Source organism: Papaver somniferum, chromosome 6, assembly GCF_003573695.1.
Source record: "Papaver somniferum cultivar HN1 chromosome 6, ASM357369v1, whole genome shotgun sequence".
Lineage (NCBI taxonomy): Eukaryota > Viridiplantae > Streptophyta > Magnoliopsida > Ranunculales > Papaveraceae > Papaver > Papaver somniferum.
This window is the reverse complement of record NC_039363.1, coordinates 133920312-133982514: the sequence shown is the minus strand read 5'-3', so window position 1 is coordinate 133982514 and position 62203 is coordinate 133920312. Positions and strand designations below refer to the sequence as shown.

The window sequence follows — 62203 nt, the reverse complement described above, 5'->3', positions numbered from 1 at the left end:
ATGGCTGATGGTTGGGGGTTTTAGTTTATGTTGAATCCAAGAGGCCACATCTCATGACTCATGTTGCCGTTGTGTGATTTTTTTAAGAAGGGTAGACAATCATTAATGACATAATAAACTCTGTGAACATATGCTCACACAAAAGGGTTGACTTGAATAGGCGGGTCAAAAATTCAAAATTCAAACTGCAACGGCTAAGATTTGATTTTTTTTTGGAAGTTTGTAAGCGTTTTGTAGGGCCACCGTTTCATAAACACATAAGAAGTTTTCGCCATTAAAAAGTAGTAAAGAAGAAGTATTCGGGGCCAAAGCAAAGTCTAAAAAATAAATAGAATAAAGGATCAAAATTTTGTGGGCACTCCGTTATGCTAACCAACGGGTCATATGCTAAGAGTGTGTGATGTGGTCGCCAACTCAAAATCTTCAATCAGAGTGAAGGATATTCCAAAAAAAAAAAAAATGCAACCTAAAGAACCTGGCGTTTTTAGGGGCCATCCCAAAGGATTTAGGGGCCATCAATTTATACCCAGTCAAAGACTCTAGTTAAGGGGTACCCTATATGATATTGAAGTTACATAAATGCCCTTCTGGTAAAACTGTATAAAAACCAAATCAAAAACAATTCTACTCATTTCAACTCTTCTTCTTCCAGTTTCATATTATCTTCCGATTGTGGAAGAAAAAAAAAATTCCTCGTTCAACCGAAACATCGCCGCGAATCGTAAAATCAAAACATCGTCGATTCGATTATAAAACAATGGATAAGAGAAATGAAACCCACAGACCTAGAACCAAAAATGTTGCTCGGGGTATCGATCCAAACATTGGAATTTTAGCAAGAAATAAAGAAATTCTTGCTGCAAATGAAGAAGAACGCGAAGAACGCGAAGAACAAGTACCCGGCAATGTAGTCGGTGGTGGCGATTCCGAGACTCAAACACTTCGTCAACTTCAAATGGCCCCAATTAGGTAAGAATCTATCATTTTTGGGGTTTATTTCGCTTTAATTCGTCGAATCGAGAAAAAAATTTCTAGGGTTTTCGGTTATTTATCCAGATTCGGACGATATGCATGCTCATTTACTTCCGAATGTAGTCGTGTTCTTCATTTTTCAAGAACATCGACAGTATTCGGGAGAAAGATTTGATGATTATCTGCCGAATATTGGTGGCCATATCTTCCTGGATACAAACTGCTAATAATCGGTAGTTTAATGAATTTTTTGGCTACCGAATATATTTAAGTAGACACAAAGTATTCGGAAGAACACTCACTACCGAATGTATATATTGAAAAAATCTCAAAATTTATGATATAGGAAAAATCCCATTTTGGGACCAGTATTTATTCGGAAGACAATATAATGTTTTATACCTCCGATTGTGTAGGATAAAATTTTAAAGTTTCTGAACTCCAGTTGATGAATATTCGGTTGTAAACGTGTTTAGTTATATTCCGATTGTTTTTCATTCGAAAAAAATATGTGTCTTCTTACTTCCGAATTTGTACATTCGGGTTATAGAGGTGCACTTTTTCTTCCGATTGTGTAGGATGAAAAATTTACAGCTTCTGAACTCCAATTGATGTATATTCGGTTGCAAATATGTTTAGTTAGCTTCCGATTGTTTTGTATTCGGGAACAATATGTGTCTTCTTACGTCCGAATGTGTACATTCGGGTTATATTTCCATACTTTGTCTTCCGATTGTACAGTTTGTAAATATTGTTCCTTCTTTGTTGTTTAGACAAAGTCGAGAATGGAGGAAGAAAGTGACAGCTAGTGCTAGGAGGGAAAGGAGTGCCAAAGATAATTCAGGTGCTCAACAAAGCGAACAAGAACAAAGCAGTCAACAAGGAGTGCAACCAACTGTTGAACAACAAGGCAGTGAACAAGGGGTGCGACCAAGTGTTGAACAAGCCGCTCAACAAAGTGCAGGACCAAGTGTTGAACCAGTTGATCCAGTGGTAAGAGTAGAAGAAGAAGGACAACCAAGTGGTACCCAAAAAGCCAAAAAAAGAAAAGATGTTGTAAGGAAGGATATTGCTAAGAAAGCATCACATCTTGTCCCTCAGCACTTGAAGAAGAAGGGTATTCCAGCAGGCACAATCCTTGGACTACCAGCGGATGAAGGAAAATTGCTATTTGGATACAAAGACTCATGGGCCAGAGAAATATATGAAACCGAGGTAATAAAATTACTATTTTTTATTAATGTATTGTCTATGTGTTATATCGTAATACTTGTATTAAGGATTTTTTTTATGTACTTTAATAGGATCATCAAGATGCGGTCCGTCTACTCAAACCTACCGCCGCACCAACAAAAATGCTTGCGTGGCCTTTATCCGGTGAATGTGAAAGGTTCAAGACAATTGTTGCCAACTCGGGGTTAGCTAATGCCGCCGAGAATTCATTGTTGGAACATGATCGTGTGGCCATGTCGGCGTTCGTGGAGAGAATGTATCCTGAGACCGATACTTTCCATATGCCGTTTGGGGAGATGACGATCACCCCGGATGATGTTGTGTAGATTCTTAACCTTCCCGACCAAGGCACAGCTGTGAAGTTTAACTACACAAAGCAGTTAAGTTGGGCACAACTTTATTCTCTAACTAACAAGTGCTTAGGTTGGGATGAAGAGACAACAACAACAGAGTTTAGGAGGCATGCAAGTTACAGAACAAGACAGATCAACATTACAGCTTTGATGAATATGTTTCGAGGCACCTTGGAGAAGGAAAAGAATGGAACGTTAACTGATGAGCAAGTGAACCACGCTGCCACCGCATATCTCCTTTGTGTATTGGGATGTGTCATATTCCCCAATACTTCTGGCAACCGGATCGACGCCAACCTTATACAACTTTTGGATCCTCTCCATGAAGTCGGTGACTATTCTTGGGGCACGGCATGCCTAGAATTCTTGATGGAAGAGTTGAGAAAGGCTTCGAGGCTAGGAACCTGCCAAGTTGCCGGGAATGTGGCTCTATTGCAGGTTTTTTCTTTAACTCTATAACTCACTCTATAGTTATTCAGTAGACAATACATATGATGCATATCCATAACTCCAAATGACGCATATTCGGTAGGAAATTATCCATCTCTTTTCCCGAATGTTGGTTATTCGGTGGTTAAGTACTTACTTTGTTTTCCGATTATATACAATCGGAAATATTCTTTTGATATTAGAACCGAATATACAGGCCAGAAAAGCTATAGGTTACTGAACTCCAAATGACGCATATTCGGTAGGAATTGATCCATCTTATTTTCCGAATGTTGGTTATTCGGTGGCTAGGTACTTAACTGTTTTCCCGATTATATACAATCGGAAATATTCTTTTGATATTAGAACCGAATATACAGGCCATAAAAGCTATAGGTTACTGAACTCCAAATGACGCATATTCGGTAGGAAATGATCCATATATATTTTCGAATGTTGTGTATTCGGTGGATAGCTACTCAGTTTTGTTTCCGATTATATATAATCGGAAATTATGTTTGGAAATTACTACCGAATATACACAATCTATTTACTAAAACTTGGTTTCTTATGTATATAGGCATGGATCTATGACCACTTCCCTATCCTGAAGTTGGCCGGAGAGAACCCGGGGTGGTGCAAAGGTACTCCTAGAGGAACAAAGTATATATTTGAAGACAATCGTTCTAGGACAAAGGAGCAGCAGTTGATTCGTATGAGGGAGATTTTGGACCAATTGAAGGCCTCAGACGTATGCTTTGATCCATACAAGGAAGATCGAGTCAGTGGGCATATAAATGTTCGGTCGGACTTGTCCCTTTATTTTGGACCATTGTAGCACCCCACAGGATATGTGATGTATAACCCCTCTAGGGTGATACGACAACACGGGTATATACAACATCAACCTCTGGAGAAAATGGGGGATTACTACAAATTGGAGTTGGAGTTGTGTTCTTCTAGTGGTGACAATCTCACGATTGTTCACACAGGCCCACCTACTGTTCTTGATAACTGGGATAAGAGGAATGACTTCATTATCGACACTGGTAGACGAACCATCAGAGGTGATGAAAATTCTCCAGACTATATGAGTTGGTATAACAAGGTATCACATCCTTTGGTTATCCGTGAAATCAAATCCAACACTACTGCGGCGGGTTCAAGTTATAATTGTATCATCAAAGACAAACCACCTGGTTATGATAGACTGGTGCGTGTTCTTATATTTTTGTTCATTTTATATTATTCCTATAAATCTTAGGTAATTACCGTTTGATGTTATGTCATTACGTATAAAAAACAGGTGAATAGGTTCAAGCGTGTTTCCAAAATGTTAACTGCATGCTTGAAGAGCGGAGATCCCATGCCAGCTGAGAAGATCAAAGAGGCTAGAGATCTAGTTGATAATATGGATAACGAAGATTATGCTGCCCAGTTTGGGGAGAAAGTCACGAAGAGGCATCAGCCCAAGGTGGCAGTATCAAAGACGGGTAAAAGAACTCGAGCTTCATCGAGCGCTGAAGCTGCTCCAACTGAAGCTGCTCAAACTGAAGGTGCTCAAACCCGTGGTCGTGCAGGACTGGGAGGTAGTCACGGTCGTAAAGTAAAGAAGAGCAGATAAATGATCCGACGATTTTTGTTGTACATTCGGAAATTTGTTTGGGTAACTAAGTTAGACAAGTTCAAATGACAATGATTTGTGTGGTATATTCGGAAGTTTTGGTAACTAATTTAACTTCCGATTATTTCAAAGACAAAATTTGAAAAGTATAAGTTTTTCCAAATCCTGATTTTTGGGCCATCGTACATTCGGAACTTTATAAAAAACCTATCCTCCGAATATCACAAGTTCAAAACAAACCACGCCATGGCTCCAGGTGGTTCCAAGGGCCCATATTGAAGGTTAGACAGCCCAAATTCGGAAGTTTTGGTAACTAATTTAACTTCCGATTATTTCAAAGACAAAATTTAAAAGTATAAGTTTTTCCAAATTCTGATTTTTGGGCCATCGTACATTCGGAACTTTATAAAAAACCTATCCTCCGAATATCACAAGTTCAAAACAAACCACGCCATGGCTCCAGGTGGTTCCAAGGGCCAATATTGAAGGTTAGACATCCCATATTCGGAAGTTTTGGTAACTAATTTAACGTCCGATTATTTCAAAGACAAAATTTGAAAAGTATAAGTTTTTCCAAATTCTGATTTTTGGGCCATCGTACATTCGGAACTTTATAAAAAACCTATCCTCCGAATATCACAAGTTCAAAACAAACCACGCCATGGCTCCAGGTGGTTCCAAGGGCCAATATTGAAGGTTAGACATCCAATATTCGGAAGATTTGGTAACTAATTTAACGTCCGATTATTTCAAAGACAAAATTTGAAAAGTATAAGTTTTTCCAAATTCTGATTTTTGGGCCATCGTACATTCGGAACTTTATAAAAAACCTATCCTCCGAATATCACAAGTTCAAAACAAACCACGCCATGGCTCCAGGTGGTTCCAAGGGCCAATATTGAAGGTTAGACATCCCATATTCGGAAGTTTTGGTAACTAATTTAACATCCGATTATTTCAAAGACGAAATTTGAAAAGTATAAGTTTTTCCAAATTCTGATTTTTGGGCCATCGTACATTCAGAACTTTATAAAAAACCTATCCTACGAATATCACAAGTTCAAAACAAACCACGCCATGGCTCCAGGTGGTTCCAAGGGCCAATATTGAAGGTTAGACATCCCATATTCGGAAGTTTTGGTAACTAATTTAACGTCCGATTATTTCAAAGACAAATAAGTTTTTCCAAATTCTGATTTTTGGGCCATCGTACATTCGGAACTTTATAAAAAACCTATCCTCCGAATATCACAAGTTCAAAACAAACCACGCCATGGATCCAGGTGGTTCCAAGGGCCAATATTGAAGGTTAGACATCCCATATTCGGAAGTTTTGGTAACTAATTTAACGTCCGATTATTTCAAAGACAAAATTTGAAAAGTATAAGTTTTTCCAAATTCTGATTTTTGGGACATCGTACATTCGGAACTTTATAAAAAGAACCTATCCTCCGAATATCACAAGTTCAAAACAAACCACGCCATGGCTCCAGGTGGTTCCAAGGGCCCATATTGAAGGTTAGACATCCCATATTCGGAAGTTTTGGTAACTAATTTAACGTCCGATTATTTCAAAGACAAAATTTGAAAAGTATAAGTTTTTCCAAATTCTGATTTTTGGGCCATCGTACATTCGGAACTTTATAAAAAACCTATCCTCCGAATATCACAAGTTCAAAACAAACCACGTCATGGCTCCAGGTGGTTCCAAGGGCCCATATTGAAGGTTAGACATCCCATATTCAGAAGTTTTGGTAACTAATTTAACGTCCGATTATTTCAAAGACAAAATTTGAAAAGTATAAGTTTTTCCAAATTCTGATTTTTGGGCCATCGTACATTCAGAACTTTACAAAAACATTATCCTCCGAATATTACAAGTTCAAAAAAAACTGTTTCCTGGAACCAAACAACACCATAATCGGAAAGAAAGTTGACTCATAAAATAACCGAATATTACAATCGGTAGTTTGTTTAACAAAATAATCTACCGATTTCGTATAATCGGCTAGTTTTTATATTAATAATACTCCGATTACATCCATTACATAAAGTTCAAACGGCCTTAACCTTACAATTTCGTCAAAAGCACCTAAATCCATACTCCTAATTGACCATAAAAGTATTAAAACAGATCATAACTTCCAGTGACCATAGAAATTGTCCCTCTTGATTTTGTAGCATCCTTCATGTTCAAATCGTTTCCCGTAGAGGTCCACATACCGGCGATCCGCAAGATTTCTCTGAAATTACGAATGAGTAACAAGTTAGTACTAACTTTTGTTAATGTGAATTGGAGTTACAGAGATACTTACTCGTTTTTCATACGTCCACCAAGGAAAAGCGTTCCTAACAAACCGTTCATCATCTTCAAGTTTGTCAATCTCCTTATCTAGCGCATTCTTTCTCATCTTAATGTCATTGGATGATCTTCGAATTCGATTACCATCTAAGGCCTCAAATACCATTAAGATACGGTTCCATATCTGCGGATTCCGATTTGTGGAGCTTGTGAACACGATCATGAGTAGTTACCACAACCCACGCTCTATAAATAACACAATCTTCTTCTTCGGCAAAAGCAATATCCATGTTTTTTGTTATGAAAATTAAAACTGAAGAGAGGAAAGAGTTTGGTGCAATTGGGGTGATAGATATGAGTTTCTTTATATAGGTTTAGGGTCCAACGGCTCTTTTTGTTTTTCCCAAAAACTCCAACGGCTAATTTGACGAAAGTTGAATGTGGAGAAACCAATAATCGGTAGGTATTGGATTTAGCATATCTACCGATTATGGTAGCTTTCAAAATTTGAATTTGCGGCAACTTATAATCGGTAGGTTTTGTAATATATTTAACTCCCGATTAACGCTGAATCCAAAACACGAACCAAGAAATACTGCACCTCGTATAATCGGACGTCTGGCAAATATTTTGGCCCCCGATTGCATTCGGAGGGTAACAATGTTATCATATCCTCCGAATATATAAGGGTAATTTCGCCATTACGAATTACGCGAGATAAGGGCTGGCTACATTTTCCCTTTGGGTGACCTTTTTGTTTTATTGTTGGCCCCTAAATCCTTTTGAGTGGCCCCTAAAAACGCCAGGCTAAAGAAAGCTAAAAATCATAAAACTGGACTACGGGTAAACTGGACAAGGGCAGAACTGCAGAACCAACAACAACCATAATGGTTTTGATACACTCAGCTAGTTCAGTTTTTACTTGGTAATGTTTATTCAGAGCTTAGACCTAAGGCCAAATCTGCTTCAAAGTTCACAATAGAGTACTGTATGGTACTAACAGACTAGCTTAAATCAAAACAATCTTTCAACAAGTTTGTCCAGGGTTCTCTGCGTCTCTCGCAAGTTGAGGGTCATGAACAACATAAGATCGATAGGTCTTACTTCCTGTTTCTGCGGGTAAATTGCAAATCACCTGAAACAACTGAATGTGTACATGAGTAGACGAAATCAACAACACATGTAAAGTTTAGTTTGCCACGCTAAGGCCACCATGATATGAGATATGACCAAATATAATATCATTTCAATCTCATAATCACCAATCATTGTTGTTTTACGTTAGCAGAATATCACGTTCATGGCTATACTGTAAACCAGTATACTGTAATATTGGGAAGACCCGCAGGAATCATATATCGATGTATTTTAAATCCACAAGCAAAAAAAAAAACATCATTTAGATTTGCTCGTGCTAGATGAACCCGAAGTCTGGGAAAATTTTGTCAGGCCCTCTCTGAAGGCTCCAAGGGTAACCCCATTACCCACCAAAATGCTTGTCACTCCCATTTTTGAGACCTGCAAATATCATTATTACACTCCAGTTAGGCCCAAACTACTGAATGAGATACGAAAATTATATCCATGGCACATAGATTCTTCTTAAGCAGACAACAAAAAGAAGAAAGGAGTTGAATGACTTGAATCAAATTGATCATCTACCGTGTCAATATTCCTATCTTCGTCATCAAAGAAAAGCATTGAGTTGAAGGGCACCCCAGTTCGTCTATGGATTCTCTGGAAATGCTCAGTCTTATGAGTCCAACTGGAGAAAATCTCCTGCATCATTATCAATAGGATTCAAAGGAAGCACCAAATAGAACAACAAAAGGATACAAGGAAATTAGAAAGGCAAGTACATAATCTCCAAGTTTCGGGTGAAGCACCAGCACAATATCGAGTCTTGCAAACAAACATCAAATTGCTTGTCGTTTACCTATCCAAGACAACAAAATGACACCTACTTCCTACTGGAAAGGTTGGATCTCAAATGTATTAGAATTGTTGCCTCACACTTCCCAGGAATCTTTAAGATTCTTATGTTGGAATTTTCAGAGATATACGAGCAATTTCCAACATCTTAACCCTTCGATGGAGGTAGATGTCATATACACCTTGACAACATAAACACATATCGATCTCGAAGCAGCGAGGGAGTGTTGTATGCTACTTCCTTTTGTTTCTCTCTTCTTAATCTAGTTTGGCTTTACCCTCTCGTAAATCCTTGAGTTATGTTGATCAATAGAATTTAATGAGTAAACAAAAAAGAAAGGAAGAAGGGTTATTCTCACATGGGCAACAAACATGGACTGAATCTCTAATTTGCCAAGAAAAGTCTTTGCAATATCGGCCGTCGGTGATCTAGAAGCAATGGCCATATCAATTCCCTTATCCTTCAGCGCAGATATTATGCCATTTACATGTGGATAAAGCTTCGGCATCTCGCGCTTGGACCGACATTCACTGAAAGATGAACAAGCATGCGATCAGTATAGAAACAACCTCTATCAAAACCATTATGCCTTACACCTACAACAAACCCATTTAATTGCTTAGCAAACAGAAGAAAAGTCTCAATTGACAAACCCAATTTAACATATTTCAATCTAAGCATCTCGTAGGATATTGATTTGGCTAATTCAACCTAAAATTACCAACCTCAACTAAGAAACCTTAAGTACTCAAGTTCTACTGGTACCATAATTTGATCCAAATTTGATATAGAGGAATGGAATAAAATATCATTCTTAATGGGTACGTGATTATTGAAATCAAATCATCATCTTCGTAGAAAAGTAAATTTGAAGTATAGGGTGGATTAATCTCAATCACAAGATAGGGATATGGATAAACAAACCCGAAACAAGTAAAACTAACATAACTGATGGAGGAAGGGAGAGTGCTTACCAGTAGAATGGCCAGATAGTGTAATCGAGATCAAATACAACCAAACGAGGTAAAGTTTCGAAGAGACCTAATATCTGCAAGGCTTCATCTTCCACCTTATTCTCCTCTCCCATCTCTCTATTTTTCTCCCGTCGTTTCTTCCTCTTCTGTGGGAATAGTTCTTGTCAACTACCCCGACTTAACGTGGACGAATAAGGTTTTGTACATCTCGGTCTATTTTCTAGAGGCCGCCCGATGTTTTTTCTCCTCTGGAGACTGAAATCAACTCATCCGACTTAAATCGTCCGTATTTCAATCCGATTTTTATCTCATTCTCAATTTCCGTCTCTGGGGGTGTATTATTTTATTTTTTTGGGCACTAAAAAACCAAAAACAAAGAAAGACCAAGCAACCCAAAAAAAAAAAGTCTTCAAGGCCTATTCCTATGAACAAGATTAAAGTAACCCGATTGACATACCAGCAGCCATGGCAAATGAGTTACACCATCATGGAAAAACCATTAAGTGATAGAATTTTTAGCGAACAAAATAGGTAATATAACCAGCGATAAAATCTCCATCGCCAGCACTACCATGAATATTACTCAATATAAAGGCTAGTGCCAACGGTCGACTTTGTAACGACTTATAAATACTGCACCGTTTCTTATTCCCCTTCACACCTTCCCTTCCCTTTTCATTTGTTCTAGTTTGTTCTCTTTTCTTCTGTTCTGTTCTCTTCTCTTCTCTTTATTAGTTAAAAAATTCTCTTTAGTTTTACTTTCTAAGTCATATGAGTGAGAAGAGAAATATGAGTGAGAAAAGAAAAAGAAACATAAGACTCAAAGGATCTACTAGTACCCCAGTCAGTGGATTAAGTTATGTTGTGGATAAAGAATATGCGTTTCAAAATGTTAGACAACTAGCCGGTGATGGTGCTCTCCCTATGCACATATCTGGCCATCCGAAGCGAGTTAATTCAGTATTTCTAAGAGGTGGATGGTCTGAGTTCCGTACGGTATTTGGGTTACTTCCCCCTGCTGTTCAAGAGAGGGCCCAAATATATCCTTGGCGACATTTATATCATATGAAAAATACGGGGGTACCAAAATACACCACCAAATTTTCCTTAGGAAACCTCTATGGACTAAACTCAAATAAAATACCGAGAGTTAAAACTTAATGAATCTCAATCAGCAATTATGAAGAGCTTATATCTCTTTCTCTCACAGTCAGTATGTAAACAAAGACAAGTCCATGAACTTGATTATTCCGCGAGAGTACTTGGACGATTCCAAAGATCAACATCCAAGATCAATCAAGTCGTATCCAACAATTACGATGTACTTATCTACTTGTATTGATTTACGTACAACCTGTGATATTTCACTTATAAAGATAAATAATATAATGCGGAAAAAGAAATGACACAGATACCGAAAATTTTGTTAACGGGGAAATCACAAATGCAGAAGAACTCCGGGACCTAGTCCAGATTTAAACATCCGACTGTATTAAGCCACTACAAACACTAGCTTACTATCAAAACTTCGAACTAGAATGTAGTTGAGACCGAATCTATCGTCACAGCGATTCAGTTACAGTCGCGCTCCTTACACCTATTGAATCTCAAAAGACTCCATGCAATTTATTCCTTAGCTGACGTCCTTTACAGCCTAAGAGTTACTTCAACTCAATTGAAGACTTTAAACCAATCTTCCTCCCACAGAAAAGCCTATATGTGATTTCCGTTTTGATCAAAGATCAAGGTGAGATAGAAAATCGATTACAATAGACAAAGTTTAGCAATCCTCAAAATTCGGTACTTGCGACTCCCTAAGAGCAGCCTCGATTATTATTCACCTCACAAGTAGATACTTGTGGAATAACAAAGTCTGGGACGAATAAACTTTATGATTTGTCTTGCATGTTGGAGCTAAAGGCTCAACAGTCAAAGAAAGATCAGGATACACGAACTTTCAAGATAAAAATAGTTGGACCTGGCTTCACGAATCCCTAGGTAAAGTCTTTTTAGTCTCTAAACCTAAAAAGGTTTAAAGGAGGGGACGACTCTAGTTTATAACTAGGACACACAAGAATAGAGTCAGAGATTCAAAGATGTCAGTTGTTTGATGTTCTCCTTATATAGACTTTTAACATCAAGTTTGTTTTAGATTTAAGCTAAGGTAGCTTTGGAATCAAGAAATCAATAATCGTAGTTAGATGAAAACTTGACTTGAGATTAACATAATAGAATATACACTCTGGTTAGGATGAACCACAACCGAACAATGTACAATGACTTGTTCATGAAAGCTTAGCCGAAACTAACCAGACGAAGGATAAGCTTAACCATTTTCATATAACACTTTAAGACTTGAATCTTGCATCATAAATGTGATCAAACATGTGTAGATAGTGTTTTTAGAGACTTGTTCAAATATCGATTATCTCATGAAATAATTCTTATGCATCTGAAATATTCAACAAGGTAAGTATGTGTATTGTATTCATGTTCGTGAGTATTTTTGTCATGGTACGTGGACCAGGTTTGTGCACCCTTAAGACAAAAATGGGTTCAGGCGTCAACAGATATTTTTCGGTTTGCATGCTGGGTATGCATACCATCCTGGTTCAAGAGTCACAAATACTTTTCGGTTTGCATACTAGGTATGCGTACCATCCTGGTTCACGAGTCAACAAACTTTTTAAGATGTGCATACTGGGTATACGTACCAAAAGTCGTTGTCGAACTATAGTTACGCCGGTACGTGTACTAGGAACATGTAATGCGGCTCCGGACTTATAACAGTTGTCCCGGTATGTTAACCTACAGGGTTTTGGAAAAAACCTAAGGTTAAAGGAGAATCGACTCTAGTCGCAACTAGTATCACACATGAGGTGTGGGGATTAGGTTTCCCAGTTGCTAGAGTTCTTCCTTATATAGTCTTCAAATCAGGGTTTGCAATCAATGTTACTGTTCGTACCCAGTAATATTTCCAGACACTAAACACGATGATTTGATGACGATGATCGGAACTAGGGTTATACACAAAACAAGTTTAAAGAAGATAGACACGGGTTTAACGTGGTTCGGCTTGGTTTTCCTACATCCACGGACGAATCCCCGTAGGGAGAAATATTTTATTGATATATGAGTTACAATCATTTCTAATCCCCTTTAGGGTTTATCTCTTTTTTTTTCGCTATCTCTCCCCACTTGTAAGGGTTATAATTCCCCTTATTTATACAATTGCGAATTCGGATCATCCCCTAATTGCGAGCTAGGCATAAATTGTATTAAGTTTCTATGCATGCCTCCTGGCCATAAACTGTATTGAGTTTCCTTGCATGCCTCCTGGCCATAAATTGTATTAAGTTTCCCTGCATGCCTCATGGCCATAAACTGTATTAAGTTTTCCTGCATGCCTCCTGGTCATAAACTGTATTAATTTGCCCTGCATGCCTCCTGGAATATTCTAAAAATATTCCCTATAGGAATTGGTTATCAAACCTTCCAGAATCTTGTTCGAGGGTCCTTGAACCATACCGACGGAAACGGGCTTAATTGACATGGGCAGACTGCCCTGAATGGAGACTGGATGAAAGCTGGCAGGCACCACAACTGACAGTATGGATAGAGGTTAGCTGGCAGTGCGGCAGAGTACTTAGCTGTAAATTGGTTGGCATCACCGCTGGCAACATGACTGGAAATTAGCTAGAGTCGAGACTTGCAGCTTGACTTCGACAGTTGACCGACGGCTGACTTTGACCACTGACCAAAGGTTGACTTTGACCATCGACCGTGCGTTGACTTCATGGATCACTGGATTGGCTGGTAGCTACTTCAATCGGTAGGCTGGTAGCAGGCTTGGATGAGGGCCAAAAGGTGATTCAAGTAGCAATTTGGCCCATTATGTGGCATTTTTACTCATGGTACAAACATCGCCCCCTCTTAACCTCCAACTTGTTGAGGGGTTAAGAAGGTTTGTTACTCTTGGTCAATGATAGAATTTTCCCCCAAGTGTGGATATTGTTGTTGAAGTGAATGGAAACCTTCCCTTGCTGTTTGTGGAAACCATAATCAAGACGCCCCCATGAGTGAACTGTTATTGTTGATGCGTAATGCAATTTGCCTCAGTTGATAGTAGAAATCATAATCAAGACGCCCCCAAGTGAAGTTATTGTGATTGTGATGAGTGCCAAATATTGTATATATTTGCACCTTTTTATTATCATTTAACTCATCATTTGTGCACTAACGCTCCATTTTATCCCATATTCTGTGTTTTCGTTGTTTTCAAGAATAAATATTTTTCTCAATTAATTTTGCATTTTTAGGTACTAAATAAAGCCTGGTTAACTCACGAGCGAAAAGAGCAAAGACACGGAAAAAGGCCGAAGGAAACTCTAGCGGAAAAGAAGTGAAGAATGCGGTATGGAAGACTCAACAATGAAAATGGGCTTAACAAGGAAGAAATTGTTCTTAAAGAAGAAGTGGGCTCAAGATTACCTAATCCCAAATCCATTTCCTAAACCCAAACCCATATCCTAAACCCAAAATCCAAACCCAAACCCGCTTCTCTCCTTAGCCGTCAGATTGGATCCATTCCATCATCTAACGGTCCCTTCATCAGAGTACATCGAGCTTTGATGTTCCTATCTAACACTATAGCACCTAACTCCATCTTGGACCGTCAGTTTTGATGTATTCCATATCCAACGGTCGCTCCACATCCACTTCCATCGCGTCGTTGGATCATTCTCTCATCTTTTCATCCAACATCTTCCCTTCGCTGACATCAAAATTTGATGAGCCCGCTCAACACCATAACCTAGAATACCTATACCCCAAAACAAACATCCCCTAACCCATTCTTCTCTCGAGATCTTGTTCCCATTCTTCCCAAAAATTGCATAGCCTGCAAATCCCTCTCCCCTACACCACCAGCGTCTGCTCCACCATCTCCCATCCCTCGAGTTCCACCACCACAACCACTCGACAAAAACCCATCTCCCTAGTTTCCCTCTCTCTCATTCCTAGCATCATTCCTGGATGCTATGAATTAGGCAGTGAGAAGCTAGGGTTAACTAGGAGCGCAGAGAAGACCAAGAAGGCATGGGTTCGTAGCAGAAGAGGAAAGGAAGGACGAGCAAGAGAGCAGAGGAGACAAATTCAGAGAATCAGTGAGTGAATTCTCGATTTTCAAATTTTAGGTTTTCAAAAATTAGGGTTTAGAAATTTGGGGATTCTGCACTATAAATAGAACATGGTGTTTGTAATGTTAGGGGTATGCCCGGGCTAGCTGGAGCACCAAGCTCTTAGTGTTCTGTAATTTTACTATTTCATCTGTTTCATCCAGTAGTATAATTTGATCATTTTTTAGTTCACTAAGCTAAGGTTGAGATGAAACCATAGCTTTGTAATATGTTATTTATGCTGTTTGTGTGATTCTTGAATGCTTAAAATGTTGTATGATAGATTTAATCTCAGTGCATCAATACTCTGCTCTCATAATGTATGTCAAGCATCCATTTTAGTTAGGATAACATTGTGTTGATTGAACTGCAACTCATGTTTGATAGATTATTGTTAATCCTTTGACTAGTTGTGCTTGATTAGACAATTAGTGCTCTGGGTTAATACTTTAGTTGCGATTGAACTATCCATTGGTGAAACACCTTAGGTAAGTGATGGAATTGACACTTCTTCCTTATCTGTTACAAGGACAAGAGTATCATACTCAGTTGAATGCTTAGTATAGGGCTAGAGGTAGATTCAAAGCCTAACAGTCCCTCCTATATCCCAAATTCCTTAGTTATTGTCACTGTAGGTTAGAAATTAGTTAGGAAAATATTAGAAAAACAACATAAGTTCCCTCCTTGTCCCTGAGGACTTACCCTGCTTATTTACTAGCTATAACAACCCTGTATACTTGCAGGAAAATTAAAACATAGTTTTAGGTATCATTCCCTTGCTACCAAGTTTTTGGTGCCACTGCCGGGGACTCGGTAGCGGCGCTATGTTGTTTCTCTCATTTTCTGCATCTTGCTAGTTTGCTGTCATCTTTGCTAGTTTGTTGTTTCATCTTACTCTTTCTCTTTGCATTCTTGCATTTTAGCATAACTTCATTATCTGTCATAGTGCATACTGCATTGCTTTCCTGCTACTGCCTAGCTTAGCATTCTTGCATAGTGCATTCCTGCATCTTGCATCACTTATTGTTTGCTGTTTTTCCTCATTGCTTCTTTGCTCCACCCATTTTCTTCAAAGAGACTGATCTTCTATTCTGAGCCAACAGGTACCTAATGTTGAGCAACATCTTCTGTTGTTGTTGTGCTTCTCTTGCTGTGCTGCTGTGAAGCCTGAACCTGTGGTGCTGCTGCCAAAGTTGGAAGGGAGACGAACAGTAGTTGTGGGCTGAGGCAGAAATCAACTAAATCTAATCCAGTTTACTGGGTGTGGTAGTCCAAATACCCTGCTGGGCCTGTTGCTGAAGCCTGACCCTGCCTTGCTGATCTGCTGGGCTGGGCTGGTGCTGTTGGAGTAGAAGCTGTGAACCAACTGGAGCTGCTTGTGGAGTTGCACAGAATTTGAACCAAGCCCAACTGGGCTTTTGCAACAAACACAAAGGGACCAAAGCCCAGCTGGGCTTCCCTCCCAAAAAGTAAACCTAAACCCATTAAGAGAACCCAAATTGTGGGCTTCCATTTTCTGTTGGGTTTGTAATTTTAATTACATGTGGGCTTGTTTTAAATTGAAAATTGAACTTTTGAATAGTTTTTAAAAGCCCAACTGGGCCTCAAAACTAAAGTCTCCAAAGAAAAACTGTGGGCTTCCCTTTCAAATTTGAAACCAAAAGTTTCAAAACCCATTGGAACAAAACTTTTTGAAACCCACTTCCAACCCAACAGTGAGCCATCAAAGTTTTTAACACAACTTCAAAAGTCAAAACCCAACTAAAAACCAAATTGCATTCTCCACCAATGTGGGCTTGCTCCTAACAACAAAACCAAATTTTTCTCCCAATTCAAAACCAAATTCTTGCTCCACCAATGTGGGCTTGCTCCCAATTTTAAAACCAAATTTTCTCCCAATAACCAAAAAATTTCTCCCACATTCAAACCAAATTTTCTTTTCAAAACACAACAAAACCAAAAATTTCTCCCATATTCAAACCAAAATTTTGCTCCTAATTCAAAACCAAAGCTTTGCTCCACCAATATGGGCTTGCTCCCAATTTTAAAACCAAAGTTTTTATCTCCCAATGAAAACCAAAAGTTTTCTCCCATTCAAAAACCAAAAATTTTCTCCCTCTTTTTAACCAAAAATCCCAAATATGCTTTACCTTTAAAGCCTAAAAACCAAATTTTTGAAACCCATAACTGAAAAGTGTGGGCCTTATTTCTCTTTTTGAATTGTGTGATTGTTTGATAAACATAACATGTCTGGATTTTGGTCTGCCACTGGGAATAAATCTATTAGAGAAGCTTACGGGCAAGATTCACCTTATGAGCCTCCCACAGACCATGATGTCAATAGTTATAGGGATTATTATTATGGACCTTCTGTAGGTCATGAACCTCAATATGCAAACCATAATGACTATTCACACATGTATCATCCACCATTGAGTGAAAATGAACATCTAGACAATATCCAACTCACACATTCGTCACTTGTGAATCAGTTAGAGGCTCGGATCACTGCTTTAGAAATGCAAACACATGAGAAATCTGTAGCATCTAGTTCACATAGACGACCTGAAATCTATGCATGTACCTTATGTGTTGGTTTAGACCACCCGGATAAATATTGCTATATTTTGCATGATTATAGGCAATTTAGAGAATCCCATGAAAATCCAAATTATGAAATGCCCACAAATTGTGAGGCTGGTAGTCATTGGGACCATAATCAATCCTTTGAGGGTTGCGATCAATCTTTTATAAACCCTAATGACCATGCACACATGTACCATTCACCACAATTTGAACATGAAGAATTTTGTACTCCCATGAATTTAGACTCCACCACAAAAGCTTTCAGACTCAGTGAGCAAAACTTTGCTAGATCTACATTACGAATTCAGGCATATTTAGATCAGATTTTTCTTCACCTACAAAAGGAGAAAATTCATGAGGAAATGTATGTTGTCCCTAATGAAGTGTCTAGTCTCATTCATGTAAATGATGTTGAATATGAACCTAATTTAGAGGAACATGAATCGACTAATGACACCACCACTGTTAATGAGGACCAATATGCATGTTACCATGATGATGATTATGAAGATTATGATGATAATGATGTTATGTTAGAAGAACATGAAAATATTGTGGAACCTTTTGGTTCAATAACATATGGCTTCTCGCCCTCGACCTTCATGAATGTTGTTTCTTCTAATACTCATAGCAAATCATATGATTTTGATTTTGATATGGTACTTGTACAATTGTTCTTCGAAGATGAGCATGACATAGGAATAGTTGAATCTTCTGTAGACACTAATGTTAATATGCATGAAAACAAATTTGATGTGTCTGATTCCTTGCCTAAGTCACAAAATGTTATTTCTTCCGATGTTGATTTGAGTACTACGGACAATCATGATATCGATTTAGGTCTTGATGTTTTGTGCGATGAATGTGAGCATGATTTACCAATTTATGATTTAGGGGAAGTATGTGTTGGTACTATTGATCTTATCCATGAAAATAACTTAGAAGTACCACCTTTCTTACCTAAATCGCATATTGAGATTATTCCACCCAACCTAGATTTGGTTTGTAACAAAACTTTTAAACCAACTTTTCTGAAAATTCCCAACCTAGGATTGGAACTGTGTGCCTCCCAAGTCCTTTTTGACTATTTTGCATCAAAATACAACATTTTTAAAGAGCCACAGTTGGAATTAATTTCTCTGACCATCCCGCAAAAAGTCCATTTTGAGTTAGACCTTGTGAATCCTGAACCCCTAAAATTAAAAGATTTTGTGCTTAAAAGTAAACCTGTTGAAAAATATAGGTTTAGGGGTGATTCATTTGGTTTTTCACTCTCACTCTCATTTCAGTCTAATTTTAGTGTTTTGAAACTGTCTATGTTTCAACACTTTGTCTTTTGGGTTGATCCTCAACTCTTTAGACTGTATGTATATAGTGAATTGTTTGTATATAATATGGTAGGTAATGTTTAGTGGAATCATATGTTTCTTGTATATATTGTGCTAACCCAGTGTGAATTCAGTTGAGTTACTGTTGGGTTTTGCCTTGAATAATGGAGTTCAAAACTTGCTTTCGCCAATATCCGGTAATCTCTTTCCTTTTTCTACACTTAGCATCGTTCTCATGGTATGTGTTATAATCATGTTTATCTTTTGAAACATTGAGGACAATGTTTAGTTTAGGTTTGGGGGTGAAAAGTAGATACTTTGATAACATGTTATAATTGAAAACAGAACTCTTTCTTTTTGAAAAAAAAATGAAAAAATCAAAATTAAAAATTAAAAATTTGAAAAAAACATAAAAATGGAGCTCATTTACCTTGAAAAGTTGACTCTTGTGCATGTATGTAAACATAAGGATTCTTAGTCTAGATATTTAGGCACCCTGATTCTAGCACAATTCACATAGTGATAAGAAACTTGCACGCGCACGATCTACCAATACATGTATAGCCTCATCCTTGAGGTGTTCTATCGGAAGTCACGATTGCAAATCACTATAGAATACTGAACGAAACTTGACTAGCTTGTTCTTTGGTTGGTTGGGATAGAAGGTGGAGGTTACATTAAGAAAGACAACCATCGAATTTAACTGGGTGCATCAAAAAGGGCTACCTCTTGCAAAGTGTCATGTAATTTTTTGTTTCTTTTTGCTTATGTATCAAAAGAGTTACCATGTTGTAAATATTTTTTTTTTAAAAAAAACGATGTATATATTCAAAAAAATATCAAAAAAAAAATCAAAAAATAAAAAAAATCAAGTATTTATCAATTCCATCCTCTCTTGTTCCAAAAATAAAAGAGAGTAGTCAATGTAAATAAGAGTCATGTAAAGAGTCATCTTTTGTGTTTTTGTGTTATAAGCTAGGAAGGGTGTATGCCATTGATGTACAACGCGAGTAATTGTGAAATACCTCCAACTCATTCACAATTCTCGTAAAGTCCGGACAGCTAGCTAGATTTCGACCTCGGTTCTTAGCCTGAGAAACTATCTCTTGGTGATTAGTAGTCATAACATCCTATCTTTCTTTACACATGTGTAGATACACTTTACACTCTTATCACATGTCTTTATTTGTTATCAGTGCTAGGATTGTGCCTTTGATAGCTAGATTGACATCTCCATTTTGCTGTGAGCTTCTACTGTCTTGCACATGTCACATTTCATGGAATCTGAGCTTATATTTTGTCCTAGAACTTTATAGGTACGTTCTAATCAAACCTTCACGAGACTTCAACTCGTCCACTAGGGACACTTAGTGGTTTAAAAGGCTTATTGCATTCGCTAAATGCAATCGAGAGACCAGCGACAGTGGTATAGGTAGGATTTCCTTAATTTTGTTTTACTTGAGGACAAGTAAAATTCAGGTTTGGGGGTATTTGATGAGTGTCAAATATTGTATATATTTGCACCTTTTTATTGGCATTTAACTCATCATTTGTGCACTAACGCTCCATTTTATCCCATATTCTGTGTTTTCGTTGTTTTCAAGAATAAATACTTTTCTTTATGTACTAAATAAAGCCTGGTTAACTCACGGAGCGAAAAGAGCAAAGACACGGGAAAAAGCCGAAGGAAACTCTAGCGGAAAAGAAGTGAAGAATGCGGTATGGAAGACTCGAGGATGAAAATGGGCTTAACAAGGAAGAAATTGTTCTTAAAGAAGAAGTTGGCTCAAGATTACTTAAGCCTAAATCCATTTCCTAAACCCAAACCCATATCCTAAACCCAAAATCCAAACCCAAACCTGCTTCTCTCCTTAGCCGTCAGATTGGATCCATTCCATCATCTAACGGTCGCTTCATCAGAGTACATCGAGCTTTGATGTTCCTGTCTAACACTATAGCACCTAACTCCATCTTGGACCGTCAGTTTTGATGTATTCCATATCCAACGGTCGCTCCACATTCACTTCCATCGCGCCGTTGGATCATTCTCTCATCTTTTCATCCAACATCTTCCCTTCGCTGACATCAAAATTTGATGAGCCCGCTCAACACCATAACCTAGAATACCTATACCCCAAAATAAACAGCCCCTAACCCATTCTTCTCTCGAGCTCTTGTTCCCCTTCTTCCCAAAAATTGCAGAGCCTGCAAATCCCTCTCCCCGACACCACCAGAGTATGCTCCACCATCTCCCATCCCTCGAGTTCCACCACCACAACCACCCGACAAAAACCCATCTCCCTAGTTTCCCTCTCTCTCATTCCTAACATCATTCCTGGATGCTATGAATTAGGAAGTGAGAAGCTAGGGTTAACTAGGAGCGCAGAGAAGACCAAGAAGGCATGGGTTCGTAGCAGAAGAGGAAAGGAAGAATGAGCAAGAGAGCAGAGGAGACAAATTCAGAGAATCAGTGAGTGAATTCTCGATTTTCAAATTTTAGGTTTTCAAAAATTAGGGTTTAGAAATTTGGGGATTCTGCACTATAAATAGAACATGGTGTTTGTAATGTTAGGGGTATGCCCGGGCTAGCCGGAGCACCAAGCTCTTAGTGTTCTGTAATTTTACTATTTCATCTGTTTCATCCAGTAGTATAATTTGATCATGTTTTAGTTCACTAAGCTAAGGTTGAGATGAAACCATAGCTTTGTACTATGTTATTTATGCTGTTTGTGTGATTCTTGAATGCTTAAAATGTTGTATGATAGATTTAATCTCAGTGCATCAATACTCTGCTCTCACAATGTATGTCAAGCATCCATTGTAGTTAGGATAACATTGTGTTGATTGAACTGCAACTCATGTTTGATAGATTATTGTTAATCCTTTGACTAGTTGTGCTTGATTAGACAATTAGTGCTCCGGGTTAATACTTTAGTTGCGATTGAACTATCCATTGGTGAAACACCTTAGGTAAGTGATGGACTTGACACTTCTTCCTTATCTATTACAAGGACAAGAGTATCATACTCAGTTGAATGCTTAGTATAGGGCTAGAGGTGGATTCAAAGCCTAGCAGTCCCTCCCATATCCCAAATTCCTTAGTCATTGTCACTGTAGGTTAGAAATTAGTTAGGAAAATATTAGAAAAACAACATCAATTCCCTCCTTGTCCCTGAGGACTTACCCTGCTTATTTACTAGCTATAACAGCCCTGTATACTTGCAGGAAAATTAGAACATAGTTTTAGGTATAATTCCTTAGCTACCAGATTGGCAGCAAGTGAGCACGAACCATTATTGTAGACAAAAATTGGATTGAACGTTAAACTGATCTGCAACGGAAGCGTGATACTGGAGCAAAGTAGCTGCATAGAATTTGAATGTAATAAATGCGAGCGAGAGATGACCCGAACAGTCACTGGTGTCACTGGATTGCAGTGATTGATGCGAAACAATTACACTCTTGAAAGTGAGATGCGGCTGTTGATGCGAACTGGGTTGCAACAGCTGAATCGAAATCGGGCTGCAGTGGTTAACGTGAAACTGGGCTGCAGCAGTTGCGTAGAACTTGACTGGTAACAGTTATTGGAAAAGATTAGCTATTTTTGTAGTCACTAAGTGAGAATCCATGTTGACTGTTGTTGTAAGCGATACTTGAATCTGCAGACTGATGGTAATTTTTGACAAAACTGGGCAACGGTAGTTGTTGGTACTAAACTGCTGTCAACTACAGACTGAGACGCGACAATTATGAATGAAAAGGCAACAATCATTGGTGACATCCTTCAATAGTTGGGATGGTAACAGACTTTTGGTGCCGCTGGACCTCCAGCGGTTTGGGATATGCTACTGGATCTGACATCGATCTTTATATGTCGTTAGGATAAAAACAGTGACTTAAATTGAAATGCGTAATTGCAGCGGTACTATAACGCAATGAGCGCAGTAAACTGGACTGCGACTGTCATATAAAACTGTTCTGCAGTAGTAATGAGCAAAACTGGATTGCAATAGCTTCGGGAAAAGCTGGACTGCAGTAGCCGTGATCGGGTGAACTGCAGAAAATACGAATGAAGTTGCACTGCGACAGCTGCGATCAGCTGGGCTACAAGAGATGCTAGAAAGGCCAGAGTGCAGCAGCTGCGATCAGCTGGAATGCAGGAGCGACGAGCAGAGATGCACTGCAACAGCTGCAATCAGCTGGACTGCAAGAGCTGTGAACAGAGCTGCACTGTAGCAGTTGCGATCAGCTGGACTGCAGGAGCGACGAGTAGAGCTGCACTGCAACAACTGCGTTCAGCTGGACTGTATGAACTACGAACAAAGCTGGAGTGCAGCAGATTCGATCAGCTGGACTGCAGCAGCAACGAGCAGAGCTGCACTACAGCAGTTGCGATCAGCTGGACTGCAGGAGCTACGAACAGAGCTGGACTGCAGCAGCTTCGATCAGCTGGACTGCAGCAACTGCTGAGGAATTGGACTAAAACAGTTCGATAAACCTGAGTGTAACAATCACAAATAAAACCATACTGGATCACTTGCGTCTAACTGAGTACAGAATTGATGAGCAAAACTGGACTGCATCAGTTGTGTCCAACTGAATGCAACAGTTTCTTAGGAACTGGACTACAACAGTTCGATCAACTTAACGGTAGCAGTTATTAACATCATTGTTTGCAATAATTGCGTCAAAATATTAGGGTATACTCTCCCCCTCTTAATCCTATTACTCGTTGTAGGATTAAGAAGTTCAGGTTTCCAGCGGTTGAGTTTTTCATCGCATTTAGGTGCTACTTAACTCTCCCCCAAGTGTGTGGAGTGTTACGCAACTTGCTCAAAAGAGTTACTTTAGACAATGAGGTATCTCGCCCCCAAGTGATGGTTATCCACGTTGAAGTGATATGCAACTCGCCCCCATAAGACATCCATTGTCATGCTGCTTAATGCTCGCACAAGGGTGCACTTCCTTGTTGTATCTTGCTCGCGCATGGAATGAGGTTAAAGGGTTGTCTGCTATCTGGAATTTGCGCAGGGGGCCAATCCCACTATCTCAGATGCGCGCAGAAATGAGATGTGTGCATCTCTACATGCCCTGGTATGCGAAAACGCTCGCCACACTGTAGGTGTCCCATTGAACAAAATTATGCATGATTATATGAAATGATGCGAAAATATTTTGTACCTTATGAGAAGTACTATTGTGACTCCGTGTATGTGGTGCTTAGGACGTCCACCGGCTATGCTGATGTTTCCTAGTGGCGATGATTGTCGCACTGCATGTTGCTAAAACGTTTTAGGCAACAACTCCTCCGAACTGGAAAATCATACGAGTTACTCAAGATCGATTTTGCTACCGACGAACTTTTGAGCCAAAAATCACAACGAGCTGTAACCTCAAGGACGTTGTAGAAAACAATTCCATAAACTTTGGAAACAAATCATGTTGTGGACTTGGAGATGAAATGGAGTTTTCACTTGACGTTGATTGATGACCGTTTTGATGTTGCCGCACCATGCCTCAAATTAAAATTTTTGAAACGCAATTTTTTTTTGCCTCCGTATTGTTGAACGTGATGAACCAAAAATCGTCGAGTCAATCGACTTGATCGTTAATGTGATGCTGATGAATGAAATGATGTGGATGTGACTGTTGATTTTCTGCTGACAATGTGTTAACTGGACTAGTTGGATAGATTTGGTCTAAATCCTGAATCGTCCGTTGAACCACAACCAATGAGTCTGATAGAATGAAATTAATGAATAGGTCGGAAATCTCCAGTCTATTTTGGCTTAGCTCACGCTTAGGCTTGGGCCGAAATTCTGCATAAATTGTGTAGTTTGGAGGAAACATCCAAAAGATGTTGGTTCTGTTTAGGCGACTCTGTCGTGGAAGTTTGTCTTAAGTGCACGCGTGTCGGTTGAAAGAACATCGTATTTTTCGGCGTCGGCTTGGTGTAACGGCTTGGCTTCTCTTAATTACTTTTGAACGGCTGCTGGCGACACCGAAGATGACTTGGAAGTCACGATGATGTTATAACGTTATGTGAGATATGACGTCAAGATGTGATTGAGAGGTGGCATCATGATGATACTATTCTGATAAATCGTAACGCTGAAGAAGATTGGTCGAGCTCATTTGCTCTATAGTAGCGGCTATGTCTGGTGCAGTTGGCTCAGCGTCTCGGTTTGGTGATGACGACTTGTGGTTCGCGTTATGGATTGACATAGCAACTGGAGTTGTCTGTGGGAGTTGAGTGCACCAGTTGAATAAACTGGATTGCAGATAGTTGTCGTGGAGTTAGACTACAACAGTTGTAATCAGCTGGAATATAACATTTATGAGTAAAATGGAGCTGTAGCAATTGCAATCAACTGGACTGTGGCAGTTATGCGAAAAAAAGACTTCAACAGTTCGATCAACTGGACTGCAGTTGTTTCTGAGAAACTGGACTGCAACAGTTCGATCAACTGGACTATAGCAGTTATACGGACCACCGAACATGAGCGTGTTGAGGAAGAACATCGACACAATAGCATTCAAAAACTCTCCATGATGTTAGAAATTGACATACGATCTCAACGGGCCAAAAATCACTCAATTTGGATGCACGACAAAGGAGTTATCGAAGAAACAAAATTGCATGTGGAGTAAGCCGGGTGGATAGATTGCTGGCCGGGTAGGAGCGGCGCGACATCTACTGACATGGAACATCTCATGGTACAAGATTTCTAATGTGACAGCTGATATGGTTAGGTGCTAGCTGACTTGGCACTCGGTTGACGATGTGGCGTTAACATGTTGATGACGTGATCCATTTTAATGGCTTTGCTCGATGATCATCTTGCTCCAAAAATGTTGATGATATGATTGCTCCAAAAATATTCTTCTCCAAGTGTATAAATTTTCCCTTCCAGATATAGGATATTGAAATACGATCGTAACGAGCCAAAAATCATCTAATTCGGACGTCATATGAAGGAGATATCAAAAATATAAGATGGATGAATAAGCCCAATAAATGGATGTAGTTGGATAAGCCCACAAGGTGGGGTTGAGAAATCCTCAAGCCAAAAAACGTGGGCGGAAACATCCAGCGGGTAAAATGGCTCAGCTCAGCTGGCGACTCGGCATAACTGAGTCAACACGGATCGGCTAGGTGGGCGTGAATATCTTCCAGTGTGAACTAGTCGGAAGTAAATATCCAAGGGCCACTGAAGTAACCTAAGTCGCGAAGCACAGAATCTCTGCGGACTGACGGAGATTGCCTGCCGTCGGGGAGAGCCGCCGGATCGTGCTGCCGGGTCGAGCCGTCGGCCATCTGTTTCTGCTGCTGTTGGAGGTTGCCGCCGTCTAACTGCAACTGTTCCGGAGAAGATGATAACGCCGTCATGATGACATCAAGATGATGTTATATGCTGACATCATGATGATGTAGTAAACACTTAAGTTAACTGCGTTATGACGGCGTGATGACGACGTTAAGAGTGTTATTACGTCCTGACATCATACTGACATCACAACACGCTGGATGGCTGACTGTACCTTCTAATGACGTGGCAACTTATTGCTGAATGGATCACCATGCTAACGTGGCAGTTGACTGTAACAAGATGATGACGTGCTACTACTGACTGGACCAAAGTGGTCAAAGTTGCTGACGTGTCAAATGTTGACTAGACATGTTTCTGACATGGCACCCGTTGACTGTGCGTGTTCAACTGACGTGGGTGATATAAACTAAAAGTTGGTGACGAAACCTTTAACATGGGTGATTGAAACTTAAAGAGGATGATCGAACTTTAATGTGAGTGAACGAAATCCTGATGTGGGTGACCGTGATTGGCCGTCGGGGTTGGCCGCCGGACTCGGCCGCCGACTCTTTTTTTTTTTGGAAACTTTCCGCAACGCTTTTCTGGACTGTGATCTTTAGTCTTAAAATTTCTGCCACGCTCGGACCTTTTGCAACAATTTTGGAAACTGTGGCCTTTTCTTCTGAAATTTTCCCCCACGGTTCTGCTACTCTTTTGTGGTATTTTCTAAAACCCTTTGTGATGCTTTTTTGGAGGCTTTCTCTAGGGTTTGCAAGCGTCTAGAGATGTAGGCAACTAGACAACCTTGCGAACTTCACAGTAGCGATTTTGATATCTTATAAACTTGAATATGTGGACGCTGCATTATCCGGGAAGCAAATTCTTCGAACTCTGGATTTTAACATGTTGCGGATCGAACATCCTACAACAGTTTTGATGGTGTTTTCTCTCCATACTTTGTCGCGGACTGAACGTCCTGGCAACAGCTTCATCAGATTTTGTAGTGATGCAGTTTTAGTGGTTTCAGAAGGTAATAGCTTCAACAAATCTCGAACTGTGAATCTGGACTGCATCTGTTACGATTAGCTGAACTGCAGTAACTGCGATTATCTGGTCTGCAACATCTACGGTTAGCTGTACTGAAATAGTTGCGATCAAACTGGACTGCAGCAGTGGTTTTTGACGGCGTTCAATATGCTTTCTCATGAACACGATCTTGAGGTTTTTTGTACTACTTTTCTCTACGGGAAAGCACGATTCTTTTTCTTGTATTCCCCTTAGTCGGCGTTAATGTTTGTACCCAGAAATATTTCCAGGCACTAAACACGATGATTTTGGTGACGATGATCAGAACTGGGGTTATACACAAAACAAGTATAAAGAAGATAGACACGGGTTTAACGTGGTTCGGCTTGGTTTTCCTACATCCACGGACGAATCCCCATAGGGAGAAATATTTTATTCCCCTAATTGCGATGTAGGCATAAACTTTATTAAGTTTCTCTGCATGCTTCCTGGCTATAAACTGTATTAATTTTCCCTGCATGCCTCCTGACCATAAACTGTATTAAGTTTCCCTGCATGCCTTCTAGCCATAAACTGTATTAATTTATCCTGCATGCCTCCTGGAATATTCTAGAAATATTCCTTATAGGAATTGGTTATCAAACCTTTCAAACTCTTCCAGAATCTTCTTCCAGGGTCCTTGAACCAGATCGACAAAAACGAGCTTAATTGACATGGGCAGACTGCCCTGACTGGAGACTGGATGGAGGCTGGCAGGCAGCACAACTGACAGTATGGATAGAGGTTGGCTGGTAGTGCGGCAGAGTACTTAGATGGAAATTGGTTGGCAACACCGCTGGCAACATGATTGGAAATTGGCTAGAGGCGAGACTTGCAGCTTGACTTCGACAGTTGACTGACATCTGACTTTGACCACTGACCGAAGGTTGACTTTGACCATCGATCGGGCGTTGACTTCATGGATCACTGGACTAGCTAGTAGATACTTCAGTTGGTAGGCTGGTAGCAGGCTTGGATAAGGGCCAAAAGGTGATTCGAGTAGCAATTTGGCCCATTATGTGGCATTTTTACTCATGGTACAAACAGTTACCTTGGTAACAAAGCATTCAATATACAACGTTAGATGAAAACCTGATTAGACTCAAGTTAATATTTTTCAACCGTTAGATCGAACTTAGCTTATGGTTACACACAAATGAAAAGTGACTTCATTTAGATATATGTAACCGTACCTAAACGTGTACATCTTTGTTGGCAATCTAATTTAACATTATCTCTGATGCTTGAAAATCTTGTTAATCATGAGTTTACTGGTACTTATCATGTTAATCTTTCATTATTATATTATCAAGATCAGGATGTTACAAATGTCCTGCCAGTTGAGCCCATTCAAGTACAACCACTCAAATTGAGTAGAAAGCGAGGGGGTTTAGGTTTAGCCGACAACACTTACAATGCTGGCGAAACAACAGCGGATTTGATACTTTCAGTTTCTGGCAGTGGTTGGTTTTGGATTCAAATGAATTAGATATTCATTCCAAAACGATTCAGATTCCACAAAATACTAAAAAAGCTGTTTTGGAAATCTATGTTTCATCTCATGGGAATGATGAATTTTGGTACTCTAACCCGCCAAATTCTTACATTGAACAGAATAATTTGACTACCCAGAGAGGGAATGGAGCTTTCCGGCAAGTGTTTGCGACGGTCGATGGGGTTACCGTTGGTTCTGCGACTCCATTTCCTGTTAGTTACACCGGTGGGATTAATCCATTGTTTTGGGAACCTGTTGTTGCTATCGGAGCATTTAATCTTCCTACTTATGATTTCGATTTAACTCCGTTTCTCGGGTTTCTATTAGATGGAAAGAATCATTCTTTTGGTCTTGGTGTTACTGATTCTATTTCATTTTGGCTTGTTAGCGCCAATCTTCACCTTTGGTTAGATCATGGGTCAGACATTGTTCAGGCGCAATAGGTTTCCTATCTAACTCCTCCTATTGAGTTCAAAATAAAATCAAAAGCTGACGGTCTAGATGGGAAATTCAAGATTAAAGGAAAGAGAGAGATAGAGTACTCAGGATGGGTTAATTCATCGGCCGGGAACTTTACGACACCAATTACTGAAAAGTTCAAGTTCAAGAATAAAATCAAGATCAAGAACTATGGCCAAGAAAATCAAGTGAAACAGAAGATTAAAGTGAAGACTGAGATTATAGTTGAAAATGAGATTGGTCAGGAGATTAGTAAGTTGAGTATAAGTAGGAAGTATCCACTTAAAATTAAAATCTCGACGTTGCCCGGAGCCGACAAGGATACATTTTTATCGATTACTAACGTTTCTCATTCATTGGAAGAGACGTATACAAGTCGTTCTTTATCATCAAATGAGGGAGTAGAAATCTCTGTTGAGAACAGTCAAGATTCAGGTGGATGGATGCTTGTTAAAGACCATTCTGTTATATGGGGCACGGGGAGTACAGCACAAACATATAGTTACCAAGATCAAAATGGTCACTACTCTAGAGTTGTTTATGCGGCTAATGGTAAAATTTTACAAGACAATTCGACTCTTACTAGTGCGTCCTCGTCGTTCTCTGCTTAAATTGGGTGAATGAGCTCAATCTTTTGTATTGTTTGTCTGAATAAAAGAACTTGGGCTTTTCTTGTAGTAATTTGTAAATTCTAACCACAATATATGGTGGTTGTGTTTTTGTAGCGTGATTCCAGAACCTCTAAATATAGATTTGAATCGAGAAAATTAACATATGATTATATATGCGTATTCGATGTTATTGTAGTACGGCGGTAAAATTATTGTGTGATGATACCAGTAACCTGAATTTGAAACTTGTCAGATCTAAATTCTTTATCGGATCAAATAAAAAATATATATATACGAGGAATGTCGGAGAAAATGAGTTTATTATGTTTTGTCTGTGGTTTTGGTGGAATGTAACTTAGGACCATAGATCATTTTCATTTTTTGTGAATGAAATTTTCTACTTCAAGAAATTGGGATGCAGACCATGGTGACACATAATTCTACTTCAAGAAAAAAAAAAAAAGGTAATATTTGGTTGTTTTGGAGTTTTTCTATTTCTGCTCCAAATGTTGTCTCTGTTACTAGTCAGGTGATTACTATTGAGGTTGGGGATGTCTTAGTTTCAGGAGAACATGCTCATGTAGATGTAGTTCAAAGAAGATTCTTATGGTTTTAGATGGAAGCAATTAGTTCCTTTCAAAAACCATGGATTATTCTTGGAGATTTTAATGCAGTTTTATATGAGGAAGAGAAAGTTGGTGGTAGGAAACCTAATAGAAGAGCTATGTTAGATATTAATAATTGTTTGGATTCTTGTGAACTGCTTCAAGCTCCAAAAACTGGGTTGCAGTTTTCTTGGTCTAATTGTCAACAAGGAAGGAAAAGGATTTTTTGTAACTTGGATAGAGTGATCTTCAATTTACAATAGTTACAAAAGTATGGTGACTATGGGTATAAGATGGGATTGAGAATTGCATCTGATCATTCTTCACTTTTTGGTGGGTGTGCCAACATCCCGAAACCAAAAAATGCATCTCTAAGATTCCAAATGATGTGGCTATCACATCCTGAGTTTATGAATGTTGTGTAAGAGAGTTGGTTTGAAGGTATTATTGGAGATTCTGTTTTTGTTTGGATACAAAAAAAAAGAGACTTAAACAGGCTTTAAAATTATGGATTGGGAAGTCTTTGGAGATGTGAATAGGAAAATATAAGAAAGCTGAAGAAAAAGTTAGGGTAACTATGTTACTTTCTGATGTTGATCCAACAAATGAAGGTATATTAGCTAAATTAGTAGAAGCCCGGAATGAATAAAATGGAAGAGATACTCAATGCAATACTCTTTTTAGACAAAAATTTAGAGTGAGATGGATCAAAGAAGGAGTAGCAAATACTAATTTTTTTCCATTCCAATATGAAGATAAGACAAGCTAAAAATCTTATATGTGAACTGGAAGATGATGGTGGAAGTATTATTTCTGATCAATTTTTTTTGTTTCAGAATTATTAGTCAAGCACTTTGAGAAAAAAAAATTGAATGTAAGGAAGCTAACATTGTGGACTCTTTACTGGAGGTGATTCCTGAAGTAATAACAACAGATGATCAGATGAAATTTGATTGCATACCTGAAGAATAAGAGATTAAAGATGCAATTTTTGATATGGATGCTGAGAGTTCACCTGGACCTGATGGCTTCTCAGGTATGTTTTATAGAGCATGTTGGGACATAATAAAAGAAAACCTAGTGGTTGCTGTGAAATTTTGTTGGAGGAGAAAATTTATTCCGAAAGGATTGAATTCTAATTATTTTAGTTTTGATTCCTAAAGTACAAGGTGCTAAAATTCCAACCAATTAGGCCAATTGGATTGAGTAATGTTTGTTTCAAAATATTTACAAAGATTATTACTACAAGAATGAATGCTTTCATGTATAAAATGGTTTCTCCTCAACAAGTGTGCTTTATTAAAGGTAGATGCATTCATGAGCAAGTTATTCTAGCATCTGAGTTAGTAAATGAGATGACAGTGAAAAGAAGAGGAGGGAATGTGGGTTTGAAGTTAGACATTTCCCAGGCTTATGATTCTGTCAGCTGGGAGTTCTTGTTTAGGGAATTAGAGAAATGTGGATTTTCTTCTAGATAGTGTGATTGGTTGAGATGTCTATTTGAGTCTTCCAAAAATATGTGATGGTAAATGGAGGACCTTGTGATTTCTTCTCTATGTGGAGGGGTTTAAAACATGGAAACCCTCTCTCTCCTATCCTCTTTGTTCTTATGGAAGAAGCTCTTAGTATAGGTTTAACTCAACTAGTGGAGAATGGTAAGATGTTACCAACGGTGATAAGAAAAGAAATTTATCCAACTCATTTACTATTTGCAGATGATGTATTTATTTTTTGCAATGGATCTATGGAGAATTTACTTCAACTTTTTGGTGATTATCTAAAAGTTTACGGCAATACATCAACCGGTCAAAAAGTAAGTGTTTTATTGATGGTACTTCAGCTACTAGGAATACTCAAGTTGCTAGCATTGTGCAAATGGAAATTACTAATTCTCTTGACAAGTACCTGGGAGTAGTACTAATGTCTGGGAGGGTGGAAACTGAAAAATGTTTGATCCATAGTAAATATGATTCAGAGTAAATTAGCATCTTGGATGGGTAAGATGCTTTCTTTTCAAGATAGGCTGGTATTGATAAAATCCGTCTTAAGTAGCTTTCCAATATATAATATGTCTGTTTATATATGGCCTTGCTTTGTAATCAAAGAATGTGAAAGAATTATAAGGAATTTTTTATCATCTGGAGATGGTGAAGTGAGGAAATACACTACATTATCTTGGAAAAAAGTATGTATTCCATTCCAAGAAGGTGGTCTGAGTATAAGAAGATTAGAGATCATTAACACGGCATTGCTTATGAAAATGATGCGAAAGATCATACAATCTAAAGAAGACTGGACAACATTTTTTGCAGCTAAGTATAAAGACAAGAATGGGCAGTAGATAGATAAATGGAAATATTCTTATGTGTGGCCTGGTTTAAGATTGGCATGGAAATCTTTGAAAGATGACATCATATGGTGTATAGGTAATGGGTCAGAAATTTCATTCTGGTTTGATTGTTGGGTTGGTGAAGTTCCTCTAATTGAATTTTTTGGCTTAGCTAACTTTGTAAAGGCACACATCAATATGAAGGTGCAAGAATTAATTTATCAAGGGGAATAGCTACTTCCAGTTTAGTTTTTACCTTATTTTGGAAATAGGAGTATGCCTGTGATTGGTGGAAGAAAAGATTAACTGATATGGAGTGGAGACTTGAAAGGCAACTTTAATACTTCTGCATCTGTAGAGAAAATAAGATCTAAGGAACCTAAATTACATGCCCACCTACATCTGGCAACTTTTTTACATCCCAACATTTCAAGTAATGTGTGGAAAATTTTACAAGCTGTGTATGTTGATGATGTTAAGATGGTGCATAATGGATATGAAATTGTGTCAAGATGCTGTGTTTGTGGATTGGAACAAGATTCAATGCCACATCTCTTATGGCAATGTACTTTCAGTATGCATATTTGGTCCTGGCTTGGTGGTGTTTTTGGCTTCAGGAATCCCCTATCCTTTAAAGACATTTGGAAAGTATCAAAACAGAAGAGTCTAATAATAAAAGAGGCTTGGATTACTGCAGCCTTTGCAACAATAAAAAAAACTTTGGTTTCAGAAAAATAGTTGTTTCTTTGAAAATAAATTTCCATGCTTAAACAGATTGAAAAGAAGAATTTGGAAACTAGTTTGAGGGTGGTCTTAGGATGCAGGGAACAAGGTGAGATCAAAGGTATGATCTGCAGATTCTAAATTTTTTCAACGTCGGAATAAGACATATCAAATCAAAGATATCAAAGGTTGTCATTGGGAAGCCCTTAGAAGTGGGTATGTCTTATTTGGCTGTGATGGTGATTCACCGGGGAATCCTGGATGTGCTGGCTTTGGAATTATTGCAAGAGACCATAACTGTCATGTTTTGGGTACAATCTCTAGGGGGATAGAAATTGCCACTAATTATATTGCAGAAGTATTGGCAGTGGTGGGAGCAGCTAAATGGGCAGTACTGCTGAGTTGCAGGTACATTATCATCAAGTCAGACTCTGCAGCAGTGATTGGTGATTTTAAAAAAAGGAAAATCCCTTGGCTTATAAGAGATAGATGGTTGAAGGCTCGTTCTGCTTTAATAGATGTTCGTTATGAACACTAATATAGAGAACTGAATTTTTCAGACGACAATTTGGGAAAAAAATGAGCAAAATTAAGAGCAAGGGAAAAAATTTAACACACTGGCAGACCTTGTTTTTTTAATTAGGATTGAAATGCCTGATGTAGAATACTAGAAATAACCCATGTCGTAATGGCACGCGTTGTAACATTTATCTTCTATCATGATGAACCCTGAACCTAACTAAATTACCTATAATATGGTGTTAATGTCCGATAAAAAGATTAAAAAAAGGTTTATCTAATTTAATTATTGGTTCTAGTGAAAATATAGTTGGTCTCTAATATATCCTCAAAATCTGGTTAGTTTGAATCTCACACATTTCGTATTAGTATTTTATAAAAAAAAAAATAGGATTAATTAGGATGGTCTGTACATGTATATACAATTACGTATCCTTTCGTTTTCCCTATCATTCCAAAAAAATGTGAAAAATTAGAAGGAAAAAAAGGTTTCCACATAAGGTATTAAAATAAATACGATATTTCGGCCCAAAATATATGCGAATATATATTTTTTGTCTCCTAAAAATACTTTGACTTTCTTAAAACTAATAACTTTCCTCGAATATTTATCGATCTCCGCTACGTCTTTGGTTTTCACTTCAGATAAGTGAGTGAAACCCTTCAAATTCTCAGGTGATGCATGTAGCGCCCTCAAAGCTAGCAGCTGACTGATCCAAGAGATTAACTAAAAATAGAGGCACTAGAAACCTAAATCAAATATTTAAGCATTCAACTAAAAAATGTGCTACAAAACTTAACCTCAAACTAACCCGCTTTGAAACATATATATACAAGAAGTTCTCTCAAATGATACATATACATTAGTCATTAGGTTTACAGATACAATAAACAATATAATAAACATAGTAGAAGTTATCCATCTATTGAAACTTTCGCTGCGCAACTCTGATCTGTCTCTGAAACTGAAAATGGGAATGGGTGAGCACATCATCCCTAAAAGGGGTGCCCCGCAGGAATAACATTTAACTTTTAAGTAATCACGGAAAGATTTAGAAAACAATAATGTTTTCCCAAACATTAAAAAGTGACCAAGTCACTAAAATAAACAAACATGAATATGGACAAGCTCTTTCTTCAAACAATGTATAATATTCGTGCTAACCACACTCATTAGCTATTGATATCGCCAAGACCATGATGACCCACTCTAAACAATAAAAGCTGAATTCATATATGTATAAATGTGAAAGAGCCTATCCTCACTGAAATAAACAAACATGTATATGGACAAACTCCTTCTTCAAACAATGTATAATATTCGTGCTAACCACACTCAATAGCTATTGATATCACCAAGACCATGATGACCCACTCTAAGCATAAAAACAGAATTCATGTAGGTATAAATGTGAAGGAACGTATCCTATATACCACAAGTGGAAATTCTCATTTCCCATAACAATTTATAATGACAAACAAAACATTACAAGTCCTTTACAAATCGTGGAAAGATTCACAAAATCAACAGAATTATCATAATGCAATTTAAACAAAGCATGGAATGCATGGACAGACAATGCATGAGTTTATTAACACAAAGACTTTTGTAAAAGAAACAATAATGGTTACAAAAGAGTCAAATGTATTCCCACCTCTTTTGATGACAAGCCACGCCTACCACGAGATCCACGATCCACGGGTTCTTCCTTTGAATCGATCGTTGTTAATAGACTAACTGTTAATCATACAAGCAGTCTAAGAATCTAGCTAAAAGGCTCACACAAGAATCATACAAATCTTTCTAATGATTCTAAGCCCGTTTAAGGTTCTACATCTTTTATTTATCTATCTTTAGAAAATCCAAGGTTTACTAATTCCATTAGATTGATATTCCATTAGATTGGTTCTATAGTTTATTTAATAAGTCTTATGAGTTTCTACATCCTTATAGAAGAAGCCAAAGGCTTATTCAGATCATAAGAGGTCCAAAATATCAAACTAAAAATACATGTACTAAGCCCAAATCCACTAAACTAATCCAATAATCTAAGGCTTGGTCCATCTGAGTCAACTAACAGTCAATAAAGGTCAAAGGTCAACTAACAATCAACGTCTAAGTCCAGTCAAAGGTAAAGGTCAATAGTTAAGGTCAATGATTCAGGTCCAGTGACTCGGTGAGTCAAGTTTATTCGACTCGGTTAACAAGGCCAACTCAACTCAGTCAGATTGACTGAATCAGATAAAGGGTTAAGTCAGGTTCAACTGACTGGGATGACTAACATATCTAAACTCTATTACAGCTTCAGTACACATCAAAACTCTAACCCCAGTTCAACTTTAATTATTTCAAAAGCAATTCATTTATTCATTCTAAATAACTTCAAACTTCATTTTCAATACAAATTAAGATTACCTGCAAATGCAGTAGCATCAGGCTTCAAAGAGGCTACCATAAGTGATTCTACAACTACCACTTCCACAATAATTTCTACATTCCCAACTCAACACAAATTCACATACACCAAACACAGTACCATTCTTCAAAAACAACACCGTCATCTTCTTAAACCTTCTCCTAAATTAATAGCTCGCATTCTACCAGTTCAGGCAAATCTGCACCCTCAATTTGAATCCCAGTAGCAACATCATAATCATTACCAAACCACAGCACTCCCAGTTCCTACACCCATACATTAAATCTCATATGCACCAGCAGACTATCTCCAATACAACCTACTGATTCTACAGACTCTCATTAAGCATTAAACAACACCACTACAAAACTTATAACTCAGTACAATCACCTCTGAGAATTCAACCATACCCTGCAGCAATGGTTCACTATTCAACACCATTTTCATAACAACAATCACGGTTCCATTCTATACTCATCTCAAACATTAAATCGAACATGAACTTAACAATGCATTCTTATCAGCTCAGCTGCATTACCATCAGGCTCAATCTACTTCCGCCAACTGAGTTAGTCAAACTCTGTAAAATTCTAAGCATTCATCGACATCCACCATTACAATATCTCACCCTGTAATTTCAGTTCTCCAGACACAACTTCCAAATCAAGATACATACAACACAAACACACACAAAACAAACATTTAACATCTTCATCACAATCTGAAATCCACCTTCCCAAACACAAATCAACAATTAGTTCAATTCAAATCCACTAACCCTAATTTCTATATTGAGGAAGAACACATGAAAAATTTGAATTCCTGAGGAACCAAAAATTAAACTTCGAACACTGAAATTAAACAACATGGATACTTACCCAATTAACAGCCTCTTCCAATTTCTCTTGGTTCATCATCAATTTAAATCTCAAACTAGCAGAAACCCTAATTCATTGAAGCTTCACAGGACAACTCGGTAATGTCAGTTTAGCTTCCACCATAATTTCTAATTCAAACCACACCCATTTCTAATCATTCACCTGCGACTCTAATTCCATCTTCTAACACTTTTCTCGAATTTCTTTCAAACCCTAATTCTCACAGAATCACCTACCAAAACATCTTCCTCTTTGTTTGAGCTTACCGTAGCCTTCAATCGATCCAACCCAACTCCTAAGTTCTCTGATTCATTTACTTCTTTCACAAAGAAACTCTAGATTCAATCTTACAGTAACATCGATTATCTTTTTCCGGTTCAATCAACCACAGTTCATCACTTACCCCTTCGATTCATCAACTTAACACACTTCTACAAATCACTCACATCAAAACACACTCACTTCATCGATAAGAAATTCGACAGACAGAAGAAGAAGAGAAACAGAAAAGAGGAAGAAAGAAGGAAGAATAAATAAGAGAGAGTGATTCTCTCTGTTCGATTTGGTGAAGATAAAGCCTAAAGGAAACATTTAGACACACACTTGCTTTGAAAGGGCAGCCACGACGTGTCTGTGCCGCATCAATTGCATTTTCCATAAAATGACGATGTTACCCTTTATACTAAACCAACGATATCTTCTTCGTCCGATATCTGATTGACACGTTCGAGTAGTCCATTCTGCGTAACTTTTCGAAATCTATTCAACGGTACTAATGTCGTATCTATATCGTTGTTATATTAATTCCTATTTATTAACGTTCGTGTTAAACTAATCGAGTTATTATCGGCTAATTCGTCATTTGACTGGTCTAATATCGTTGACGACCTTGAGGGTCTTTACAATGCACATCAACTAAAAGGATTTTAAATCCATTCTTTGATTTTCCATCTCATATCTACTAAATTTTTTGGAAAGGGCGATTTAGTGATTTTGTATATCAGATTTGCGGTGTGTACTAGGTCGAGGAGAAAACATGTAAAACACGTTATGTAGCTATGATTCTTTGTACATGTTTATTAATAAAAGGGTTTGATTCATAGGAATGTAAATGTTGGTTGTGATTCTTTGCACCAAACGTCTTCGTAGCATCACCAAGATCATTTACAAAAGAATTTGTGCTTTGATTTGTTTCTAGGTATGCTATACGATTTTGTTATTTTTAAATGATTTGTAAATTATTTTTATTTTTGGTGCATGATTTAACAAAAAAAAAATATTTATCACGAATTTTCTCTATAACTGGTTTTTTATGCACAATCTTTCAGTGGTCGGAGAATAACTTAGCTTTCATTTAATTTTGTAGATTTAATTGAATTTTTCTTGTTAATTTTGAGAAATTATTTGGTTATTTATTTATTTATTTGTAGATGGAGAATATAATGAAATAAATAGAATAATGACAAAATTAAAGCCAAAAATCTTAATCATTTTTGTTTAATTGAATTTAATTTTTATTTATGATTATAACTATGACAGAACCCAATAAATGTATATTAATAACGATTATAGGTTACAACTCTTGCATCCGTCAGATGTCTTTCGCTAAGATGAGACTGAGATGGTCGGATGCAATGTTTGTCTCTCAAAATGTTATCCGACCGTCCAAAGCTCAAAAAACCCTTATATTTTATATTATAGATAATAGGTTCTGTAGCCAAGCTCTTTCGTGTTGATGATTGTATTTTTATTTCTTTAGTTCTTTTCTTCCTTGTTTTTTGTTTTAGCCTAACATGTGGGGTTTAACTCTTTTTGTATTCCTCCTTTGTTTGTTCTAATAAAAATCATGTGATTAAGCAAAAGAAGAAAAAAAAAAACTTTCACATAAGGGAAACTGGAGATATTGCCTCTCTATATTACTTAGATTTTTGGATCTAAGAGTTGTCGTTTAGGTCATTGTACTTTTATGTGAGGGAGAGGACTTGAGAAATGGGCTAGTTGATGCAACCACACATTTCTTACACGTACGGTGCCGTCCGGTCGGGAGAGGCTCAGTACGGGTGTGAGCCAACCAAGACTTAAGTTTTTGGAAAAAATTCTCTTGAAACACTATTTAAATGAATTTAAAATCAAAATAAATTTTGTCTTAATATGTGGGGCGTTTGACCCGGTAAAATTTATTTTCCTTTCCTTTTTTCTTCTTTCTACTTATGTTGACATAATGTGCATTACATTGCTTAGTTGTTTTGCTTGTTTGGAAAAATCTTGTATTGATTCGAATTTTATTTTGTCTTTGATCCCGATTTTATTCTCTCATTCATTCGCACTAACTGCATTATTCTTGACTTTTTCTTTTCTCCCCTATGTAAACCACTTGATATTGAATTCGCATGAGTGGGAAAGTATTGTAGTGCTACACAATATTTGTAACTGGCAGTTTAAGCATTGCTCAATATTGAGGTGTACCGATGAACTGTTGTGTTAAGGATAACTTGATGATCAAGCGACTCTGTCCTCAGTATTTTGTTTACAATTCAGTGATTCATTTTCATAAACTATGTTTAACATTAAATTTTTTAGCATTTTATAATTGCAGAACCAACAATCTTAACATAATATCTCTTTTTCCATTACAATGGGAAAGAATGATGTTAATAAGCCTACAAAATTCAATGGGAAGATTTTAAGAGATGACGGTTAAAGATGTTGTTTTTCCTGAGCTATCATTTGTTAGGTTCATATGCACTGAAATCTTTTGACGGGTCTTTAAATGAAAATGTCTGAATTAGAAGAATACAATAAGAAAAATTATATGGCCAAAAAACATATTCTGAGCTGTTTGGAGGATGTGATGTATGATTTTACAATGCAAAATAGAAGTTTATTGTATTTGGGTTATGAGCTGCATTCGAGGCAAAGTACCAAGCTGAAACTGCTGGAAGTAAGAAATTCTCGATGGCTAGGTTTTTGGAATATAATATGTCGAATGAAAAATCTGTGGTTGATAAATTCCTTGAACTTCAGCATATTATCCATGAAATTCTTGCTGAAGGTATAGTGATTGATGAAACCTTTGAAGTGTTCGTTGTGATTGAGAAATTATTGTATTCCTAGTACGAGTACAAATGAAACTGATACATGAAACTGGTAAACTTAGTGTGGTTGATTTTGGTAATAAGATCCAAGTGGAAGAATTGTTATGCTCCAAGTACAAGAATGTGTCTTCTGCAAGAAACATGTCTACAAAGCTCATGTAATTGTGCACAAATCTAAATGAATTTAACTTTCTGGGTCAACCAAGACTTGACTTTTTGGACAAAATTCTTTTGAAATATTTTCTAAATGAATTTAAAATCAAAATAAATTTTGTCTTAATGCAGAGGGAATTTGACCCGGCAAAATATATTTTTCTTTCCTTTTTTCTTCTTATGTAAACATAATGTGCAGTTGATAGCTTAACTGTTTTGCTCGTTTTGAAAATTCTTGTATTAATTCGAATTTAGTTTTTTTCTTTAATCTTGATTTTGTTTTCTTATTAATTCGCACAAATTACACATTATTCTGAATCTTCTCTTTGCTCCCCTATATAAATCACTTGATTTCTTCATTCCAAAGTCTGTCCAGAAACGACTACTATCATACTTGTTAGAGCATTGCTCGGTCGAATTCGTAAGCGCTTCTATCTCAAGCTTGTTTGTTAAGTTTAGTTGCCAAAACTATAAGTCTTAGTTTCTAGTTTATTTATAACTATGTCTCGGATTAGGGTATAATGTGTAGTTGAGCTTTAGACTTCACGACGTTCATCGATTGAAGACGAAGAACTACTAAGGGGAGCTTGTAGAAATTCATCAACAAAAGGTGTATGGAGACTTGAACTCATCTATCACTCAAAAGTCTATTCTATCTCCTATTGAGATGAAAGTCGTATAGCTATATAGACTTTAATTTATACACATTTGATATTTCGAGTTAAGTTTAACTCGCTTACATATTTCTCGAAATATGTGTTGGTAAGTTTTCGCTTTAGACAAGTTCATATTTTATTCTTGACGAAAGTCAAAAGATGATCATGTGAAAATCGTCTGGTAAACATCTTGCATGATTTGTGTGAGACAGTCATTTGATGTAGACTCGGAATGTTTCGTATTGATCTATTGATCACTTGAAAATTGCTTTGAAGCTAATAGTTTGTGTGAGACAACTATTTCTCGTTTTCTAATAATGTTTCAATGATTGAAATGGGAGTTTAGAACAATTAACCATTGATTGGATATAACACAGTATGTGGACCTGTATGCTAACTGTTGCATGTTACTCCAGGTCTGGGAACCATAATATGCATCCCTTATGCGTACTGATTTAACAGTTGAAGTCCGGGAACTTAGTATGCATACCCGTATGCGTACTGGCTTAACAGTTCAAGCTCAGGAATTTAGTATGCGTACCCGTATGCATACTAATTCAACTGAGTTGGTAGTGAACGACAGTATGTGTGCCCGTTCGCATATTGGCGGACAAATCAAGTCCGGAACTCTAAGTATGCATACCCGTTTGCATACTTGAGTGGGTTAAGTTCTAAAATCGGTTTGTTCATGAACAAATACATTTATATAATAAGGAATGCAATCTTTTGCAAACCGTGGCTATAATGTTCATGAATTGATTCGAGTGAATTAAAATCGATTTTTCTTCAATTGTGTCTTGTATATTTATACGAGAATATAAATAATTGAACAACTCTGTAACTAGTTTCATTTGAGTCATTTGAACTAGTTGTGATAAAGATGAACAAGGTTGATATGAAAGTATTCATATGGATAACTTTCGTTAACTATCGTTGATCCAACCAAGTGTACACGTTTAGGTACGGTTACCTATATCTAAATGAAGGAACATTTCGTTTGTGTATAACAAGCTAAGTTCAATCTAACAGTTGAAAGATATTAGCTTGAATCTAATCAGGTTTTCATCTAACCGTGATTATTGAATGTTATGTTACCAAGATATCATTGATTGCAAACCCTGATTTGAATACTATATAAGGGAGAACTCTAGCAACTAGGAATACTAATCCCCACACCTCCTGTGTGATACTAGTTGCAACTAGAGTCGGTTCTCCTTTAATCTAGGTTTTTCTAAAACCATTATAGGTTAACGACTTAAGGACTTTATCGGGATTCTGAAGCCATACCTAACTACATTCTTTATAGTTGCGTGCTTTGATCTTACTTTGTTCTATCATATTGAGTACTATCTCCTCTAAGATTTTCTCAAGATTCAATCTCCGATAGGTAAGATAAAAACTAGTCACAAATATTTTCGTCTCATTGTTTGTGATTCCACAATATCTTGTTTCGCTACCATATGATTAAGATCATTTTGAGGTGATTGATATTACTAGGCTGTTCTTCGGGAATATAAGTCTGGTGTATCAATTAGTTCCTGTGCACCTTGATTTATCAAAAGACAGAACAAACTCGTAGGTTTATCTGTGGGAGACATATTTATCTATTACCGTATACTTTTCTGTGTGATACAGATTTGTTTATTAAAGTCTTCGACTTTGGGTCGTAGCAACTTTTAGTTGTGGGTGAGATCAACTAAGGGAATCAAGTGCATAGAGTCCCGATGGGATTCAGAGGCGTAAGGAATGTGAATGTACCTTAATCCGTGTGAGATTGATTAGTGATGAGTCCTAAAAAGTGCATATTTCTATATATTTTTCTTGGCATTTAACTCATCTTTTGTGCATTAATTCTACATTTTATCCCATATTCTGTATTTTCTTTGTTTTCAAGAATAAATATTTTTATTAACTAATTTTGCATTTTTAGGTAATAAATAAAGTTTGGATGAATAGCAGAGCGGAAAAGAGCAGAAAAGTGGTGAAAAGCCGGGAGGAATTACACAAGGAAGCCGCGAAGAATGTTGTGCGCAAGACCAGAAGGCTAGAATTGGGCTTGTAGAGGAAGAATTGTTCTTAAAGAAGATATGGGCTTGGCATACCCAAGGCCCAAAACCCTCACCCAAACCCATTTCCAATATCCATACCCGTTTCCCTTTTTAGACGTCAGATTGGATCATCTCAGCATCCAACGGTCGCATCATCTTCGTGCATCGAAATTTGAAGCTCCTGTCAAACACTATAGCACCTAACTCCATCTTGAGCCGTCAGTTTCGTTGTACTTCCGCATCCAACGGTCGCTTTAAGCTTCCTTCCATCTCGCCGTTAGATCGATCCATCACCTCCACATCCAACGTCTCATCCTCGCTGTACATCCAACTTGTTGTCCCCGCTCAACACCCGAGCACCTAACACCTATACCCGTCAGCCAAACGCACCCCAATCCATTTTCCATCGACTTCTTCTCTTTCTCCCTCACCCTCTGCAACACCACCATACCCTTCCGCACCACCATTCCCACCACCTTCTCCTGCTGCCTCCACCAACTCGAGCAAAGCTCGAGTAAACAAACCCTCACACATCACCATCACTCTTCTATCCACCTATTATCAGCCTACATCTTCACCTTCTCCTCTCAGTGAAGAATTAGGTTAATATTAGTTGGAGTAGGGGTAAGGATTAGGGCACCAACTCGCACCAAAGAAGCATGGGAGGAAGCAGAAGAATGGGTCGAAGGCTATGAAGCAAATCAGAGAAGTATGGGTAAGATTCAACAAACCCTAATTTCAACTGTATTTGGGTATTTTTGGGAATTGGGTGTATGAACCCTAATTATGTAAATTGGGTATAAATAGAAGGTGTTTGGTGCTGTTGTGGGCATGCCTGGGCTAGCCAGTGCACCACCAAGAGGACTGGACTAGCCAGTTCCTCAATTGTTCATGTCCTGTTTTTAGTTCAACTGTTTTGTGTTATTTTCAATTGTTTTGCACTGTCAATTATATTCTAACCTGTTCTGCTAGGGTTGAGATGAAGCCCTAGCTTATTGCTTGTTATTCATGCTCTTGTCAGTAGCCATGATGTGTGTAAATGCTCATAGTGAAACTCCATCTTAGGGCTTCAACACTAGTCTTTCACATTGGATGTCAGGCATCCATTGTAGTTAGAATCATCTAGTGTTGCTGAACTGCAACTCATGCATAATTTTATATATTGTTCTTTTGATTAATTGTGCTTTAAACAGACAGTTAATACTTAGGGAAGATACCTTAGTTGTGATAGGAGATTTCATATCAAAATGACCCTTGCTATATAGAGGATTGACATCCCTATTGCTGGTGGTTATAGAAAAACAATGTTACTGTCAGTGATGAATAATCAGTGTGAGTTAGAGATGGATTCAAAAGCCCTAGCATGTTCCTGTTTACTTGCTTTACATTCTACTGTTTTTCAGTTCAGTCACTGCCATCATCTCAAGTGTGTTTTAACACAACCAAGACTCTTTGTTACAACTTAGTTTTAGTGAAATCTTAAGCTTCAACTATACACACCTTGTCCCTGTGGATCGACCCGCACTTGCACATTAGCTACATCGACGCCGTGCACTTGCGGTATTAGTTTGTAGGTCTTTTAGAAACCTACCAAGTTTTTGGCGCCGTTGTCGGGGACTTGGCTGCTGTGTGGTTGCTGTTTTTCCTTGCTTTCTTTCACTTGCATATCTTTCATTTAGTATAATCATTTAGCTCATCATAACTTGCATTTTCATCTTTACATAATTTTTCATCTTTGCATCATTTTCCCTTGTTGTTCTTGCTGTTCTTAACAGCTTCTGTTGTTTTTCTTTCCTTGCTCATTTGCTTGCTGTTGCTCTTAGCTTGCAGCTGCACTTGCATCATTTGTTGTTTACATTGCATTCTTGCTGCTTGCATCTTCATCTAGTTGTTTGCTTGCTGTTCTTGCACAGCATCAGAGCATCTTCTTGCCTGTTGCTTTAGTGCACTGCTGTGAACTGCTTAGCCCATTTGCACCTTTGTTGCTGAATCTGCCCCTGGTGCTGCTGCTGCTTGCACTGCCTCTGCTGTTGCTGGTGAACTGGTGGAACTGAGGCTGTTACTTTCCCCTGTTGCTGCCTGTTGCTGCTAACTGTTGCTGCCTTCTGCACCTGTTGCTGTGCTGCTAAGGCTGAAACTTGCTGAACCAAAGCTGCAGCTAGAACCCAAGCTCAACTGGGCTGCTGATTTGTACCAAGCCAAACTGGTCTGTAATACAAGCCAAAGAAGAAAGACCAAAGCCCAACTGGGCCTTGAGTGTTGAAGCCAAAGCTTAGGATGATCCAAAGCCCAACTGGGCTTTTGCAACCAAACTGAACAACTGGGCTGTGCTTTACAGGTAAGCCTAAACCCAGTAAGCCTAAAGCCATTAAGAGAACCCAAACTGTGGGCTTCCATTTTTCTTGTGGGCTTGTAATATTAAACCCAACATTTGGGCTTATATTTTCTGTTGGGTTTGTAATTAATTTCTTGTGGGCTTGTTTGTTTAATTTCTTGTGGGCTTGTGGTTTTAGATTGATTTGGGCCTGTTGTTTTAATTAAAGAAAACTGAACTTTTGAAAGCCCAGTTGGGCCTCATATTTTAGTTAGTAGCTAGCCAAAGCCCAACTAAATTTCTGGCAATGTGGGCTTGACCCAAAAACAGAAAACGTTTTCAAAGCCCAGTTGGGCCTCGACCTTTGGCTATTTAAGAGCCCAAATTTCAAATTGTTACCTGGGCTTGTTTCTGAACTGTGGGCTTGAACCAAAGTTCAAGTGGGCCAAAATTTCAAAATTCCAAAAACCAACAGTGAGCTTTACTCACCAGCAGTGGGCCTGTTTTTCAAAAACGTAGCTGGGCTTCGCAAAACCCAAAAGTGGGCTTGATCTCCTTATCCCATTAAAAACCAAATGTTTTTCTCCCATAAAAACCAAAGTTTTCCAAATGTTTCCCTAAAAACCAAAATTTTTCTTTTTCCCATCAAAACCAAATGTCTCCCGACAAAACCAAATTTTTCCCAAAAAGTCCAATCCCATTAAAAACCAAATTTTCTTGTATAAAATCTAGTAGATAGTTTCTTAGTTAAATCTTTTGTTTCTTTTGTATATATAGTGCTAATCCAATATGATCTCGGCTAAAAAAATGTTGGATTTTTGCCTTGAATAATGGAGTTCTAATCTTGCTTTCGCCAAAATTGGGTATTCTCTTTCCTTTTTCTCTACTCAGCATAATCCTCTCCATATGTTGTATTATAATTCTTTACATATTTTGAAACATTGAGGACAATGTTTAGTTTAGGTTTGGGGGTATAGAGTAGATACCATGATCACATGCCATAATTGAAAACAAGAACTCCTTCTTTTTGAAAAAATTGAAAAATTGTAAAAAAATTAAAAAAATCATAAAAATGGAGCTCATTTACCTTGAAATGTTGACTCTTGTGCAAATATGTATTTTTATTAGGAGTCTTAGTCTAGATATTTAGGCACCCGGATTCTAGCACAATTCACATAGTGATAAGAAACTTGCACACGCACGATCTACCAATACATGTATAGCCTCATCCTTGAGGTGTTCTATCAGAAGTTTTAGTTGCCAATCACTTTAGAATACTGAATGAGACTTGACTAGCTTGTTCTTTGGTTGGCTGGGATAGAAGTTGGAGGATACGTTAAGAAAAGCAACCATAGAATTTGACCGGATGCATTCGATAAGGGCCACCTCTTGCTAAGAGTCATGTAATTATGTTTTTCTTTTTGTTCATGTATCAAAAGTGTCACTATGTTGTAAAGATCAAAGTTATTTCTTCAAAAAAAAAAAAAAAAAAGTCAAGTATTAATTTATTCCATGTTTTGTCATGTTAAAGACAATAGTTCTCTCTTGTTCCAAAAATAAAAGAGAGTAATCAATGTAAATAAGAGTCATGTAAAGAGTCATCTTTTTTTTGTAAATAGTCTTGTAATAAGCAAGGAGGGTGCAGCCATCGATGTATAACGCGGGTAAACTGAAATATCACCAACTCATTGGGTGAACATTCACAATTCTCGTAAAGCCGGACAGCTAGCTTGGCTTAGAATTCGGTTCTTAGCCTAAAAACTATCTCTTGGTGATTAGTAGTCATAACTTCAGGTCATTCTAGAAACATGTGTAGATACACTTTACACTCTTATCACGTGTCTTTATTTGTTATCAGTGCTAGGATTGTGCCTTTGATAGATAGATTGACATCTCCATTTTGTTGTGAGCTTAAACTGTCTTGCACATGTCACATTTGATGGAATATGAGCTTATATTTTGTCCTAGAACTTTGTAGGTACGTTCTAAGCAAACCTTTCACGAGACTTCACTCGTCCACTAGGGACACTTAGTGGTTTAAAAGGCTTAGTGCATACGCTAAATGCATTCGAGAGACCAGCGACAGTGGTATAGGTAGGATTTCCTTAGTTTGTTTTACTTGAGGACAAGTAAAATTCAGGTTTGGGGGTATTTGATGAGTCCTAAAAAGTGCATATTTCTATATATTTTTCTTGGCATTTAACTCATCTTTTGTGCATTAATTCTACATTTTATCCCATATTCTGTATTTTCTTTGTTTTCAAAAATAAATATTTTTATTAACTAATTTTGCATTTTTAGGTAATAAATAAAGTTTGGATGAATAGCGGAGCGGAAATGAGCAGAAAAGTGGTGAAAAGCCGGGAGGAATTACACAAGGAAGCCGCGAAGAATGTTGTGCGCAAGACCAGAAGGCTAGAACTGGGCTTGTAGAGGAAGAATTGTTCTTAAAGAAGATATGGGCTTGGCATACCCAAGGCCCAAAACCCTCACCCAAACCCATTTCCAATATCCATACCCGTTTCCCTTTTTAGACGTCAGATTGGATCATCTCAGCATCCAACGGTCGCATCATCTTCGTGCATCGAAATTTGAAGCTCCTGTCAAACACTATAGCACCTAACTCCATCTTGAGCCGTCAGTTTCGTTGTACTTCCGCATCCAACGGTCGCTTTAAGCTTCCTTCCATCTCGCCGTTAGATCGATCCATCACCTCCACATCCAACGTCTCATCCTCGCTGTACATCCAACTTGTTGTCCCCGCTCAACACCCGAGCACCTAACACCTATACCCGTCATCCAAACGCACCCCAATCCATTTTCCATCGACTTCTTCTCTTTCTCCCTCACCCTCTGCAACACCACCATACCCTGCCGCACCACCATTCCCACCACCTTCTCCTGCTGCCTCCACCAACTCGAGCAAAGCTCGAGTAAACAAACCCTCACACATCACCATCACTCTTCTATCCACCTATTATCAGCCTACATCTTCACCTTCTCCTCTCAGTGAAGAATTAGGTTAATATTAGTTGGAGTAGGGGTAAGGATTAGGGCACCAACTCGCACCAAAGAAGCATGGGAGGAAGCAGAAGAATGGGTCGAAGGCTATGAAGCAAATCAGAGAAGTATGGGTAAGATTCAACAAACCCTAATTTCAACTGTATTTGGGTATTTTTGGGAATTGGGTGTATGAACCCTAATTATGTAAATTGGGTATAAATAGAAGGTGTTTGGTGCTGTTGTGGGCATGCCTGGGCTAGCCAGTGCACCACCAAGAGGAATGGACTAGCCAGTTCCTCAATTGTTCATGTCCTGTTTTTAGTTCAACTGTTTTGTGTTATTTTCAATTGTTTTGCACTGTCAATTATGTTCTAACCTGTTCTGCTAGGGTTGAGATGAAGCCCTAGCTTATTGCTTGTTATTCATGCTCTTGTCAGTAGCCATGATGTGTGTAAATGCTCATAGTGAAACTCCATATTAGGGCTTCAACACTAGTCTTTCACATTGGATGTCAGGCATCCATTGTAGTTAGAATCATCTAGTGTTGCTGAAATTCAACTCATGCTTAATTTTATATATTGTTATTTTGATTAATTGTGCTTTAAACAGACAGTTAATACTTAGGGAAGATACCTTAGTTGTGATAGGAGATTTCATATCAAAATGACCCTTGCTATATAGAGGATTGACATCCCTCTTGCTGGTGGTTATAGAAAAACAATGTTACTGTCAGTGATGAATAATCAGTGTGAGTTAGAGGTGGATTCAAAAGCCCTAGCATGTTCCTGTTTACTTGCTTTACATTCTACTGTTTTTCAGTTCAGTCACTGCCATCATCTCAAGTGTGTTTTAACACAACCAAGACTCTTTGTTACAACTTAGTTTTAGTGAAATCTTAAGCTTCAACTACACACACCTTGTCCCTGTGGATCGACCCGCACTTGCACATTAGCTACATCGACGCCGTGCACTTGCGGTATTAGTTTGTAGGTCTTTTAGAAACCTACCAAGTTTTTGGCGCCGTTGTCGGGGACTTGGCTGCTGTGTGGTTGCTGTTTTTCCTTGCTTTCTTTCACTTGCATATCTTTCATTTAGTATAATCATTTAGCTCATCATAACTTGCATTTTCATCTTTGCATAATTTTTCATCTTTGCATCATTTTCCCTTGCTGTTCTTGCTGTTCTTAACAGCTTCTGTTGTTTTTCTTTCCTTGCTCATTTGCTTGTTGTTGCTCTTAGCTTGCAGCTGCACTTGCATCATTTGTTGTTTACATTGCATTCTTGCTGTTTGCATCTTCATCTAGTTGTTTGCTTGCTGTTCTTGCACAGCATCAGAGCATCTTCTTGCCTGTTGCTTTAGTGCACTGCTGTGAACTGCTTAGCCCATTTGCACCTTTGTTGCTGAATCTGCCCCTGGTGCTGCTGCTGCTTGCACTGCCTCTGTTGTTGCTGGTGAACTGGTGGAACTGAGGCTGTTACTTTCCCCTGTTGCTGCCTGTTGCTGCTAACTGTTGCTGCCTTCTGCACCTGTTGCTGTGCTGCTAAGGCTGAAACTTGCTGAACCAAAGCTGCAGCTAGAACCCAAGCTCAACTGGGCTGCTGATTTGTACCAAGCCAAACTGGTCTGTAATACAAGCCAAAGAAGAAAGACCAAAGCCCAACTGGGCCTTGAGTGTTGAAGCCAAAGCTTAGGATGATCCAAAGTTCAACTGGGATTTTGCAACCAAACTGAACAACTGGGATGTGCTTTACAGGTAAGCCTAAACCCAGTAAGCCTAAACCCAGTAAGAGAACCCAAACTGTGGGCTTCCATTTTTCTTGTGGGCTTGTAATATTAAACCCAACATTTGGGCTTATATTTTCTGTTGGGTTTGTAATTAATTTCTTGTGGGCTTGTTTGTTTAATTTCTTGTGGGCTTGTGGTTTTAGATTGATTTGGGCCTGTTGTTTTAATTAAAGAAAACTGAACTTTTGAAAGCCCAGTTGGGCCTCATATTTTAGTTAGTAGCTAGCCAAAGCCCAACTAAATTTCTGGCAATGTGGGCTTGACCCAAAAACAGAAAACGTTTTCAAAGCCCAGTTGGGCCTCGACCTTTGGATATTTAAGAGCCCAAATTTCAAATTGTTACCTGGGCTTGTTTCTGAACTGTGTGCTTGAACCAAAGTTCAAGTGGGCCAAAATTTCAAAATTCCAAAAACCAACAGTGAGCTTTACTCACCAGCAGTGGGCCTGTTTTTCAAAAACGTAGCTGGGCTTCGCAAAACCCAAAAGTGGGCTTGATCTCCTTATCCCATTAAAAACCAAATGTTTTTCTCCCATAAAAACCAAAGTTTTCCAAATGTTTCCCTAAAAACCAAAATTTTTCTTTTTCCCATCAAAACCAAATGTCTCCCGACAAAACCAAATTTTTCCCCAAAAGTCCAATCCCATTAAAAACCAAATTTTCTTGTATAAAATCTAGTAGATAGTTTCTTAGTTAAATCTTTTGTTTCTTTTGTATATATAGTGCTAATCCAATATGATCTCGGCTAAAAAAATGTTGGATTTTTGCCTTGAATAATGGAGTTCTAATTTTGCTTTCGCCGAAATCGGGTATTCTCTTTCCTTTTTCTCTACTCAGCATAATCCTCTCCATATGTTGTATTATAATTCTTTACATCTTTTGAAACATTGAGGACAATGTTTAGTTTAGGTTTGGGGGTATAGAGTAGATAACACGATTACATGCCATAATTGAAAACAAGAACTCCTTCTTTTTGAAAAAAATGAAAAATGAAAATAAAAAATAAAAAATTGAAAAAAAAAACATAAAAATGGAGCTCATTTACCTTGAAATGTTGACTCTTGTGCAAATATGTAATTATTAGGAGTCTTAGTCTAGATATTTAGGCACCCTGATTCTAGCACAATTCACATAGTGATAAGAAATTTGCACGCGCACGATCTACCAATACATGTATAGCCTCGATCTTCAAGGTGTTTGATAGGAAGTCACGATTGCCAATCACTTTAGAATACTGAACGAAACTAGACTAGCTTTTTCTTTGGTTGGTTGGGATAGAAGGTGGAGGTTACATTAAGAAAGACAACCATCGAATTTAACTGGGTGCATCAAAAAGGGCTACCTCTTGCAAAGTGTCATGTAATTTTTTGTTTCCTTTTGCTTATGTATCAACAAGTAACCCTAGGGTTTCCCTATGAAAATCCCGTATATATATCATGGACTCCTTATGATATATACTCGTTCCGTAATATCAAGTTTTCCTGAGATTTTTTGGAGTGCACAATGGATGGATGCAAAAAGGATGACAAAGTTGAAGAGGGGAAAGTTATTGAGTTTCACGAGAACCCTGTTTGCATAACCTGCTATCATGCAGTTGATCATGAAAACAAACTTCCAATTCACATGTCATCTCAATTGGTGGGAAATCTTCTTCGAGATTTTAGGGTTGTACGTGAACAACTTGAATTTGCAACAAAGAATCTTGAATTTCTGAAAAACGGACTGAAGAAATCAACTGATGAACTTATTTTTGTTCGATCTTTGGTTGCTGATTATGTCTGAAGACCTTCAGTTTTTTTCTTCTTAAGAGTTATATTTTTGTCTAGGAAACTTCTTATTAGAATTTATTCTTGTGTTTTAAGAAGGATAACTAGGGGTTTGGAGTAGCCTATATTGTGATTACACATTGCTATTGCCAACGATTTTCATCTTGCAATGTTTTTAGATTTATTTATTTAAATTCTAAAGTTTATTTGGAAGATGATTTGGCAGTATTGATCTTTATTGGTTTTATATATTGCAAATAATGTTATGGGATATGTATGTTTGCGTCCGTGAACTATGATTGTCCCATAATTTTCAAAAGTTAAGTCTATTATGTCATTATGCAAATATTGATGGAGAATATAATGAACTTTTGATGACAAAGATTAAGTCTATGGTATCATTATGCAAATATTGATGAAAAATAGAATGAATCTTTGTATATTCCATAATATTGATCTTTCCCTGATCCACTTCTATGTGAAAGTATTGTATGGCTCCGTAAGTTCTCTTATGTTGAGCATTTCCGATTAAATTAATCATGGGATCTCTTGTGGTTATTTAATTGAGTTTTTTGGATACAAATTCATGTTTCATGTAATTTGTTAATGTCCAAAGAAATCCTTTGTTTCTTGTAAAAGTAAGGTCGCTCTTGTTGTTCTTTCGGGAATGACATTTTATGGGGGAGAGTTCTTAATTGAACTTGTGCTTAATTGTCAAATTTTTGTGGGGAGTGCGGCTGTGGAATATTGTAGGAGTTATCTTGTATCTTTATAAACTCCTTGATGAATACACTAAGTTTCGACTATGTGAAATCATCGAAAAAAAAGTTGATATGTTCTCTTTTAGTCATGAGGTATCTTTATGAGAATTTCATTATGATCCCGCTAGTTTTTGTACCTTTGCCAATTTATATTGACAAAAAGGGGGGAGAATTATTATGTAGTTCACACTACAAATAAATATGGTTTACAGATCATTATGTAAGGGGGAGTGGTTTTCATTGGGAGATGAAGTATTGACCAAGAGGGAGTGATACATATATCCGTAGCATTATTGTCAAAGTTGTGATACAGTTGAACTTTGATGATGTGTAATAATACTATGACACTGTATAACAATAATTGAGAACAATTTTTTTCTTATTGTTATGGCTACGGATCTTCAACAACTATGATGCTAAGTTGAACACGTTCAGAATCACTAGAGTACTTGGAAGTGGCGAAGCTTTCGAGTAATGTTGAAGAACCAAGGAAATCAAGCATTTGGATGAGAAGCTACAAATTTTATTTATTTTGTAATCCATATATATTGATAGTTTTGTCACTAAAATTGACAAAGAGGGAGATTTTTAGAGCATTTCTCGGTCGAACTCGCAAGTGTTGTTTTCTCAAGCTTGTTTGTCAAGTTTAGTTGCCAAAACTATATACTTGATTTCTAATCTACTTATAACTATGTCTCGGATTAGGATAGAATGTGTAGTTGAGTTTTAGACTTCACGACGTTAATCTATTGAAGACGAAGAACTACTAAGGGGAGCTTGTGGAACTTCATCAACAAAAGGTATGTGGAGACTTGAACTCATCTATCACTCAGAAGTTTATTTCTATTCTATCTCCTATCGAGACAAAAGTCGTATAGCTATAAAGACTTTACTTTATACACATTTGATATTTCGAGCTGAGTTTAACTCGGTTATATATTTCTCGAAATATGTGGTGGTAAGTTTTCTCTTTAACCAAGTTCATCTTTCATTCTTGACTGTCTAGTTGATTCTCTTGAAAGTATATTGGAGTTTGTCTATTCAGATTTCCAAACGAAATATTGGGTGTGGTTGTTGTACCCCCGCTTTTTCAATTGGTATCAGAGCAGCCAAACACGTTAAAGACCTTATAAGTTTGAGTTTGTAGCGATCTGAATATGGACAGAAGTGCTATCTCCATAAACGTACCACCAATCTTCGATGGCTCAAATTACTTATGGTGGAAAATTACTATGCATGCCTTTCTTCAAGCGCGTGATTTTCAATCATGGTTTATGTTGTTAATGGCTATAATCCTCTGATTGTTGCAGAAGGCGATGCAACTATTCCAAAGGATATTGGTGCATATGAACCTGCCAAGATTCTCGCTGCAAAGAAAAATTCTGACGGGTTAAATGCTATCATCCATGTCGTTACCCCAGATCTTCAACACCATGTGACTACGTGCACTCGGTCTAAAGATGCTTGGGATATCTTAGAAACCGTATTTGAAGGGAATACCTGTGAAAAAGAAGCTAGGATGCAGAACCTAAATTTTGATTGGGAAAACCTTCGTATGGCAGATGAAGATTCTTTTGATGAGTTTGATCACAAAGTGTCTGAGATTGTTAATGCATCTTTTGCATTGGGTAAGACTATACCTGAAAAGGACATTGTGATGAAAATTCTCAGATCGCTGCCATCTTTATGGTTTTCCTCTAATGATCTAGTATTTTCTTTGGAAACTAACTTCTTTGAAGAAGTGAAGCGTTTACATACCTCTGATGATCTTTAAACAAGTTTGAGCTTGTTTCCTAATCGATTCGCTCTTCGTTGAAGTTTGTTGACATATCTCATTTTGTGTTTGTACTTGAAACACTTTGAAAGTTCATGACCTTTGATAGAACAATAAGAGCATGTCAACATGGAGGATGATTCAGACACCCAAAATGTGTACGCGGCTAGACACATAGTGGAACCTGAAAAATCAGAAAAAGAGTTTCCAATAGAAACATGTAGATCCATTTTTTCTTCCAGACCGGTTGAGGTTTCTTCGAAAGAATATCAAGATTGATATATGTATTGCTACAATTATCAAAATCAATATTTTCACAAAGACATTGTGACTTTGTGAAAAGGACATTGTGACTTTGTTTTCAGCTTTCTTTCTTCGATAGAGTTAAATTTTGAACAAGTACGGGAAAGTCAAGGTTCACAGACGTAAACAACATATCCCATAACAATTTGCAATATATAAAACCATAAAGATTAATACTGCAAGAATCATCTTCCAAATCAACTTTAAAATTTAAATAAATAAATCTAAAAAATTGCAAGATGAAAACGTTGGAAATAGCTATGTGTACTCATAATAATGGCTATTCAAAACCCTAGTTATCCTTCTTAAGACACAAGAATAAATTCTCATAGTTTCCTAGACATTGAGACCTCTGAAAAATTCTTTATCGTCCCGAACTCCTTGTTATCAACAGCCATGGGAACATAAGGTTCATGAAGAAAGGAGTCAATTACAACAAACCTTTTAAACTGATGTCGAACCAGGGCCTTCTGAATTTCAAGAGTTCTCAAAGCAATAGCCTTTTATTTTTTGAATATCGTTCCTTGTTTCCTTCAACTCTTCAAGAACACCAGAAAACTTCTGAGAATTTTAAGGAACAACTCTTGGCTTCCTCACATTCCTTTTTTTTTTTACAAAGTTGGAGGTAACGGAGATTTATCTATCCATGAAAGGACGACACTTCCCCTCCTTAATTTTTTTCCTCCCTTAAGAACATGATGCTGAAATCAATACTGACTATGCTCTATTTGGTTGTATTTTCTCGAAGATGCAACTTTCACCACTTAAATCTTCGATTGTGGCAAAGACTGAACCGTCGTCCTCAATCATAAAAAAGAGAACTATTTCCTGTATAGGCCGTCGTGAAACTTTTATCAGACTTGTTTGTGGTGGAAGGGCTCAGGAATCCACCTTGATAGTTTTATTGCAAGTCAAGACTCACATTCTTCACAACTTGTTTGTGAATCAACACATACTGCCAGTATTATAAGACTACTCATTGGGTACCGATGGAGAACAGATGCTTCCTAGTTTAATGAATAATTATAAATGTTTGTATTATCTTCGCAACTTTAGTTTTAGGATCTTCTTTAGGACCTATCGCATTGTTCTCTTTTCCTTCATCAAGGTTTTATCCCTTTGGTTATGGGTTTTCCTTGTCAAGATTTTTTACGAGGCAGCAAATGTGTGTCCAATGCCTTCCGGTGGTTTTATCTTTTACTTACTTTTGTTTCTTATTTATTTTTCATGTAATATATATAACCCCACTGTTGTAACCATGACGAATAACGCCTTAGGTTAGTCTTTTCAATGAAATACCAATTCACAAAAAAAAAACAAAAAAAAAAGACAGTCACAAGGTCAAATTATGCAAAGCCAAGTCAAGTAAGATAAAAACGTGTCAGTTTAAAACAAGAAGAAAGGTACTACTCATGTATCTTTAGACGCATGACAAGAACGTGGCATGCATCTTAACTCCACCTCTTGATCACAATAAAGCCTTAGTTTTTGTTTTTTAAAGATACAGCCGTGAGTTTCACCAACTTTGGTTTGACATCTTTAATCCCTTCCCTTCTTCGTTTCTAAATTTTTTTCACTCAGATAAATAAATCTGACTCAATTTGCTAGTATAGGAATACAAATTAGAGGTGCAACATATTTCGCAGATGAAAGAACCCCATCAAATGTTATGATTTGGGTATTCAGCAATCTCAATAGATATCGGTAATGTAAAGATGAGAAGGTTGAAAAGTGTTAACATAGATATTACTCAGGCATCACCGAGTTATCAAAGACTCATCAACGAGTCTCGGGTCAGGTCAGTGAGTTGGCTGCAATAACCCGAGCAACTACTCCATCATCTTAATTTTGTGAATTGGACTATCTTAAGTTGTTTTTTTTTGAGGTAACAGATGCATACATCTTCCGTGCTATAAATCAAGTAATTTAGTCCGAGCACCACCCACAATTTTGCAATATCTAAGTCAGGATCATTAAAACTGATATAAGTAGTGACTAATTCACACTTCATCCACATAAATATTATTCTGAATTAAGAATTTCAGTAAAAAGAAAGGGAATATGAATAAAAAGTATCAACCTTGATGATGTCGTGTAATCTTATGATGTTGGGATGATAAAATATTATGAGGAATTTCATAATCTCCACTATTACGACGACCACCACCACTATCAACTCAACACTCCAATTTCAGTTTGTTTTTTCACTATTGTAAGGTTTTGAAATTGTTTGAGGTTTGAGAAATTAAGGGTTCTAAGTAAAGAAGTATTAAAATTTGGGGGTTTAGAAATTGTAAGATTGAAGTTATGCTTAAAGATTGTTTCAATCCTCTAGTAGATTCACCTCCACTCGGTGTTTGTGCTGATATTAAGTTTGTCTCGGTGTCTCTCTCGATTAAAATAATAGAAATATTTTAATGAGATAATTCGAACAAAGTACACTCAAGTAGATAATATAAACGTAATTTTTTCTTTGAACTTAGAGATACATTGTGAATAAATCCATAAATAACATTAAGATCGATAATTTGTTGCTTTAACATAAAAAATAGAGATCACATACATAGATAAAAAACAGCCCAATAGACCCTTACATAATTGTATATAATTTGGAACATACCATAGTCAAAGACAACTCTAGTTCCTAGGACAGAAACAGAATCAAAAGCTAAATTCCTTTTAAGCTAGATAGTGGTAAATTCCTAAGACATATATTAAAGATAATAATAATATAAGATGTTCAAGCCTAGAGATTTGCATATCATCTAGACCATTGATTTGTATGCATAAGACGACATCAGAACAAAGTGGTTGCACTACTAGACTTCAAGAACATTGATTTGTATGCATCAGGTGACATCAGAACAAAGTGGTTGCACTACTATACGGCTTCTTCAGCAAGGTTTAAGCCTCTCTCTCTGCTAGTGCTCGTTCTCGTGCAGCCTTGTTCGACCAGGTTTCTCGAAACTGCAAACAAACAGCCGTAAGACTATGCGTACAAAGGTTTTTACAAATATGACAAAACGTTTACTAGTAAATAATAATATTATATGTTATGATAATGACACCCACCTTTGTAAGAAATGCCAAACCCACCACCACAAGAGGTAGCCACACATGCAACATACTTGGTGCGTCTTTGGTACGATACTGCTTTGTCAGGTTCTTGGCCATTACACTTGCAAAACCCGAGAGGATTCCCTCAGCTGCTCCAGTAACGTCCTCTTTGTAAAACCGGCGTGTTACTAGGATATAGCCGCCACAGAAGCAGCTCATATATAGTGAGAATGTACTGACTCCTTCAAATTCGGATATCAGCTGAATCACACTAGTTACGACAAGAATGGCCACCATTTTGCTAATGTTTAAAGAGAACTTTGTTGTTTAGTCCAATAAAGCCGGCCCGGGTTAATGGCTAGTCCAGCGGGAGAAATTATTTACTCGCTAGTCCAAAAAAGGTTTGAAAAGAGTAAAATTACTCTGCTAACCCTAACATATAGTACTATGTAAAAAACCTTTTTTATGCTCTCCATACACATCACTACATACCAATATGTGTTATGTTATATATTGATACTACATATGAATATGTGTTATGTTGTGTATTGATACCATATGTTACTACATACTACATATGTTACTACATACTACATATTAATATGTATTGATACTATATATGTGACTACATATGTAGTAAAATATGTTACAACATATTAATATGTATTGATACTACATATGTTACTACATACTACATATGCTACTACATACTAATTAGATCAGGAAGGGTGTTTTAGGCATTTAGAAACACACTTTATAATCTCCACAAAGTTTTCAGATTAGCGAGTAAATAATCTGGTCCAAAAACATATTTTATGACCAGCGAGTAATTGTTTTCTGGGGCTGGACTACATAGTAACTGGGTCAGGAAAAACTGGATTAACCAGTAATTCCTACATGTTCAAATCAGGTAATAAACTTAAAATTCCATGAAGTAAACTCAATCCAATACTTGAATGACCAAGACATGGCGAAGTAGATAAATGGAATGATGTTACCATACGGACTTCCCTCTTTAATGTTGAATAAAAGAAAGAACCTCCCAGCAGCGAAACCATAAATAGAACTATCAACTGGCATTCCACCATAGGACCACCCCCTCACAACTTTCATTTGTTGAGACGTTCTCCTCATTCTCTCACTCTCTTTTTTTCTTTCTCTCTGGTTTTTTTTTTTTGAAGAGTAGAGTGTATACTGTCGAGTTGGTGTAGCACATTTATAGATGGAGATGAGAATTCGGTTCTACACAACTTCTTAAGTTGTGGAAGTTATCCAGTGCAACAGGGATCGCCGTAGCTACAATGCTACTTTTTTTTGAGGGAAAGAGAGTCGATTCTACACAACTTCCGAATCTCTGGTGGTGATGCAGTGGAACCGGGAGCACCGTATCTACAATGCTACTGGTCTGAGGGAAACAGAGTCGATTATACACAACTTCCAGAGCTTTGGCATTCATCCAGCATAAAGGGGAGCACCGTAGTTGCAATGATACTGGCTTGAGGGAATTGAATCCAACGGTGGATGAAACATTTACATAGCATTGACTTTGATCAAATCAGGTAATAAACTTAAAATCCACGAAATAAACTCAATCCAATACTTGAATGACCAAGACATATCGAAGTAGATAAATGGAATAATGTTACCATATGGATTACCTCTTTAATGTTGAATAAAAGAAAGAACATCCCAGAAACGAAACCATAAATAGAACTTTCAACTGTCATTCCACCATAGGACCACCCCCTTACAACTTTCATTTGTTAAGACGCTCTCCTCATTCTCTCACTCTCTCTTTTTCTTTCTCTCTGGTTTTTTTCTTTGGAAGAGTAGAGTGTAGACTGTCGAGTTGGTGTGGCATATTTATTGATGAAGATAAGAATTTGGTTCTACACAACTTCCTAAGTTGTGGAAGTTATCCAGTGCAACAGGGATCGTCATAGCTACAATGTTACTTGTTTGAGGGAAAGGGAGTCGATTCTACACAATTTCCGAAGCTCTGGTGGCGATGCAGTGGAACCGGGAGCACCGTATCTAGAGTGCTACTGGTCTAAGGGAAACAGAGTCGATTCTACACAACTTCCAGAGCTTTGGTATTGATCCAGCGCAAAGGAGAGCACCGTAGGTGTAATGCTACTGGCTTGAGGGAATTGCATCCAACGGTGGATGAAATATTTACATAGCGTTGACTTTGGTCAAATCAAAGTTACATTTTAGATGATTTAATCAAAATTAGTATCAAACATTTTATTTGACACTTGGCTAGCACTACATAATACATTAAAAAACAAAATTAACACGACGATTAAATCGTAGATGATTGTGGTATAACTGAACAAGAGAAATGATTAGCCGACGTTGGTGATAATTCAAAAAGGGTATGGAAAATGAGTAAAGATAATTGTCCATTATGATTGAAATATTTTCCTATAGAGATTTTTAAGATGCTGTAATTTTAGAGGATGTCGCAACATCTAAAAGAAGATAAGCTAGTACTAAAATGATATTTCGTGAAGAAAAAAAAACGAAATTAACACCACAATTAAGGTCGGCCCTGAGTATTGCTACATACGACTATTGAATCAACCGAGAGATCAAAATAATCCATGTATTATATATAACAAATTAATCATGCAAATGCATTTATAAAATTAATCAAATTTAAACAAGAGGAATAAATTTATACCCATTCAACCCCAAATTTGTAAGCATGATATCATGAGCTTAAGCAGTTCTAGGCGGGTATTAATTGCTAAGATTTTCCGGTCCATAAAACCAGGAACTTCTTAGTTCCTACCAAATATATAAGGAAGTCCGAAATTCTTAGTTGTATATAAGGAAATTCGAGATTCTTGGTTATATGGTTGTAAATTTCGTTCATCCCGTAAGAAATACGGATTACGAACGTAAATGTATATCATCAAATTATGTATATTTGGAAAAATAGAGACCATTTTTTAGGAGGAGAAATAGAGACCATTTTTTCCTTTGACCAATTCAAATTATATCATCAATTACGAACGTAAATGTATATTTTGCTCCCCCCATGGGATTGCTGCCCAAAGTTGAATTTCGGCTACTTTGTCCCAAGGCCGGCCCTGACCATAGTAGTCTATGTTAGAGTACTACTCGGTTGAACCCTACAAGTGTTGCTATCACAAGCTTGTTGTCAATGTTAGATGGAAAAAACTATATCTTGATTTATGGTCTCCTAAGTCAAGTCTCGGACTAGGTATAGAATTCGGTTGCTGAGTATCAGAAATCACCCTCGAAGACTGGAGATCAAGCAAGATATTTGGAGAACTTCATCAACAAGGTATGTGAAGACTGAACCATCCTATTTTATTCACTATCTTACGATTCTATCTTTATGAAGTTATGTTGTGTGACTTCTAGCAGCTTTATTGCAAAGAATAAGTTTCGAGTCAAGCTTGTCTTGTTAAACATCTCGAAATATGATTCAAGCATTGGATGTTCAAACTAAGGTCCTTAACAATATTAGTTAGAAACAATTTATTGATCAAGATTTAATTTTGTGGATCAATTTGAAAATTTCCCAAGTTAATGATTTTATCATTTGAGAATGTTTCAAACATTAATGAGAGAAATTCAATACTTCTGTAATTTTGACTCAGGAAGGTTGGCTAACCTTGTCTCAAACCATATTAGCTATCTGAGCTTTGCAATACAGGAAGGTTGGCGAACCATTTTGCACCTTAAGTTCAGAAAAAGACAATTCACGAACCATGTTGATCTGGATTTTTATATTGATGAGAAAAGGCTAACAGTTGGCGAACCTAGTTCACGAACTGTGTTCATCTGAGTTTACAAGCCGAGTAGGGTTGGTGAACATGTTCACGAACCGTAGCATCTTGACTCGTGAACTATGATTTACGATTCACGAACCGTTTCACCAACGTCCCAATAAAACTTTAGCAGATGCTTAAAGAATTATTTTCTAAATATCTTTAGCATTTATATGACTCTCATAAACACCTCTAAGACATCATTGATCACTAAAACACTTTTGTATCTGCATCATGATTAAATTCTTAAGTGTTTAAATGAACATCAAATTGCTTACTAATTCATAAGCCATATATTCCAAGAACTATCGTTATACACGATTCACATACCCGGACCACTGTGTATATTCTTCTAATGTGA

General features: G+C 37.5%; 2 protein-coding genes and 1 long non-coding RNA gene across 3 annotated transcripts; 1 reads left to right on the top strand and 2 right to left on the bottom strand.

Moving 5' to 3' along the window:
- Positions 1-8137: 8137 nt before the first annotated feature.
- On the bottom strand, positions 8138-10011 carry LOC113286214 (magnesium-dependent phosphatase 1-like). Its single transcript, XM_026534894.1, has 4 exons — positions 9821-10011; positions 9205-9376; positions 8576-8692; positions 8138-8431 (listed from the first exon to the last, which is right to left on the bottom strand). The coding sequence occupies exons 1-4, from the start codon at positions 9931-9933 to the stop codon at positions 8309-8311; spliced, it is 525 nt and encodes a 174-aa protein (XP_026390679.1). The 5' UTR covers positions 9934-10011; the 3' UTR covers positions 8138-8308.
- An 18537-nt stretch (positions 10012-28548) lies between these two features.
- LOC113291517 (peptide-N4-(N-acetyl-beta-glucosaminyl)asparagine amidase A-like) lies at positions 28549-29851 on the top strand. Its single transcript, XM_026541043.1, has 3 exons — positions 28549-28560; positions 28799-29164; positions 29225-29851. Exons 1-3 carry the CDS (start codon positions 28549-28551, stop codon positions 29849-29851), a joined length of 1005 nt encoding a protein of 334 aa, XP_026396828.1.
- A 4893-nt stretch (positions 29852-34744) lies between these two features.
- Positions 34745-37881, bottom strand: LOC113289392. The gene is made up of 3 exons (XR_003330996.1): positions 36444-37881; positions 35683-35765; positions 34745-34992 (listed from the first exon to the last, which is right to left on the bottom strand). It is a non-coding gene; the product is annotated as an uncharacterized LOC113289392 (long non-coding RNA).
- Positions 37882-62203: the final 24322 nt, after the last annotated feature.

What these genes read in the sequence shown, in the direction of transcription:
- LOC113286214 (XM_026534894.1), bottom strand. Translation starts at nt 9,933, where the DNA reads ATGGGAGAGGAGAATAAGGTGGAAGATGAAGCCTTGCAGATATTAGGT. An exon ending in AGTCCATGTTTGTTGCCCAT is followed by an intron (nt 8,693 to 9,204) that starts GTGAGAATAACC and finishes ATAATGATGCAG; the next exon opens with GAGATTTTCTCCAGTTGGAC. An exon ending in AAGATAGGAATATTGACACG is followed by an intron (nt 8,432 to 8,575) that starts GTAGATGATCAA and finishes TGATATTTGCAG; the next exon opens with GTCTCAAAAATGGGAGTGAC.
- LOC113291517 (XM_026541043.1), top strand. An exon ending in ATTCTATTTCATTTTGGCTT is followed by an intron (nt 29,165 to 29,224) that starts GTTAGCGCCAAT and finishes CAGGCGCAATAG; the next exon opens with GTTTCCTATCTAACTCCTCC.